Source organism: Anser anser (genome assembly GCF_964211835.1).
Source record: "Anser anser genome assembly, chromosome: 19".
Classification (NCBI taxonomy): domain Eukaryota; kingdom Metazoa; phylum Chordata; class Aves; order Anseriformes; family Anatidae; genus Anser; species Anser anser.
In genome coordinates this window covers 13,371,059-13,443,147 of record NC_139740.1, presented here as the reverse complement: position 1 = coordinate 13,443,147, position 72,089 = coordinate 13,371,059, and the positions used below count along the sequence as shown (strand labels likewise).

The 72,089-nt window shown below is 39.5% G+C and overlaps 2 long non-coding RNA genes across 3 annotated transcripts in view; both read right to left on the bottom strand.

The window, feature by feature from the left end:
- Positions 1-36,478: 36,478 nt before the first annotated feature.
- On the bottom strand, positions 36,479-63,270 carry LOC310883860. 2 transcript variants are annotated; one of them, XR_014573897.1, is made up of 4 exons: positions 62,734-63,270; positions 40,758-40,853; positions 37,778-37,964; positions 36,479-36,929 (listed from the first exon to the last, which is right to left on the bottom strand). It is a non-coding gene; the product is annotated as an uncharacterized lncRNA (long non-coding RNA). The 2 variants fall into 2 exon arrangements; XR_014573898.1 differs by lacking the exons at positions 36,479-36,929; positions 37,778-37,964 and adding an exon at positions 38,568-38,935.
- Positions 63,271-70,388: 7,118 nt separating this feature from the next.
- Positions 70,389-72,089, bottom strand: part of LOC310884276 — a 39,239-nt gene continuing 37,538 nt past the window's right edge. The window contains exon 3 of the long non-coding RNA XR_014574112.1: positions 70,389-70,415. This is a non-coding gene — a long non-coding RNA (uncharacterized lncRNA). The remainder of the gene's footprint in view (positions 70,416-72,089) is intronic.

Here is a 72,089-nt window from a genome sequence, read left to right as displayed (position 1 = left end):
GTGGCATGGGCACCAAACTAAAAATAGATAAATGAATTCTTAAAATTATAATCAAGCAGAATTTCCTTTCTTTCTACTTCTGTAAGTAGAACTGGGAAATCTTTCTCGTCATTAGGAAAGCCGTGAAGGCATAGAGCGGGAGCTAAAGCAACTGCAGCATCCATCAGGCAGGTTTGTGAGGGATGAAACCCCACTACAGGTGCTGACACATGCTCTAGGGCCAGCCCCATACACTTTGCAAGCCCACGCTCACCATTGCTGCACTCTTGTTAGAATTATTTTTCCTCTTTAGCTCAGACAAAACAGCAACATTTGCTTTTCTCTGTTTTCTTTCTTTTTTTTTTCTTTTTTTTTTTTTTAATACTCATGTAGACGACCACTTGCTAGGCACACCATCACACTATCCGTTCTCCTCAAAGGAAGAAGGAAGGAGAATCGATGCTACTTGTAAACCTTGTTTCCATGTTTTCCTTTTTTTTTTTTTTCTTTTTGTCACTTTATTTTAGCACACCAGTAAAACTCTACCACATAACCAACTTTTAATTTAGGCCAGCTGACGAATACAGCCTAATAATAGCTTAACAACAAATAACTGTGGAAAGGACAGTCTGTATTGATATTAAGCTATTTAAAATGCCTCATTTCCCTCTAATTATAAAAAGAAAAGCAACTGAAAACAAAGTAAAGGTGTGGCACAACCATTAGCGCCTAACCAAAATTCCTACATGCAACCTCCCAGAAGTGTGGATTCGGCTAGAGTACAAGTAAAATACAAAGTGCCCAAGCTTTTGTTTTATAAGGCAAAAAAAGCTAACCAAAGTGTAGTTTGTAATTCTCTTGCTAAGGCAATATTAAGGAGAGAGAGAATGGGCCTGACCAGCAAATAATTATTCAGCAAAAAATACGTGCAGGTGAAATGAAACTTCATCTTTGGTTTGGAACTTCTTAGCCTTTGAATGTATTTGCAAGAAAATTGCAGCAAATTTCCAGTGAAACTTCTCCCATCGCACCTCTTGTTAAGGTTCCACCTCATAACGTCAACATGAAATATTTTCAGTTGTGAGGGAAGTATATATATTTTTTTCCCTGCACAAAATATTTTGCCAAAAAATATAGCAGAGCTGCAAGATCTTTCAAGCATCTCTTCAGGTGTCTCAATCTCCATCATTTATAAAATATATATTTTTTCTTTTTATATATATGTTTTCTTAGTCTCAAATTGTTGTTTTTACCTTAGACAGCACTCAAACTATCTGCATATTAGACAGTATTTAAACTATCTATCTGCACATGAGTCAGTCAGGGAGTCCACAAGTAGTGCAACTTTGGGTCATATCCCAAGGAAAATACCATCTGAATTCCCTGGAAGCACCAGGAAAATGAAGGGACATCTGGGGTAGGCCCCATTCTTTCAGTGAAAGTCCCCGGAGAACATTCATAGGTGGCCGTAGGCCCGCTCTGAGGAGCTCCATGCAAACCTATCCCAAAGGGACCTTCCGAACCCACGTTCTGGTGAACAGCAGGGCCGAAGCAGCTGGGACGAGGACTGACGCCCGGGCGATGGGCCCAGCAAACACGTCCATTTCCAGTGACTCTAACAGTCGGGAAAGAATCTTGACAAAACAAATGGCTCCCCATAAACATGTCTAAGGAAATTAAGATGCTACAACTGATCCGCTTTAATAAAATTACGCAGTCGGCTCTGTTTCCAAAGTTAGTCACTGTATTTTCTGCATCACGCCATGCAATTAATCCTTCCTAAAATAAACGGACTGATTAAAATTCCATTATCCTGACAGTTCACAATAAACCATGGGACCAATGATCCCCTTTCTTTTTAACCATTTAAGCCATTATAATTAATTCTGGATTTATGTCATTTGCTGGTAAATGTTACGATCACCTTACTAACTACTTAAACAATTTCAAACAGTTGCACTCGTTCTCAGACATGTAAGCAATGGACAATAATTGAACTATTTAACCTGATTCACATTTCATGAAGTTTCCTTTATACACAAAGCTCAGTATTGAGTTGCTGGGGTCTAGTTTGTTTGTCTTTTTTTTTTTTTTTTTCAGTATCTAATTAAATGTTCATTAAAAAAAAAGTTAACACTTTCGAAAAAGATGGGGAAGTGTCTCAATTTGCCTTCATGATTATTTTTGTCTCACATTCAACTTGTGAGTGGAAAGAGACCTCCTGAAGAACATTCTTTTATATTATTATTTCAAACATGCTAAAATAATGCCAATATTTTTCTTACCAAATTTTCTGCAATTTACTTTTGCCCAAAGTCAACCTTCCTTAGCATGCCCTGTGTTTTAGGATGACAACCACTACACTCATAAAAACACATGAAGTTATAACCATTTTTCCCAACGGAATCACCTTTTGCTCAGAATGCTCTAGTTTTTACAGCAAACACACCAAGAAATGAAACCAATCCTACAATCGAGCTTATTCCAGGTAAAACTATTTGAGGCTTCCTTTGGCCTCTTTCTGCCACCCCTCCTGGCCCAGCCGTGCCAGAGCTGCTCCCACCAGACCCCACCATCCTGGCTCGGGAGGGCGCTTGGCCATCTCCACTCTCCAGCCCCTGATAATCTCCCAGTTCTCATGACAATTGTGTCACACCAAGCACAAATCTTGGTTTGCTGTCAACCCCTCCTGACCTGGCTGCCTTATTCAGGCAGGACTGCTTGAATCAATTTTCATAGGACTGGGGGGTTGCGAGATCCCCCCTTGTCCCAGTCTGTGGCCAAAACGATGAGATGCATTTCTTCTACACAGTACAGTGATTGTGCAAAATATGAAGAGAACAGCTAGCTTGGAGAAGGTGGATTTACTAAATCAACTGCTCTCTTGCCTGTATTTTGTGGGTACAATTTCTTCTGTACATTAAAATTTCCAAAAAGAAATCTAAATAAAAAATGAGGTGATACAATGCTAATAAAATTACCACTTAAATAGACTGGTCTTGGTTTTGGAAAAGAATTTCAAAATTTTAGCTGTAATTCAAAAACTGTGATTGCAAACAGAGATATAATCTCCAAATATTTTAGAAGGTGGAAATCCATTTTCTAACCAGCCCTACTTATGACTGGGTAGATGGTTTACTTATCCAAACTAACACTGACCTTCAAAAATGTTAGGGTTGATGTCAGTGTTTGGGCTGAGGTTTGGTTTGGCTAGTTCTTATTTTTCCATAGCAGTTTACCCATCCCTAGAAGAGATGCAGCTCTGAAATGAAATGAAAAGAATAATGCTAAGCACACATAGGCCAAACCGAGCTTCTGCTTAATAAAAATAATAAAAAAACCCTCTTAACTCATCTTTATCTGGTTGCGCACAGTGCTTTTTAACACAGCAGCTGATCACATTATGAAAACCATCAGCCATAATAGCAATGCCTGATGAAAAGGAGGAAAGAAAACAGATTTATTAAACAGCTAAACTTTGTTTACATTGATAAATGAGCCTTTCTAGAGATCCCAAAGTTCATTTTAAAACCCTTTTTTAGCAGCTATGTAGCTGGCCAGCTGCGGGAACCTCCTGGGATTCCCCCAGTGTCGTTCGCAGAAACCTTCCTTCTAAGTTTCTCCCGAGGTCTCCTGAGCTGTGCCCAGGTGCTGAGATTTAAGGATGTGCTATTCCTCACATCGGCTGCACAGGATGGACTCTCGCCCATACTGTCAGCACCCTGCGAACAAGAAAAGGCCTTCTTTGTGCGCTCTCTCAAGGCCCTGCACTGTGGCTATCTCATTCTGTTTCGAATTAACATTGGTGGCGATTTCCGCTGGGTTTGCTTTGTAGAAAGACCTCTATGTTCTGCGGCAGCTCTCCGATTGCAGGGCGCCATGGGAGGCTGCAGGCAGATGCAAATAGTGTTGTCTCAGGTCGCTGCCGTGGTTTTGCTCGCCTAGGAGGCTTAGAAGCAAAGAGATGGGGGTTCGGCCATTAGCGGGCCGGGTGGGCACAAAGAACAGAAAATTGGGTTTTAAGATATAGGGCGAGCTTTGCATAATGTGTTTTGTGCCAAACAGCGATGACTGCAACGTTGAGTGCAAAAATTCTGTCTTCCTTCCTTTGGCCTCCAAAAAGGATGGAAAGGTTGTGCGTATTCATTGGGATAGCCGCAGAAATCAGAAAGGATGAGGCTAAAATACATTATTGTTACAAAATATGCAGGACGGGATACAAAAGCCCAATAGTGTCTAGTGAAAGAGCTGCAGAGAGTATTAGATCACAACCTAGACGTGATATAAATTTTAATCCAAGGTGCCGTGTTTAGACAAATCATTCCTGAGTCGTGCTCCAATCTCAGAGGTCCCATGTACTCCAACCACCAGGAAACGTGCGGAGCGAGGGGCAGCGCCTGGCAAGGAGTGCCGACTTCCTGCGGCTGCATTTTCCTGCACTCGTAGCAAGATCACAGACAATATATATAGGCCTGTACAAACATACAAGGATGATTAATACTTCCTTGTGATTAATGGCATGTTTACTCCAAGGAATTACTCAATAATTACATGAATGTTTTTCTAATCCTTTGATATATTTTATTACTTTACAGCAAGCTGCACCGTAGATGCATCATGAAATACGGAAAAAAGCCAGGGTCAAAGCTATGCTTCTGATGCCGTGTCACCAGCCCTGCTCGTGGCCACAGACATCCTCTCAACAGTTTGGTTTGGGCTCACGGGTTGTGAATTGCCCCATGGTGGCTGAGCTGACAGTACAGAAAGTACAAAAAGCCTTGTCCATGTATGTATTTGGTATAAACCAGTTTCAAAAAGGGAAGAGTATTGTACTCAAATTGCGCCCACAGTCCCAGAATAGATGGATGTTTTTGCAAAAGCAGACGGGAGAGTTAACTTGTTGACACTGTACTTTAAACAGTAGGATTCAAAGTCAACAGAAGGTTGGTGAAAATATCTCTTCAGATCTATTTATTTATTTAATTGCATTAAACAAAACTTGCCTTTACTTCCCAATAAACCAAGAAATAAACCGAAAATGGGCCAGTTTTGCCAGCGTATTCCAGTTTGGCAATGCAGATTTAATGCAGTTCAATCAGCATGGTTGTGGGGTTAAATATCCGAAGAATATTTTGCATGTCATGTATTTTTCAGGCATGCATCTAACAGCTCGGTGGAACCGTAAGCATTATGCCCAAGCGGTCTTCCTCATTGCTCCCAGGAGCACTGGGGAACAAGCAAGGCTTGAGACCTTAAACAGAAAACAGCCAAAGCAGCTCTGCAATAGCATTAAACGTGCATCGGTGCACACACACGCGCTCACATACACATACTATTTTTCCTCCTTCCTTTTCCTTTTTCCTCTCTTCTTTACCACTGCATTTTGCAATGCAGTGGTTTTTTGAACATATCTCTTAACATGCAAATGATATTTGTAAATACAGTTATAGTTAATAATAATTACACTCTGCATTTTCAGGTAGATTGCAAGCTATGTGAAATGTGGAAACTTACAGCAGGAAATACATTTTTATTTATATTTTGTGTAAACCTGTTTATTAATTAAACATGTTAAAAAGTCAAAAAGAACATTAAAATGATCACTACTTATCTTTATCTAAAAATATTATATAAAAAACAACCCTATAATAACATATTATATAATACTATATATATTAAATTTTATATATATTAAATATAATATTTTAAAACATTTTCCCTCACAGCATTTTATTATAATGGCAGACAATCTAGCACATACAGTGGTCTGAGCACAGTAGGCTTACTGAAAAGGAAATGCAAGTTTCAAAATGTATATGCAGTATCCAATTGCATTACAGATACAGCTTCGGCTATAACGAACTATTTTCCTAATGACTGTCTAGAGGAAAAAATCACTGAAATGATGGATTAGACATCTCTTATAATTGTTCATTTAAAAACCCATTCATCTCCTCTAGACTCCACGGTGAATTGCTATAGACAGACCAGACTTTAGAAGCATTATGAAAATGCAGGACTTGGGCAGGAAGAGCTCAGATGGGAGGAGATACCAAAAGTGAAGGGAAATGTAAAAAAAATAATAATAATAATTTCCTCCACCCAGCCCTGAAGAATGATGCCCACTTAAAGGAATCCCACAATGATAAATGGGTTTCCTATCACCACACTGATCCAGAAATCATTTTGTTGTCCTTATAACATATGTAATTCTCTCCATCTCCTTCCAAAGACAGAAACTATTTCAGGTTTACGCCTGAGCAACCTTTAGGCACCTTACAGGATATTTGGGAGTATTCTGAATTCAGGCTTTTGTTTTCTAGCTTCTCTGGTGCAAAGAGGAACGGATTTATATTTAGTCTGTGTTTCTGTGACTATTTTATAAACACAGGAGTTCTGAGACAAAATAATAATAATGTGAAAATGGACCAACCGCAGTGATGGCAAATATATGGATCACATTTTAGTTTACAGTTACACAGAAAATGTTTTGCTAAAGTGGTGGTCCATAATGTAAGACTCACTTTTAATTACCCAGTACACTCGTATTTTAGTCAAAAAGTAAATAGATAACAGAGATAGAAAGAAGGACAAGAATTTCAGTGATCATGAAGTCATTGACCAGACAACCGAAATGACATATTTTATTAATTTAACTTTGGCTGCATAGCCATAGCATTCCATTGCCTGCATAAGAATGTTTGATTTTAAGCTTTTATCTTTCCGGAGAATATTTTTTGCCCTTAAATATGTGAAGGTTATTTGTCTAACTCTGTTAAATTTCTAACTGCATTAGCAAATACTGTTTACTATTATTTAAACTAAAGTTAAAATTATTAGATATGAGATGAGGGCAATGAAATAGGAAACAATAACATTTACTTTTCCTTGTCCAGTAAATAATAAATACTTTAGATTTCTTACTTTAACTGTTCATTTGACTTTCCAGTCAGAAACATTATTACTAAATATATAGTTTAGTATATCAGTAAAGAGTCGCTATAGGAAAAGACTAGATGTTAAATTACATTTTCAGCTATCTTGACATGCCGTATTTGGCACAGCTTTCTCAGTGAACAAGCTGGTCTATATATTTCTGAGGAATTAAAACCATATGGCAACACCTTAAAAAAAAATCCTTCCCTGGAAGCATCCTTGGCGTTTTCAAAATGTATATGAATTAAATATAGTCATATTTATTTAGAAAGGATCTGTTCGGATTAGACATAGGCCCTCACTTCTGCTCCAAGAATGAAACTGCCAATATACTGCTCTAAGTCAAAACTTAGTGACTTTGTTTCTAGTAATAGCCTCTTCGTCTCTAAATTGAACAATGTATTTTATTTTGGCTAAGCTCAACTTTAGTGATGACTGTTAAATTAGGGCATTGATTAGAGGATGGGAACTTTCCCCTGCCAAGCCAGATAACTGGTATGATAATATTATCACTTAAAGGAGATTCCGGTCTTCAGTGTCATTGGAAGGACTTCAGAAGACTTTAAATTAAGAGAAAATATTTGGATAGATATTAGCTAGTGCTCTGTGAATCAGTACTGAAACAGGGTTGGAGCATCCCTAGTTTAAGGGCAGCCGGCATGTGCAGGAGGCAGGAGACCTCAGAGCACAAAGCTCCTTCCAAAATTCACATTCAGGAAACAGGACCAGGAAGGTGGCACAAGTGAGCTCTGGACAGATACAGTAGTGCTCCTTACGTTCATCAATGGTTGTCTAATATTAATATTTAGAAAGTCTCCAATCTCTCCAAGGTGATGAGGAGGAGGGGGTTGCAGTGCCTTCTCTTCCTCATGCACTTGAAATGGAAAAATGTGCCTCTCTTGTTGAATGACCTGGTGACATTATAAGCTTTGACAAGAAGAGAAAACTCCTCCAACTCCTACCCAGCCCAAGATGTGGTCAAATATATGACTTAAGCGGAAAGCATTTGATTAGATGAATGTAGGTATATAAAACCATTCAATTTGGTATAGATATTTTGATATAGGAAACATATTTTCAATTTTGTATTTTATGTCAGTGAGGAAGCATGTAAAAACTTTTCAGCAATATAATACCCTAAAAACTAAAGCCCTCAATTTTCCCCCTCCTCTTTTCCTATATACTTCTTGTATATTTGCACATTTGGCTATGATGACAATTAGTTCTGTGCTACGGGACTGGATTGATTTCGCTTTCTGGGTCTCGTCCAGCTAAAACGTTACAGGTTCAAATACAGAAGCCTCTGGTTAATGAACTCCAGAAAGTGTAAAATACTGAGGCCCTGCAGTTACACGATCACCCTTCCGAACAGAAGCACTAATATCTAACAAGGCGAGCTACTGTTCTACCCTTTAGAAGAAGCTCATAAAAAGTAGGTTTAATTTGTCTGGGAAAAATAGACTTTAAAAAAGTGGTATAAGTTCCCTGGTGGAAAAACATGCTTCTATTATGAAGCCTTCCCACCAAATGTCTTGGAAATTAGGCAAAGTTAACATGTCCAGTTGGAGCTGAGCCAGGAACCGAACAGTGGATGTTCTCTTGTAAAACTCCTGAAAGCTGCAAGTAACCCATAAACAGTTTGCAGAGTGAGTCAAAATGGACCATTTTATGTTCCCTAATGGAAATACAGCTTATTTGTACATGGATTCAAAGTAACAATGTGATGTCATCAAATGATTTAAGGTCAGAAGCATAGCAAGAGTCAATATACAGTGGTGGATGGAAACATCCTATTCTTACTGAAGTATTTTGGAGGAACCTCCAGCACTAGGGTTTGTCTTGGCCCTTTGGAGCTAGTACAGGAAAACCTCAGCAGCTCTATTCCTGGAATTGTAAGGTGGGAAGTTTACTGTAACCATCAGTCTAAGGTGGGCTTCCAGGACTATTAGTGAAGTTTGCATTCAGCTCAGAAGAAAAGAGAAATTTCCCAAAGAAAAGCACACCTCTGACTGACATGACCAAACGATCAGTGTTCAGCCTTATCTCCAGAATTAACACTGAAATTTGCAGATCAGATTAAAAGCACAAATGGTTTTGAATCAGGTATTCTAGTTCACAGATTTGCTGTGGAAAAAATGCACACCTGAAAAAAGTCTCCCTTGAGGATCAAGCTTCCTCCAAAGCAAGGGGAGGCGGGATGTCCCTCAACCTTTGACTTACTGCCAGAGGCCCTTTTCTTGCATTCTGAAATGTGAGATTTGATCTCTTCTTTCACAATATGATTTTAATTTGTAAAGTGGTTTTGAGCCTGTGGCAGAAAAACCAGAAGGTTGAAGTGTTGTCCAGCACTGATACATGTTTTTTTCCAAAACTTTAGAACCAGATGGGCTAAGAAGAGTCCTTCCACATGTCTTTGAAAGGCAGAAAACAGCAGTGGAAAGTTCAAATGAGGTGCTTGCAAACAGATAAATATGCAAATTTTGCCCAGATAATATAACTCCCATAGATTATTTAGAGCAGCAAAAGCTTGTTCATCAGCAGTTAACTTCTTAACTTCTTGAAGCTGGCCACTTTGACAGTGGCTCTTGAGCCCTTTCCAGTATTTATCTCATGCCATTTAGTTCATTACTGTTATACTTAATTATTAAGATAAGAAAACATACACATCTTTTGGATTTGGATCTTGCTTTGCAGTTAGTTATAACAGTTATCTTTTGTTTAAGAACTTACTATATATTGGTCTAGCTCAACTGCTTACTGAAAAAGCCAATACACAATCTCTAATTAAGGATGAATTTTGGAACGTGAACTTATATCTGAACTGCATGTTCTGGTCTCAGTAAGAATATTAAAAGTTTCATAAGAAATAGTATAGCTGACATGAGTGGATAAATGGAGAATATAAGTAATTAATAGGAAGGATTCTGATTAAATAACTGAAGATACATGCATGGATCACAGAGCACACTCAGGTAGCTCCCCAGGACATTGCGTTCTTTACAGTCCCAGCTGGCTTTCCTTTACAGATGTTTTCCTACATGGTTTGGTGAAGTGAGTAGGATGACTACAAACAAACACAGGCACAGCAAAATGACATGAGATTACCAAGGTCAGATGGAGGTAAATGGTAGAATATAGTAGATTTCTATTCCTTGACTTCCAATCCATGGGTCTTTTCTTATTCCACGGATTACATGGTCCATCTTGTCTGAGAAAATTTCTGAAATAAGTTGAGAGCTTGCTCTTTGAAAAGATACGGGAAATATTCAGTCAGTTATTGAGAAATTTTGGGGAAACTTTCATTTGGGAAAAAACAGTTCATTGTTTACTGAAAAAAATTAAACCTATAATTTTCAGGTTTATTTATTTTGATGAAAACTCCTAAATCAGTTCTACTTATTTATGTTTGCAAGCAGTGCACTCATTTGTCTTTAATTTTGGCGGTAGCTCAGTTGCAGATTCAGTGGAACAAGTCACTATTTAATCACCTTTCTGTATTTCATGGCAGCTGCCAATTAGAAGGTGGGAGAGAGGTACGGATAGGCAAGAACCATCTGGTGTACTCTAAAAGTAGATAATTTAGGAATGACATTTATTTGTATAAAAAATAGTGCCTTCTCTTACCTACCTGTTAGGCATGGCCCTTTCATGAATCTTGCCCACTGTTGCAAGAAAAGCAAATTGGAATAAAATGAGATGCCAAGAACAGCACTTGCTGGTTGGGAACATTACTGTTTTATTATAGGAAAATGCCTGTATCACACTCATAAAGAAACTATTAAAAATGTAGGTAGGCTACCCTTTCTACCTCCTTCCACATACCCACACCTACGCACAAAACCTTCCTTTCTTCTGAGCCCCAGTTTCAGCCAATTTCTTTATGAGGGTTGTGTCTAACCGAGCATCAGGAAAGTCACAGACAAGGAAGGGTATGAGTGGGAGGAATCATTCTGTTGCCATTACGATTCCATAAAATTTCAGTCCAAAAGGTGTAGCTTGGGATGCAGTGAGGAGTTCACTCATACACACAAAGTCTGCATAGGAAAGGAGTGCCTACAAACCCAAATATACACATCAGCATGTGTAGGCTCGTAACCTTTGTACTTGTCCTGCAATAAGTAGACATGATTCTGAAAGATTTAATTAGATACACGCTAAAATGTTGCTGAGAAAAAGAAATTCAAGAGGAGAACTAACAAACTGCCTTCCTCTTCAGCCTTTTGGTTGAGCTGTGTGGAGCTGGAGGTGAGCAGAAGCCACTAAATAAAGCAAGGAATTTAAATGTTGTTTTCTTGCAAGTTGACTGAAACCAAATATACTTGATAACAGGGCTAAGTCCTTGCGGGAGCTGAGCCGAGTCTTTCACACATTTCCTCAGGTAGGAAACCGCTGTGCAACATTTCAAAGAAAGGTCCCTCCCATTTTTCTTAAAAGAGCTCTTTAGTGACTCCCTAGGTTGTGGTTTCTGAGTCCCACACACTGGACATGCCACTGGTTCTTTATAGGACATGGTATATGGGAGTCTCTCAGGAACATATTTTGCCTCGTTTACAGATCCACACTCCCACCCTGTGGCATTACCTGGCCTGGAAAGCCCACAGAAGAGAGCTCCCTCGCTCCAGCCAGGCCCATAGCCTTGCTTTTGGGACACGCTCTTGCCTCCAAGCTTATAAATAAGGATGAGTCTCAGGGATTACACAGAAAAAAGAGGACACAATTCAAAACTGTTTTAGAGTAACCTTGAGGACAGCAAAACTCAGAGCTCAGTCCTCTTCATGCACAGTAAAAATTGAAATTATGTTCACTGTATCAAGAAAGATCCTCTGGATTTCCACCAGATGGGACAGAGGAATTTAACATCTGGAATTCATCCAAAGGCTAAAAGATCTTATAACTATAATGTCTGTGCTAGACTATTTCATTTCTATACAACATTTTCATTTCCAATTAGAATATACATGCACTCAAATCACTATGCATGTAACTTTCCTATGGCAGCCTCTCACAGAGGGTTAGCACAGCAGTTCTTGAGAACTATTATGGCTTCAGCCTACCCTGGGTTCTCCACATCCAGATTCCCAATTTTTGTTATGCCATTGTAAATCTAGAGAAACTGCAGTGATTTTAGTGAACTCGGGCTAGTGGAAAGCCAAAGTAAATACAATGAGTTGTCAGAGAAGTTATATCACATCTGCACTAGGATAACTGAAAGCATAATTTGCACTATTTTTTAATAATATGGTGTCCTAGCTCATTAAGAATGAGATCCTGCAAGCACTTACATACGTGAGTAACTTCCTTCATGAGAGTAGACCCTGTGCTGTCTATTTTTGTGAAGAATGCCAATATGCCAGATTTTGGGATTTCAGCAGAAACCACCCTGACTTACACCAGCTAAAGCTCTGGTTTACCATGCTCATACAGAGAAATGTCTGCTGGGTCCTTCTGATAACGTCCCCAGGAGACAATAAAAATAATAGCTAAGAAGCCTCAAAACAGGTTTCTGGCAAACACTGTAAATCTGTAGGGCAGAAAATCTTGAGACTTAGGGATGGGGTGGTGGGGATGGTAAAAGACTTAAAAATAGGATTGGCTTCGAGTGACAGTCTCAGAGTCAGAAGAGAGATGAAACTTTTGGCTCCTTTGAACTATTTGGCACTGAAATCATACAAAAGCTGGGAAGGAAGTTACAATTCAGAAAGAAATCCTTCATGTTCAGATAATCTTCTTGCTAGCAGAATCTGATCCCTCAATTCTCCTTCCTGTGAACCAACAATAAAGATAACTCTTGTCACAGCCACTGCTATTACTTCAACGGAGCAGAACAGGCTTCCCAGCCAGCTGTATCCCACCACAGCAACAAACACTCATTACCACATTTATATTTCAGAAGGGTAAATGACGTTACATCTTGCCTAAACAGTGTGCTGGTAGCACCAGACCCATTGGGAACAGATGAGCAAAACGAGAGCAATAGAAAGGATAAATTCAAAGGTGAGATCTTGGTCCCATTAAATGCAGTGGTAGCACTCTCACTGTTTTCTAAATCTGAGCTTTGCCCCAGTTTAGATTCCGGTGACACAATTTTCCATGGTGGCATGGTATGACTGAGGTAAAGCATTGCATTCAGCTCCTTCCATTTAAACTATTTCTGGGATATAGGAATGAAGAACGGAGTTTGTTGGGGGTTTGTTTTCAATGAAAAGGTATTCCAATATGCCTTTAAAAAATATGTTCCAGAGAAAACATAAGGAAATTAAGTTTGGGTATGGCTACACAGCCATTTCCCCCCGCCCCCAGCCCAGATTCACTTAGAGACATTAAACAACATCTTGATATTTCATTTTGAAGGCTCCTTTCTTCAGCCTTTTAGAAACAAATTTTACCTTGCATACAGTTGTAAATAAAAAAGTAACAAAATCAATTCATCATGGACTTTTATGAAGTGAAGAGAAAGCTAGCACACACCATTGGTTATAAATTGATTTCTGAAGGCATAAGGACCAATAAAGCGCATTTCTTATTTGCCCCCATCTACTTGCGTGGAGTTTCCTACAGGTCAGAAGGCACACGAGCTAAGGTCAACCCCTAGGGTGTATAATTTGCAACACAGTGCCTTCATTTCAGAGCTTCCCTGCCACAAGGCGCAAATATGTTTTCCTTGGCCAGAGGAACTGTATGAAATAAATTATTCTGCAGCCAGTCTGACAGAGCTGGGCATGGGGTACAGAGAACTGGACAATTTCCCAGTGGCCTCTTGCCTAGAATTTGTTCTGAATACATGAAGCTGAGCAGCATTTGCAGAAGACAGATGTGGAGAGTGTGCATTAATTCCCAATTCAAGTTTATCTCTTCATGTCACAAAAGGACAATGTGTTGCTTCAGCAAATCCCACTTAGCAGAATGCGATGTGACTTCTGCCATAGCTGGGAAACTCAAATGTATCTGTGCCTTAGCATGTTTAAGGTGCTCGCTCTCAAACCTAGTGTCTTATCATATATTTCACGGCTGTACAGAAAGACTTCTAGGTTAAATTCGTTGCTGGTGTAACTCTATCAAAGCCATGTGTGCAGGGCTCTTGTCACAGGTTACGTGTGAACCTTACAGCAATAGTGCTTATCTGATAAAGGGGAAAAAACAGGACATGCAATATTCCTTTTGTTTTGAAATATATGCTTCCATTTTGACCAGAAAAAAAGAAAAGAAAAAAATTACCCTTAGCTTTTGCTTTTAGACATTGAAGGTCAGATTAAAAAAGCTATTTTGGTGAAGAAAGTCAGCAAGATGAACTTACAGAGGTTTGCTTTTAAAAATACAATTGTGTATGATCATTAAGTAAATACTCTTTTCTGTTCTGTTTGACTCTAGACACGTACCTGTCCTGTCTCCCAAATCTTCAATATATTTAATGTTTAAATGCACACATACAACAAATGCAAGGAAGACAGGGCAGGGAGGAAGGAATTGGGGAGAGGGGAGACAAGAACTACTGGTGTAGTTAATACAAAAATATTAAAAAGCTAACCAAGTTACTGAGTTTGCTATTGGGAAAAAAAAATCATGTAAATGAGAATTTGCCATTTACACAATCATACGTTATGACATTGCAGTGATACAGACTTTTGGGTTTCTTAAGAAATAGACATGCAGATATTGCTTAACAGACAATGCTATTCAAAGACTCTAGCCTCTCAGGCAGAAAGGTAATATATGCTAACTATGGGATTTTATATCTGTAGAATAATATACATTGTGCCAGCAGGTGGAAAATAATCACTCTCTTTGTTATATAGTCTTAGCATGCAAAAGTTGAAATATTAACACTATTGAACACAGACCTACGATCACCTCTTTCTGTCGTGCAAGAATATTAATGCAATTTCACGGAATCCACCCTAGCAGTTTATGAATTTGCAAAATAAAATACAATAGTCCTGTTAGTAAATTCAGGCAGCTTTCTGTCCTGTGTCAGTTGTTTCAGTGCTTCTTGATAATATCTGTTATCTACCCAGAAGTTGCCTGAGACTCCTAGCTACTACAACAGGTGATACCAAGCCACGACTGCCTTTTCTGCATATTTTACATGTTCCCCAAGGAATCTGAAAGGTAACAACTGCCCCATATGTCTAGGTAGCTGCAGAAAATCTCCCCTGAAAAAATCTCCCCACAATTACGTGCTTGAGTGGCTGCCACGGAGGCAGATTAAAGATCCAGAGAAATCAAGAACTGTATAGTTGGCAAACACTAGTAAAGGCCAGGCTGGAATTGCCGTGAGTACTGACTCCTGAAAAGAGTAAAAATAGAAAACATATATCTCAGCAGCTCCATGTCATGGAATACCATCAAGATTCAGAACAAAGGATAAATCATACAGATTTAAATAAAATAAATTTGTTTAGAATGAAACTACATTTTTTGGTGAGGGAGAAGATAATTGTAAGAAAACTTTTAGCTGACTTCCTGGAGAATCTGTTGATTAAGAAAGAAACCTTGATTTTTAAATTGAGGAAGAAGCCTCGGATCCCTCTCTTTCTCTGAGTTATTCTACACATTTACTGAAAAGGAAAATACTATGACACAGGAAAAATGAGGTCCAGAAGTTGTTTCTGCACTAGGTCATACAGTAGCTGCTTGGAAGGACAAGTCCAAATTAAAGGCAATGCAAGGTGATGGTTTCATACACTGAAATTTTGACTGGATTGCTTATTGAAGCTTTTTTTCTGCCTGAAAAACAAACATTTTAAAACAGCTGCATCCCACATTGCATATAACAAAGTGGAAAATGCATTCCTTTCAGCCTTCAAATTTGAAAGCAAAGAACTAATACAGCAAAAGTCTATCAACTGTGATAAGATAAATCCTGCATTATTAAAAGTGAGAGGAGGAGAATTCTGGTGCTAGTGACTATCTGAGTGTGTTTCCAGAAAGTCTGGCTATTATTTCATCTTGAATATTCATTCAAAATAGTTGGGAAGTCAAAGCACAGCAAATATCTCCTGGCGCTTGTTGGACATACCTGGTACATTATTTAATAGTTAAGTGGGTAATGGTGTGAAATAAGCCTACAAAAACCAACACACTTCATAGTTAATATTTTTTCAGAGTGTAGTTAAGTTACTATGACACATCTGTCATAACTCTTATGGGGTGCTTCATAATGTGTCTGATCTTATATACTCCGAGCTGTAATGTATCTCTTGAACTGCACTAGACCTATGGAAACTGAATATCTGCAGGTCAACGGCAATATATTTAATAGTGTCAATAGAGTATATAGTTACGATGGTAGGGTGTAATAATGCCGAGGTCTCATCTTGTTCTAAAGGATCTTCTTTTCCACCTGTGCACTGACTTACAAAGCTTTGCAATTCATTTTCCTGGAGGAGACCAGCACCCAGGTGGGATTCTGGCATCATGTTGTGTGCTGCCATGGCACAGGGCTCTCTGCCTGATAAAAGCCCTGATTTCTGCATGCATCAGTCCTGCAAGGAGCTCTCTGAAAACTCCTAGGCAAGGAAAGGAGAGCGTCACAGAGTCCTGTGAAGCTGATGAATGCTTTCATGTACTGGACTGGACAGTGAGGTAAGAATTTCCAGTCTGAGAGACAGTCCTACCATTACATTTTAGCTAAAAATGCTCAAACTGAAGGTGAAAAAATAGCATTCGCGTCTCATTTTCCATAACTGAAAAAAAAGAAAAAAAAAAAAAAAAAGAAAACCATAACCTGTTGTGATGGTGCTTGAAGCCTCAGCCAGGGCTCCCAGTCCCTGAAGGCTGTGTTGGGAGAGGTGAGAGAGCGAGGTCGCCGAGAGGCCAGGAGGGCTGTGAAGCCCCCACGCACCCTGCTGTAGCAGGTCAGCCTCCTCCACGTCTGGATTCAGGGATAAAAATCATGGGGCAAAGCCTCCCCAGAGCCTTGCCTCTTCCTCACGCAGTGACAGCCTGATTTCATGTAACGCTGGCCTCCTACAGATGGTTATTACTCAACTCCTGTTCTTTCATTAACACAGCATCTCTATTGCAGCTGAGAAACTGTGCCAGTGGAGAGCAAACGATGGTGAAATCTCCAGCTGTTCTCCAAACTGAACCTCCAAAAGGAGCAGATGTTGCCTTAGCACACCGGGAAAAACAGACTGCTTATTAAGGTTGCCTACTACAGACTGCAGAGCCTGGCACAAATTGCGATTAAAAACAATCTACCTCATTAATCCATTACATTTATTATTTTATAACTTTACTGAGATGAAGAACTGTTAATACTAAGGATCTGCATTCTAGGTGAAAGTAAATTTGCATTCTTCAAATTTATTATAAAAAACAGGGTGTCTAAAAAGTTGAAGGAATAACTGAGCAGCACTGCCATAACTCATTTACTCTCTTGTCAACATCTCTTCAAGAATTGTTTTAACGGATGGCATGGGACCATCCACAGGGGCTGAGGTGAGCACTTTCTAAAAGCTGGATCAGTCCACACAGCTTTAGCACACTGACCCCTCCTTTTTTCTCCAGTACCCTGTGTCAACAAGGTTCTTATATATATATATATTTAATAACCAACAATGCAAGAGATTGAATGTTTACTAATGAACAAAGTTGCATTTGGTACTCTTGCTATGCCTGAGAAGGACCTACATCAATACCTAAGCAAACCAAGAATTTTGTTCTATTCTTGGAAGTGACCCTTTTGTATCCACAACTGCTCTCCAGGCTTTCAAATGAAGAGGAGCAGAGAGGCAGAGAGTGATCTGCTTGACGGCAGGTCTGGTACATCTGGGCCTCAGACACCTACAGCTATGGGATTCCCATTCAATACAGCACGAAGTGTGAAATTTGGAAGTCTTGATTCTCACTAGCAAACTGTGGGTCTGGGCTGGCTTTGCTTTTATTTTTTAATCCACATAAAAGGAGAAGAATCCAATGTAACAGCCAGCTACCAAAATTATTCCTGTATTACCAGCAACGAAGGTTTGAGTCTTGAAATATGTTGGATTCCTTCACACTTTGAGAATGAGGAGTGGATTGTACTTTATGGGTACCCCTGATTAATTGCTATAGTTTTAAGTCAAATTGTCTCACAGAGCCCGAGCTCTGCTTCGTGTTAAGTGCTGACTTCCAGGATTTTGGCTGAGCTCAGCAGGGAGATGGGAGTCATTTCCAGGGAACAGACTTAGCTCCAGATTCTGATTTCAGAGAAACCTGAGGGTGTCCGGAATATTTCTTCAAACCTAAACCCTTCTCCCTGGCTTGGACAAAGACACAAAAACCGACTCCACTTAGCTCAGTCTGCAAGACAGAAAGAGGGTGAGCAGAATTGTGAGTTCTTGATAACATTGTCCAACTTTGAAATATTTACTGGACTTCCCTTTTAATAGAGTTAACATTATCAAATGATTTGAGGGGGCATATTAAATGTGGAGCAGACACCTAACCGTACGGCTACAGGGGCAGTGCTTCAGCTCCAACATTTAGCATTTATCTCTGCGCAAAAGCAGGTAACTCCAGAGCCTCCCATCCCGATGTCTGGGGTATGGGCTTTGCATACAGCACAAAGCTTATAGCTGAAAGGGTTAATGACAGGGTTTCCACCTAGAGGCTCTTCTTTAAAAATGAAACGAAATGAAATGGAAAGAACTCAAATCAAATCAAATCCTCCATCCTTCTGATAGAATGGTGCTAAAAGGTTAACTTACAAAATGGTATTGCTCTTGGGCCGATCCTGTGGTGGCTCTGTGGTTTCCGCCTATATAAATTTGATAATATTTTACAAATGCAGTATATGAAATATATTCTTAACATGTGTTTAATACATTTACAATCTATTAAAATGAAAAACAGAATATGCTTCAAATACTGCTTGGCTATTTGCTTAATGCAGTATGTCTGGAACATGTTAAACATTATTTTAGAGGTAATTGAAACATTTCACACACATTCACCCTGCGTACTGTATGTGTGTACTGCGTGCACTTTGGGGGCAAATCTCGCCCCGAGCACACAGCCTGAGTATCCAGGCTGCAGACCGAGAGGTCCTGTTGGAGGTTCCTGGCATTTCCCTTCCTGCAGAGGTGCCCCGGTCCCCATGGCTCTCCCAAGGAAGCATAATTCCTCTCTTCCTTCGCCCCACTGGCTCACGGCCAGGGGTTCCTTGTAGCTTAGGGCTCTCTGCATCTCTCAGCTTCAGTTTTGCTGAATAAATTTGATCCAAATTTACTTTGGGCAACTGGTTACCGAGGCACAGCGTATTATTTCAGCTCACTTCGGCACACAGCCTGTCAAAGCGGCCATTAAATACTTCTCAGATGAATATTTATGTAAATACACATGGTACAGGAATATTCCTGCGTAAGTATTTGCTTAGTTTCACAACATGTTCCTCTCACTCATGCCAATGTTCCCAAAAAGTGAACAAGGTGTATAGAATAATGATGGAGAGAATTCCTCGCTCTTACTCAAATAAATGGCCACAAAGACTTGATTATAGTATTTTCCTTGTTATCTCTAAATAATCATTTCATGTCCCATATGTCCCCCATATTAATACATTATACACATGTATTTAAGGTGATTGAGTGGCTATCCTTACTCCAGGGAAGCAGTGCAGTTTAATGGACACAAGTGAAAAATGTATGTATTTACAATGGAAAAAAATAAAAATGAAACAATTGTGATGTGTCCCATGCATCTGACTTCCCTATGCCACTACCTTCTCATTATTTGCCTGTGTACAAAATATACTTTTCAGACTAGAAACTTAAGCTTGACTTGCCATACAGCTTTATGTTTTCCCATTCTTTCAACCTAGCTCAACAAATAATAAATATTTGTATATTATTTATATATGTATATATAATATATATGTATATTATATATTATTATAAGAAATATAATAATAAATATCATAAATATTGATAGAGATAGTAGTTAAGCTTCTAGCTGGCTGTCAGAAAAGTTGTACTTCGTGTTGAGAGATTTGCTGCTTGGAAGAACGCCATGTATGTACAATGCAAACTCCTAAAGCTAAAAAGTCAAGGTTTGCTCCATGTGCATGTGGATGTTTTGCTTAGCACTTAGCATCCAACCCCTTTGCTAGAAAAGGAGCTAGGAAAGCAAATTAATTATGGAAAAAACATGAGAGATGAGAAGCGAGAAGATCCTTGTTCCCATGAAAACAAGATAACAGCAATAATCAGCCATTTTCTGTCTTATTCTTAGCTGGCAGTCTCATACAGTATGGGCCCTGATATCTCAGCTTCGTTTTCCCAGTAGAGCCTTTTAGTACATGTACTGCCTCCTCCTAATTTTTTTTCATCTTTCTAAAATCTTTTCCCTTTGCCAAGTAATGTGGGCAGCTATAAATTTGTTCTGGTTGTGGTAACTACAAGTTATTTATCATTTCAACTTTGGTTGAGACACAAATTTTAGCTGGGAGCCATTAGAAATAATAATAATAAAAAAAAAATCATCAAAGCTTAAAACAGCCTAAATTAGGTCTCATTACAGTGGTTTGCGGATGTTCAATAATATCGGTATGATCCTTTTTCTATAGCTTCTTCAGTGAGTTCCCTTAGTACATTCATTCAGGTAAGATGGCCCTTGAAATGAATTCATACAAGAAAGTAGATCAATCATTTTATAAGGACAGCTCAAGCCAGAGAGCATAATTTTAATGTATCATATTTCTGTCCCTCTTTGCATTTGGGCTATACCTCAAGCAAGCAGCTAATGGAAAGGAGAGACTGTACTCTGTATTCCAGTTTCTTCAAAGGAAATAACTTCTTTCAATTTGAGGTTGTGCTGGGTAATTATTCTTTTAAAAGAAGAAATATTACACAATAAATAAATAAATAAAACCTCCTGTTGTCTTAATGTGCTCTATTCATGCAGCCAGACGCTTTAAGATATTTTGTAGGAATTTCAACTGGAAGACAGTTGCTGGCAAGTACTCCATAATATGAAAGGTTCTTACTAAAAGGAGATTGCTAATTGCAGTCATAAATGTCCTACGTACCAGGACCTGAAAGCCTATCTCAAAGGCAAGGGTATCTCTATCAGATTCTGAATGCCCCCAGAAAGTTTTTATTTGAAGCTGATTTTCATGTTCATGGTAGATCTTAAATGTAAATGTTGTCATCGATACTAGGTCTGTCATCTGAATAAACCAATAAAAAAATAGAGTTGAAAGAGTCCAGCATGGCAAAAGCCCCAGTACTGAATTTCTTCAAGTAGTGCACAGGGGGTGGAATATTACACATTACGCAAATATTACACATTTGGTGTAGAAAAGAAGTGGAGAAGCTGTACCACTCACATCTGTAGTGATGGTTTCTGTACTTTGTACTGACAAGAGCCAAAACCCTAAATTGGCCCCATGGTTTAGAAATAATTTCTAGTCCTCTGGATAACAAACATTATTAACTCTTTCTGCTGGTGTAAAAGGCTTTTTTTTTTTTTTTTTTTTTTTTTTCCAGTTTTAGTGTCTGAAGTTTTCTCACCATTTTTCAACTTTCACCTAAGGGCAAGGAAGGGCAAATATCTATCTACACAATTTGCTTCTCATTTCAAAATTCTCAGCATTCACAATGCTGTGAAACAGAGACATGGCCAGCAAAGAATTTTAGTTTGTGTACTTTACATTTTTGGCAAGTCAGGTTTTATTCCTTGCCTTCTCCCTTTCCTTTCATCTCTTCTTCTCCTTCAAGCCACTCTGTCCAAACCCAGCTTGCCCTTTCAGCCCAGGAGCCTAAAGGAAAGTTTGTAGATTAAAAATTTGAATAAACTTCATTTGAACAGTAAACAAGCAAAAAATGACCACATTGGTGTCATATTCCTGATAAATATTAGGCCTGACGTAGGTTGGGGTTTTTCTTTGGACTTCTGCTTGCTGTTTGCGTTCCAGGAATACTTTTTTTTTTTTAATCTTTTTTTTTTTTTTTTAACTAGGTCTTTTCTTCTTCTTCTTCATCTTATTCTAATTTATTTTTTCATTATATTGTATTGAAGTTCTCAAAAAGTAGACTGGGTCTGAAAAACAAACAGACATGCATGTCCTCTGAAAAGCAATTTCCACATGAAAAGTAAAGAAAGCTGCCAATGCAGGAATTATTTAACTCAAGCAGAACTTATTAACGATAAGGCACTTCTGAAATATCCACCGGATTCTTTGTCCCATCCGATGCTGAGTTATAGCTTCTCATGTGACTCGAGCAATTTTTAAAGCAAAGAATGGCAAAAGAGGGACAGAAGGCACAAGTCATCATGTGAAAGAAATGGAAAAAGACAGGTTTTTGTATATGGTACAGAAAGATGGACCATAAGATAAGACTCAGGAAATGATCACAGGTCTTCAGAAATGGGTGAGATTATAACAAATTAGACTTTCCAGGTCTTGGAAGCCTCAAGTGTTTTATTATTATTATTTATTTTATTTTATTTTATTTTATTTTATTTTATTTTATTTTTATTTTATTTTTTATTCAGAGCAGTGTTTCAAATATAGGAGTGGTTGAACCACAAGGAAATCTGACTGCCCACATACTTTTTCCAGTGAGTGTCTTTCTGAAAACAGGTGACTTTGCTGGTGAGGAATGAAAGGTTTTAAAAATCTGCTCAATTGCTAAACATAAAATAAAGATTAATCAACATGTGAGAGATCTGAATACCATCCTCTACTAAAAGGCTCAAGTTCTGAATTCTTTTAACAACACAAGTAATTTCAGCAAGCCCTGAATAAAAGTGTTAGGGTAGAATCTAAAGAAATTAAGAAATCTGAGCCCAATCCTGCACATCCCACTGAAAAGGTTTGCTTGGACCAGTGGTCCCAACAAGGAGTTGTGTCCAGTCCAGAGCTCACTGGAGAGTGTACAATAATTTTCTTTATCTTGAGGGGGACAGGATCAAATCATAGGTGGGATAAAGCTACTCAGAAAAGTAAAGGAGCCGTCAGTGAGTTCACTGCGTTCTGGGACCAGCTGAAAAGAACAGGCGGTGCTGAACAGGCAACCCGGAATGTGACTGGGAATTATCTGGGAAATCTGATGATGCATCCTTGAGGAGACTGGCCCCATCTTTAGCCCTGACACAAGACCCTTCTTATATTGAAGCTGTTTTTAAAATCCTGGACAAATTCTGCAAAATATGTTTTAGTCAGCATTCGGTTGAATTTTAGTGATGGTCAGCTATGTTTTGTCTTTTTTTTCTTTTCTTTTTTTTTTTTCTCTCAGTCTGTTCACCTTTATCAGTCCTGTTTTGCATCCCTTTGTTCAGCCTGCTATTCTCTTAGACTGAAAAGTACCTGCGGCAGGGTCTGCCTGCCTTTTATTCTGGGTTTATCACAGAAGGGACCTGTCTGAGACCTACACACACCAGTAAATAACAATACAGCTGATGGCTTTGTTTCGATAGCATTCATGTCCTACTTTCTGAAAATACTGCAACAGTTGAATTTATGATAATACCTAGTCACGACATGTGGGATCTGAGCTGATAAATACCAGAAGAATGAATGAGCACTGCAGTCAGACAGCAAGAGCATTCACCTGATCTCTCTGGATAGGGAATAAATAAAGAAACAAACAATTCTGAATGTTAAATACCCTTAATCAACTGATCAACAATAACATATATGTTTAGTTCAGTATTTTTCTTCAATTATTCAGATTTTTTTTCCCTCCACTACCATTGCATTATCTATAAGAATTCTGCAACTGCTCCACCTAAGGCTGTGGTCTAAGATGGGCTGGGCATGTTTATTTGTACTTAGACTGGAAACCTCTAAAAATAAGTTATAAACCAGGTGTATCGAGAAGTGATGCTAAGTGACTCAAGAGGTGGCATCCAGCCCACTGAGTCAATACTGCACTGAAGATCTGGCACTGAGTGAGGACACAATGTCTTCTTGCTGGAGCCTTATGCAAAACAAGGCATCAAACTTCCAGATTTTCATACGTAATATAGCATATTGTTTTCTCTTCCTTTTCTTAGGTTTCATGAGCTTGCAGCTGGGAAAATGAATCTAGGTTTTCTGAATAAGAGACAAGGCCTGTTGGAATTAAGTATGGGTTACTCTCAACCCACAGCTACTCAACACTTTGTCAGGAAGCCCAAGAAGATGGCAGCGCTGGAACACCCCAACCTAATTCCAGGCCGCCTTAAAGCTGGAGGACTTGACTGGGCTCTCAAGCCTGGACTCACCAGTCCCTGATGAACAGCAGCAGCACAAACTCACCATCTTTCCCAGTAGGACGCATTTCCCTCCCAGCATTACAAGCCTTGCTGCTGGAGGGAACAGAAATTGCATATGTTCTGCAGCTAACAAGATGACTCACGACTACTGCCGATAGTGTTTGTTGTACAAATATTGCTCAGACAAAATAAACAAAATAATCACTGGCTGGCAGTCTCCCTCTGCCACCGCAGAAATGGAAGTGTCATCTATTTTGGTGGTCAAGCTGCAAACGGGCAAAGAGATCTCAGCCTCGCCCCGGTACCGAGAGTGACACCACACGCTGTGGCAGCCAGGAGCTGAAACATCGGGGGCCAGGCCAACACCAATTTCATATCCAGAATCGAAAGGAAAGGAGATCGTAATACATGCCAGGAGAGCAGCTTTGGCATTTACGTTTCCTGAGTGAAGCAGTCTTTCAGGGAGGGTCCCTTGCCCACACCGATACGGCCGGACACAGTGCCAGCCACGCTACCGCAAAAGGGACAGCCGCTGGCGTGTCCCACGGCAAACGCCTCCCGCTGGGACAGGGATGCTTCATGGCAGCCCGGCTACATCACTCTGTAAACCTATTGTTGTTGACTTGCCATTACATAATTTCCACCAGCATAAATCAGCGTGTGTTTAGAGATGAAATTTGGTCAGCAGGGTCTGAGAGCTTTCCAAGTTTCATGGCTAGTTAGCTCCATATTACTTCCCCAAATGCTCCTATCTTTGCCTGCTCCTACAGAAGTTTCCAGTCTCATTCTAAATGACTTATTCCTTTTTTTTTTTTTTTTTCTCTAAGAAAGTAAAATCTGTGTGCTTTCTTATTAAGCCACTTTATTCTTGGCAGGCTTTGAAAAAAGGCCCTACTTCAGCAATTTAAGCTTTTCTTCCTGGAGGCACAATACTCAGACACGAGCAAAAGTAAGTCAAGAAGACAAAATAAACATTTTTTTTTCAGGAAGACTCTAAGCCAACTGGAACTTTCAATGAATGATTGAGAGACTAGTGCTTTTGATATGCGCAAATACATCCCAGCAATGCATACCCCATGCAGGCACACACCACAGTGCTGCATATTGCAGACTTGTAGTGGCAAGGGGGGAAACTCTAAGAGATATTGGAGTTTGTCTCCAACACATTGGCTTCGAAATGCACATACAGCTCAGTAAAGGTTGTACACATTTATGAATAACTCAATTAAATTTCTATTACCTGGAAAAAAAAAGAGGAAAGGAAAGAACCACTGTTTTTGAGTTGTTCATAAAATATTCCAGAATAGCCCAGGATCTAGAGTGTTTGACAAAATCCTAAAGCTTGCATTTACTTTCTACTCTCCATTTACCTGCTCAAATAAGATAAAGCAAATATCACTGGATTAATATTGTGGTCTTACTCAGACCAGATTTATTAAAAAAAATATTCATGATCTTTAGTAGTATATCGCACTCTGCTGTCTTCTTTAAACTGAAGCATTTTTATCTAGCAAAGAGGATCCAAACGCCTGATTGGAGAATGCACCAAAATAATTAGTGGGAAACCAGTGGGAAAGTGATTCACACAGCTACAAAAATTACACTAATAGAAATTGCCAAATAGTTCTGGGCATAGAAATCATTGCCTTGAAATATCCTCAAGCACCTTGAGCAGAGGACACCCATGTACAGATCATATGTCCTAGAACCTGTACAAATTGACTCATGAATTTGCTCATGGATGTCAAGACAGCTTCTTGCTCCTAACTACTTCTTTTACTGAAGACAAAAGAGCAGAACCTCCCACACAGGAGGCGGAAAGAAATGCATTTAATCCATGACCCTGCCTGACTGTACAAGGTTTGTGTGTCTAGCACTACTTCAGGGCTTCACCCTTGAAGTGACCAGGGAAGAAAGTCGCAGTGAGAGGAGTTCTGGAACCTCTCCAGGCAAGTTCAGATTAGTTTTGTTCTTGAGGATGAAGAAAACTAGGGGATTAAAACAAACTCTGAAATCATGGACTCTTCAAAATCAAATAAATGCCAACAGTTCCTGCTCTAATTACCCCTGCAGGCAGCAGTTTAATTCATGAGACTGGCAGAACCACATAGGGCAGGAAAGCAAACCATATCAAGGTGGAACTGAAACCAGAGGACCAGCATATTTACTGTGATTGCAAACGTCACCTTCCGTGTGCTTAATGCCCTTGAAATTTATTCCATGTTTATGTGATTGATATGGGAGAGAGAAATGCAGTTCAAGCCCAGTTCAACATGGCCCGTGAAACCTTCTCTATTCAGATGGCCTTATACACGAAATAGCTCTGCACCACTTCTGTTCCCCTATAACTGAAATTGAATTTGAAGTTCAGGTTATGCAACAACATAGCATTGTCTCATTTTATTAAGGCCACCAGCTTCTGGAGGTCTTTGGCATGTTATTGTTCTCAATTAACACACTTCTCCTCTTTCTCTCTGGAATCCTTCCCGCTGGTTTGCATTGTAATAATACCTCCAACGTATAGTCTCCGAGATAGATTTCAATTTGTGAGGCCAGTTTCACTTCATAACCCGCTATTCACAGCCCCCATTCTAACATGCTGCATTAATTAGGAGGAAATTAGTAGAAACAAACAAACAAACTTTTTTTTTTTTTCTTAAGAGATTGCATTTGTGTGTGGAATGAATCTTTACATTAGAAAAAGCAGTCAGCAAACGAAGCCAGACAGTAGCTGTGTCTTTTGGCAATGGGAATAATCTAATAAAACATCACCTTTCAAAGACAAAAAGAGAAAGAAAAAATCTTTCTCTGGACACTCAGTAACGTCACCTCAGCACGAAATATATTCCACTCTTGGTTTGTGTTTTTTGGACCAATGCAGCTTAGGATGGTTGTTATCCCAAGACCATGCCACCAGAGTTGGAATTAATAATATAAACGGTGCGCCCAAGCTCTGATTGACAGCTCTGATTCTGTTAATACCTTCTAGTTGGTCTTCTACCACGGTCACAAGTTAAAATTTATTTTGACAAGCTTTCTGCTGGTTATGGAGGCTAGAAGCTTTATACCGGGGTATCCAGTGATTAAATATCTGGCATAGATTATCAAAAACTATAGGGAAAGGCAAGGAAGGCCTCTTGATGACAAACTAGATCCTGCAGTGCATAGAACTTGGTTTTAATTAAGTTATTACCTTCCTTAATAGGAAGTAGCTGTTCCTTTGTTCTTTTGCAAGTCAGCAGACAGTAACTGAGCGTGGAATGTAAGCAACTCAATTAAGGAAAGGCTGCCTTGACGGATGCTTGCCTGTACATGGAGGTCGCCCCGCTAAAGTACCTGCTGGTTTCTGTTTCACCCGGTGGAGACGGCCTCTGCAATGAGCAGCACAGGATTTCTGGGGTGACAGTGTCATGGCTCAGGCATATAAACTCTGCGAGGGTCAAAATGAGTAATTCAGGATTAAGAGGAGAGCTCCTGGGCTTAATCAGTGGATTCATAGTAATTAAAGGCAGAAAGCTCTATGAGTCAACCCATTTATTTCCCAGGGCAGTGGCAGGACTGTCTCTATAGTTCATTTTCTATAAGGCCTCAGTGCACTGGATGAGTATTTCAAAGATTTTTCATAAGAGAGACTTCCGTATTCTGCCTCTGTATAATCTGTTTGATCACCTGTACCAGTAGCATTCAATAGCAGTAACAGAGAAGCCAAGAAAAGCCTATTTCTTCCTTCACTTCCACAGCAGTAGCTTATAAATCTAGAGCCACCGCTGTTCCAAATATTATGATTGAGTCCAATTCTGATTTCATTGATAGCAATTTTACTTCACAAAATGTCAGCAACGTCAGCATTAAGTGCAAAATCAGATCCATTAGTTTTCACTTTAATCTCATAAAATTGACTCTAATCACTAATTGCAGCAGGAAAAAACCGACGTGTTGAGTCTGCAAGCAAAACTAAAATCAGTTATTGTAGAAAAGGGCAGCACAACTCACAGAGGGATGTCTGAAATAATCCATTTCTATTCTTTACCCCTCTGGAACCATCTTTCCTGCAGACTTAAAAATTCCCTGTGGAGTAAAATGTGATATCAAACTCACTCCAGTCACCTAGTCTTTATAGAATAATATTAGTTGATGTAGTGTAAGACTATAAAATCCCATGGGATACTGCAGAAAACTGCGAGGCAGGCCATTCTTGTACAGAATCAATCAAGAGCAACAAACATCCCATACCATAGCCCTGCTGGTGACGGTTTGTATGGAAGTGCAGTCAAGCACAGATGCTACATATGGTCACGAGAATCGCTCGTATAGAGGGAGTAGCCACCCAAAACTAACTTCAGACTATACACTTTACAAAGAGGTAATCCCCGTGAAGGGTTTATTAGGAAAAAAGAGACAGAGAGTTTAAAAGAAAATGAGAAAAAGGCCATTTTCAGAAGTCTAAACTTTTTTGGTCAGAGCCTACAAGTGAAGGTGTCAGTCACTTCTCTCTCTTTGTGGATTACTGAACCTGTGTGTGAAGGTGGTAGAACTGTTGCAATGTTTAAGAAATGGGTATTTAATGTCTTTAAATAGTGAAAACAGGAAAACATTTTAATAGCAAAGGAATACCAAGCACATTCCATACTATGCTGTATGATAATCTCAGATATTTTATTACACCGAACTCTGGAAGGACTGCTCAGCACGCCCTGCCCTGTCCATATAGCTAATAGGAGGAGCAGTACTGAACTGACACCTCACTTCAGATGGGGCCATAGGCTATAAAGATACCATGGTTGCCAGCAGATCTCACAGTCAAAAATGGGAAAATTACTAAAAGACCAAGTGGAGTTAAAATTAGAAGTCTTACTTGCTACAAGGGAATGGGAATAATTGCTACAATAAAACAGTATAATTCTATTATTGTTATTACAGTTATAATAACAATAATATAACAATTATTATGTTTCATTATAGCAATACTTGTGATTGTAATAACTGATTTAGACAAGACAAGCACCAATCTGTAGTGCAAATCTTTTTTTTTTTTTCTGCACACAGTCCTTGCTGCTTGAAAGAAAGATATTCTGAAACCAGTTGATTATACATTTGTGTCTGAAGGGTGAGGGCTTTTTTCAGTTAATTCATAAGAAATTTTAGGACCTCAACAGTTCACTACCAAGTACTTTCACTCTGGCTAAAAGGAGAGATTTTGTTCAGGAGTAACTGCTGATTCATCAGAAGAGGAAATAACAGAAAACCAGATCAGAGAGATACGACTTTGGGGATGGTCCTATAGGGAATGGGTCCTCAGTAAATACTTTAATTAATAAAAGCGCCAGAGCTTGCCTTGAGAACGTACCCAGAGAAGACAATAAACGTAGAACAGCTTCTCTTGTGCTAAGCTAGCATGTTCCCAAATAGACACATGGGAGATACGATTGCATAAAACCTTGGTTGCACATAAATTAGGAATGTTCCTGTGAGGCAAGCCTCATGTTGACAGATTAAGTATCACTGAATAAAAAGCTAATCTCATCGTAGACAATGACCTGGTTGCACAGTCTTCATCATCTTGGATAGCATCAGCTACAATTGTATAAAAGGTAACTGAGATTTAAAATATGAATATTTGTTTCTTGGGAAGAGTCTTAGCTAACAGATGGTTCAAGATTGCTTCCAAACTCCTTGTAGCAACAGGCACAAAATGCTTTAGGAGAGTTCCTTTGTAAATAGATACCATCAGAATAAATTGGTATGTAGGGATCAGGAAAGATCCTACCTTGGTGGCATATCATAGATTATTTCATTTCTGCATTACGCTTTTTTGTTTCATCAATGCATTGGAGCCATTTCAAAAGGCAGCGAATGATCTAGTACAGGCTTTCCGCATGGACGACATGCTCTTTTATGAAAATAACTTCCCAAAATTCTTGCATATTGAGCTAGCCAAATACATTTCATTTCACATTAGTTCAGCATGAAACTTCATCTTCTCATAGTGCCTTCAGAGCGTTATTGTTCCAGCAGTGTCAATCCCCACCAGCTATGCGCACGGTTCCTTTTGATGAGCTCCCCAGCCAGACTATGATGCAGTGCTACCCTGGGCTGACGTGTGTAATTAATCCTGGGAGTTATGAAAGTCCAGGTACATAATGAGAGATGTTGGGAAAGGGATGTGTATCCAAGTGGAACTTTCTCAGATTTGTGAACCAGGACTGGAATTTCTTGCAGGCTATATTCATCATATCACAGCTTCTCTGCAGATTCATCTGCACACTGCTCTCTGGTTTCTCTTCAGATCCTATAAATCTTTTGCCTTTTACAAACAATTTCCATGGAGAGAAACTCATGAGTTTCATCACTGATTTTTTTTTTTTTTTTCAGGCACCGTATTTGATATTTTACTTGGAGGTTGGTTAATATCCAGGCATCCTTTAGACAATTATGAAGCTTTTGTATAGGAAATGAACATCTAATCCCCAGATCCCATGAGACTATGCACCCTTATAGAAGGAATATGGTTTTCAAGAAAATCCTTTGCCCTTTGCTTTAAGAAAACCCTTTGCCCTAAGTCTCATAAAACAAAGCAGCTTAGGGATCTTTGCAATAGCAGGGCTGAACTAAACATGCTTAACAAAGTTTCCCTTTGTCAACAGCATTTTAGTGAGGTTCCCTCCTGCAGGATGAGTGTCAGGCTTCAGGCTAATCTCTGTAATTCTTTAACTAGAGATTTGCACGTTATTAAGTGGTAGTTTTCTCTGTGGGTGGAAAGCTATCATGCAGTGGAACATTTCTCCTGGTGGAAAGCTCAAATGCTTCATTCTTCACATAAGAGGCCAATGCTGTGCGTCTCAGCTGAAGGACAAAAATGGCAAATGAAATCAGAATAAAATCCCTATTGAAAGAGGGGATTATATTCACCACATCTATCCATAGGCTGTGGGCAAGTGGAGATTTCTTAAGTTAGCTCCAACCATTAATTAGTCTCTACAGGTAATTACAGATTTTGAAATGATCATTGCTGTGCATAGTCAACAATCACAGCTTGGATTGCATGGGACAAACTAGGAGATAGTGTTACGCAGTGGTAAAGTACTGAAGAAGCTAGCAAACCTCAGGGTCTGTCTACTTCCAGCATCCACAACAAAGACTACCTTTTACTGTCATTTCAGCTAAATCTTGATAATCTTGATTCTTTTCTACTGGGAGACATGTTCCACACACAGCCTTTTAAACATAGTAAGTTTGTTACATCAGAGACTTGTTTTTGGTTTTGGCTAATACTATCCTTTTATAGGCAGTAAGAAAAAAAATACTTTCACTTTTTATAACTGGGTACCAAATGTTTAAAGGTAAACTACCTCAGACCCTCTGGTCTGAGATAGAGCTCCTACAAACAAGGTCCACGCATAGCACACCAGCCCTGCACCAGTACAAACAGTGGGGAAAGTGAAAAACATGCAGGAGGGCGGCACGCTAAGTTCTATGCGAATCTGCAAGGTGGGAAATCAGAAGGAAACTCTCCATGCTCTATTGAAGCCATTTTGGTGAATAATCTACTCAAGCCTTTGGCAAACCAGGGACATTTCTCTGAAACAATCCATCCCATTGTCATTTATTAAGATTGCTTCCACATCCAACTTTAAACCTCCTTCCCTTAACAAACATAGGGCCAAACTCCCCTGAGGTCTTTACAATGGCTTTGCTGGGTCCCTGTGCAGGCAAACTCCTGTTGGCACTGCGATTTGATCCTCAAGCTTCATCTTGAATTCATTTGCGTGTGGCATTTGCATGCTGATTTCTTTGACGCCCTAATGGTTCAATTTCAAAGCACATCTTTTCCCTTTTATCTCTAGCTGAATGAGATGTCTCAATAAGCGCCAGATAAAGACGGAAGTCTTTTGTCTGAAAGCACACAGGCATGGCCAGCTGTGATGAAAACTGGCTGAAGTTTCACAGGCTGCTTGTCTGCCTCCAAACTGGAGCTCCAGCTCCTTTCAGTCTGGAGGAGCAGAGTAGGGGGAAAAGGCCTTTCTTGTACACATGGTTGCCAAAACAGCTGAGCGTCTTCCAGTGTTTATTTTTCCTTCCAGAAGTTATTTTTGATAAAGGGTTTGGGGGGAGCAAAAGGGAAGGGATCAACAGGGAAGAAAGAAAGAAAAAGAGAGCAGACAATAACAGTTAAATCAGTGATTTGTATCATATGAGGTATTAGATGGTACACCATCTTTATACTGAGAGTAGACACTGCCTTTTGCATTTGAGCCTCTGAGCCAGACGTTATTCAGTTGTTTAACAGTGGGATGTCCCTGTGCATTTTTTTTTCTTTTTTTTTTTCTGATTTTAAAAAGACTTGCCTTTGTGCCTTTGAGTTAGTTGACCTGTTGAATACAAACGGTCTGGCATTGAAAAACAAAGGTTATTTTTTGAGCCAGCTAATAGTGAACAAAATTGTGTCTATCTTAAAAAAAAAAAAGTCAATAGGCCTACAGGATGGCATAATTAAGGAAGGATTATTGCAAAATCAAGGGTACTAGTAAGGTGTGCATTTTGAATAATATTTTTACAGGTTTTAAGAGATCTACCAAATATGAAACCTCCTATACAGTACTCAACACTAGTTACATACCAACCACATTTGCTCAGGGTGGTGCATTAGAAATTGGAAAGATCTAATTCTACTGCCTATGCCAAAAAAATCTAGATGGTGAGTTTGTTCCCCAAATGATCTGCCCCGAAGCTAAAGCAAGCTTATGCGTTTTTCATGGAGTTATTGAAAACATATTGAATTTAAGCTCAAGAGGTCTTGACACATGGAGAACAGTTTAAAGCCTGCAAGGCCATGATGCTTGTTAGGATTATACATGGTGGAGACTGACTAGCAGTTGCTGATTTTGGTCTCATTACAGCCTGTAATGCGGTTTGTGCAGATTGTAGCTTGGCACGGGCTGCTCTCTGTAAAACCAAAGAGTAAGAGCTACCGGCGCATCTTTGACCGCACTTTGCACAAAGACTTGGGTGTCAACCTAAACTCTAACATTCCTGCCAAACCAGCGCCATTTTATTAGCCTTTCAGTAGAATGACAAAGAAACACAGCTTCCCTGCAGGAGCTCCAAGGGGTTAAATTCCCTTGGAGAAAGGAAAGTCAGATGGGCTAGTCTCAAATAAGCCGCCCATCTGGGAAATGTCAAGTTTTCTCACAATGTTTTTAAGGGTTTGTAATGTGGCTGATCGTTTGCATGCATGAAAACAGCATGGGAATGCAATATTTCCTACTATATGTGTGGTGGAGCCCTCCAGTCCAGCTGTATTTTCCTTGTCATGTTCTTGAATTCTGACACCATTTAGAACATGCCAGTTACTACCGTAGAAAATGCATTTTCATTCTGTTCCTTGGATGAAAAGCACATTAAGGCAGAAGAGAAAAACCAGCAAATTCTGAAGTTAAAGTTATCAGTGAGGTCTCTTTTGCCTCCCCACCCCAGCTTTTTTTTTCCTTTTTTTTTTTTTTTTTTTAATAACATATCATTTCATCAGGGGGTTGAGTAGGTGGGGGTAAAACTCAGTTTGACACCATCCTAAAAATGAGAATGTGAAAGTCTGGGCTTGATGCCACAGAGGAAGAGAGAGAATGATGACAACATTACTGTCACTATATTACCACACACTGTAAATTAAAGTTAGTGGTAGGCAGTTTAAGCAGTATTCCTGTCTGATTCATTAAAAAAATACAGTAGCTACATGGGCACAAAAGTCTTGTTCTTCATGTATCTGATATATGATTGGAAAGTTGCATTATATCCTGTCTTGAGGAAAGGCCTGTGCTCTCGGCATCCCAGGCGGAACAGCAGATTTGTAGCCATTGACTTCTGCGGATAGGAACCCATGCCTGATGTGTTGGCCATGTCTGAGGAGAATCGTCGCTGAAATATGTGAGCCAGATCCTCCGTAGGTGTAAACTGGCAAATCCCTATTAAAGTTAATGATTTACTGATTTAGTCCAGCTGAGGTCTGGCACTCTGTGTGCAAGTGTCAAGAAGAGGAACTATTTATTCCTAAGTGAACCATTAACTTCGGGTCCTTTATGTTCATCTCTGCAGTTAAAATTCCTACTGCATTTCTTCAAAAGAAAAAAGGGTGATATATACGTGAGTCATATGTCTACATACCATGCACCATGAACAGCAGAAGCTGTAATTAGTACTTCTCAATAGAGCTATATAAGTAACTGACTTCTCCTCTTACTGCCAAGTCAAGTATAAACTTTTTGGATCAAATTATTACAAAAATATTTTAATGCAAATTGATACGTCAAAATGTGCTTCTTGGGGGTAAAATAATGCTCAGAATTTCATTTAGATTCAGGCCTGTTTAGGTATATTTTAATTAGAAGGAATTTTGGAACGCAAAAGTCATGTCAGGAAGAAAAGAACATTTCACTGTCAAACAGCAAAACAAAGTTTTCTGAATACACCCTCTAGACATATGTATACAGACATATATATCACTCCAATGAGTAACTGAGCAAGAACAAGATGAGTACAGTATGCAAAGCTGTCTCTAAAACTACATATTTTTCACCAAAATATGCTTTATCAGAACATTTTCACCCAGCTCTATTACTTTCTGCAGAGACATCTACAAGAAAACATATATTTTCTAGGATTATCTGCAGTGGGTGTTGTTTGTATTACCTTGTCTGTCTACTTAACCATTCATCTAGCCTAGACAGTATTTACAGACAAGAGTAAAGGAGATTGAGGCCTCCACATGACCACAACAGGTACAGTAGGTCCTTTTGCAGTGGAGGTCAGGTTATCCATCCACACAGGTAGCAGAGATGGATGCACTGCTCTCTCTGCTTCGTTTGCAGACAACTATGATACCGTTTGAGCCCACGCTGTTTGATATCAGAATGTTTTTTATTCTGTTTTTCCTAAATCTAAAGATCATTTATGGCTGCGTGACTATAACACACAGGCCTAATGGAGCTGTTGAAAAGAAAAAGAGTAACAAAGCTGAGAGCTGTTGACTCGGCCTTGTTTCTGTTCCTGTAATTTATGCACTTATGCTTGCTGCTGTGCTTCATTTTTAAGGTGTCTGAGGTTAAAATATTAAAAAAAAAAATGGATAAGAAAGGAAAGAAAAGCAAAATCTATAAAGCATTATTATTGTACTTGTTTAACGATAAGAAACTCTTTCTATTTGGTGACCACTTCTGCCTGTTTAATATTCTTGTTTTGCGCCTCCGAGTGGAGGAGAAATCTTGCTTGAATACCATTTCTAGCAGTTCAGGTTTGAAATTACTTGGCTTTGGTAGTCAGCAGTATTTCTGCAACTTCTAGCCCGCTTCTGCAGACAGAAGAGGCTCATACTGGGGTCACAGCAAGCTGTAGTGGCAGCCATGGGAAAGGTAAGTCTTGCAGAGTGTAATTCTCACTGTTTGATGTATGTTGTCCATGCAGAGATTGCTGGATAAAGCAACTTCATTAAATAAAAATGGAGGGGGAAAAAAAAAAAAGGAAGAAAAAATAAAAAAGGAAACAAGCCTCTCTTCTTTAATGTGACCAAAATACACTGACTTCTGTTCCCTCTACAACGACAAAACAGCAGGTTTCCACCAGATGAGCTATATGAGAACATAATTTGTCTCAATGCCTTATTTTGTGGTTGGGATGGGCAATTAAAAAGCCATACACATGCAATAGTCAAGTCCCAGACTCACACCTAATAACTGTACTGCACATCATCACGGCTTCAGACAAAACAATTACATGCAAAAAGACAGACCTATTACTAATCCCACTAAGGACTTTGCGCAATCAGATACTTCCAAGAAATAGGATCATATTTCCTGAAGTGTCTTAAAGTTATCATTGACTTGTTACATGAGATTTTCCAAATACACTCTGGATGGAATATCATTCTTGGTGACTTCCAGTTCTTAATGAGTCACCTCTTTACAATCACTCAAGAACAATGAGTATGCTACTGATTTCAGCGTGCCAAAATTTTAATTTTAGTAGGCTCATTTCTTGAAAAAATAATTTGTTGCTGATTCCAGTGACGGAGAAGAAAACAAAAGTCTTTGTTTTTACCACCTTTAGTCTTAATAATAAATGAACGTGTAGTGGCTTCAGCCAGTATTATTACTTAGAACATTCATACAAAAAAAAAATATATATATCATTTTAGGTCAGCCAAAACTATTGGCGAATTTGAGTCAAACAGAAAGAAGAAAAATATTAAAAAGACAAAATTTTTATCTTGAAGCTTAAAAATGTAATGACCACAGGAATGCAAACAATATGAGATCTAAAATGTTACTGAAAGCATAAAATAATTTCCCCTGTGATAGATATCAGAACACGTCTTATTTCAGTTTGCTGGTTTGATTTATTTATTGCTTTGGTGCTCACAAGTTGAGCAGACTGGGTTGGAAAGCAATCTGAGTACAAGCTGTGAAAACTCATAGAATATCTGAGTTGGAAGGGACCCACAAAGATCATCGAGTCCAACTCCTGGGTCCCCAAAGAAATAAAAGTCAGATCATGTGTCTGAGAGAGTTTTCCACACACTTCTTGAACTCAGTCAGGCTTGGTGCTGTGACCACTTCCCTGGGGAGCCTGTTCCAGTGCCCGACTACCCTCTCGGTGAAGAACCTTTTCCTGATATCCAGTCTGGAAAAAAAATACAGTTCCCGCTTCCTGCTGGGCATGGGCTGGGCTGTGCCACGGGAAGGCCGCAGCGAGCAGGCCGGGCCAGGCCGCAGAACCTGGCCAGGACATCTCCTCTCAGAAGATCCATTTCAACATTACAAAATTTCATCTAAGCTTGTAGCTACCTGAGAATGAAATGGAGATAGAAATTATGAAAAAGATTTTTTTATTATTATTATTTATATATATAAATATTTACTTCTGGAAGTTTTCTAACTCTTTGCTATGCTGGTGAATAATTTTATCCAGAGAAAACAAAGCCACAGCCACTGGACATGAACTTCTTTTCTTTTCTCGTTTTTGGAAAAGACAATCATACATGTCCATGTACACTATGAATGTGAAATGTATACACAAACAGTGGCACAAGACTGAACAGCAATTTGAAGTAGAATATTCTGGTGAAACTAAAATTATTCAAAACGTGAGTTCCACCTCTTAAAGATGATTCTACTCCGAACTCTGCTGTTATGAACACTTGGCCAGGATTAATAAATAAATCAGCTATTTTTCTGAGATTTTATTTCATCAAACGTCATTAGACAAACTCCTATGGAATGTTTAACATGACATTGCTCTTATCTAGCTGCCCAGCATGGGACTGCTTTTTGGAATCATCCGATACATTTATTAAAAGCCTTCAGAAGGTCACTCACACTGCAAACTAAGGTCAGCCATAATAATGTCTGTATTTAGATGGATGAACTGCTCTGGGCTCCCCCACCTGCTGAAGGGTCTAATGAGCCAGCTGAGAGTTCCTGTCATAGCAAACATACCCCTTCTCAATTATAACCCATAGAGTAGGTTGAAAATGCGTGAGCATGTAGAGCTTTAGGAGTAGGCATTTGACAGTGATGAAAGAAATAAAAACAGGCCCAGAAGGAACACTGACACGGAGCTGAAAAAAAAAAAAAAGTTCGCCACACTACGGCGAAAGATATAATGCGTTTCACTCTGAACTCTGGGCACGGACCTTATTTATGTCTCTTTTAAACCAGATTGCTAGTGAGTGATACGGTTTGTTTCTACAAGGATCCTGCGGTAACAGTCACAGAGAGCGAAACAGCCTCAGGTGCAGACAGGCCACCGTAAAGCCTTCCACACTGCTTGGCCTCCTCCACAACGTCGTGTTACTGTGCAGACAGCCCATCCATTACGTCCTGTAAAAGGAGATGATAGGGATACCAGGCTTGCAGAAGGATTCTGCCTCATTTCCTCAAGAAAGGAGCCTAAATTTACTACGCAATACAGATGCTGTTGCCCCACCTGTTTCAGAATCATTTGTTTGTTAGTCAGAGTAACTTAAATGGTGGCATTTAGGGAAGGATGTTTAGGGGCTGGCGTGTCAATCAGATGATGATGGGAGGGCATGGCTGCAGCCAGAGGAGCTCTGTTACCTCCACTAATGGCACACAGCTTTCCGTGTGCCAAGATTACACACCACAGTGACCAACCTCCTGCCAGCCACGACACACATCAAATACAGATGTGTACTTCTTAAAACAGAAACTGAGCAAGTGAAAGAAAATAGATTTGGCACATGGAGCTGGGGTAGGCTCCAGGCTTCCCCACAGGCACAAAAGGCCACCACGGAGGTGCGGGTGTGACAACCAAGGCCATCCCCTGTCCCACAGCGAGGCAGGGGCGGGCTGGGCACCGCCTGAGGGGACGCAGAGGAGGGGAGCTGTCGGGAACGCCCCGCTGACAGGAGCGTGGCTGCTCCTTCTCTCTCTCTATCTGAAATCCATGAAAATCGTTCAAAATTAACCAGTCTATACACACATATTTGTCTAAATACGAACGCCAGGTAAAAACTGGCACCGCCGCTAAGGGCTGAGAGGAAAAAAGCGGTCTCGCAGCGGCGGCACGGCGCTGCCATCTGCAGGGCGACGGCGGGAACGCGGTCTCGGGCCCTGCGGGCCAGGCAGGGACGGCCAGAGGCAGGCTGAGGCACTCAGGAACAGGCAGGGACAGGAGACGGAAGAAACAGGCAGGGCAGGACCCGAGAAGGCACAGAAAGGATCAGCCCAGATGGGGCAGGTGGTGCCTGCGTGAGCAGGCCTCAGCCATGGTGGAGCAGCCTGAAGCCATGACAGGGCCCTGAAGAGGCGCACCGTTGCCTTCACCGGGTCTGAAATATTTCAGATCGTTAGAACAGGGACTGTCACATGTGTCTCGTGCACTCCAGTTGTAGTAACAAGCCAGGCCAGTGTTAAGCCTGGTGCAATGACAAGATCACACTAAGAAGTTATATTGATAACCGTGGTATTTACAGCACATCACTAATAATGCCACTGGGGCAAATCCTTTGAAGGAAATTAGGATAATCTAGGAACTATGTGAGGGTAAAAGGTGCTGTGCTAAACTGGGGTGTTACTGTGTGAAACCTTGTGAGAATTATAGAATCATTAGGGCTGGAAAGGACCTCCAAGATCGTCTGGTCCAACCATCACCCTACCACGAATATCACCCTACCACCAATATCACCCACTAAACCACGTCCCTAAGCACCATGTCCAACCTTTCCTTAAACACCCCCAGGGATGGTGACTCCACCACCTCCATGGGCAACCAGTTCCAATGCCTGACTACTCTTTCTGAGAAGAAATATCTCCTTATTTCCACCCTAAACCTTCCTTGGCCATTGAGGCCATTCCCTCTAGTCCTACTGCTCATTAAAAGTGACTTATTGGTCATCATGCTGAGTTTCCCACTCACCATTGGGAAACTCAGGTACAAAAAGGGGTTGTTTAGGACTGAAGGACAGGGAATTGTTCAAAGGGTTGCCAATACCATTGCCCATGGTATGGGAGGTCTTAACTAGAGACAGGACATTTTGCTGTAAACTTGATCATGAATTCACTACTGCCCTTCATTCAGTAGGAACAGTCAAACCTCTTTCCTTCTGTGATCTATTGGGGGTACTTATTCTTTACTATTAGTCACGTTCGCTGCCCTGTGATGAGGCTTAGCACTAATTTCTGCAGATGACAAGATGATGTAATGGTGCAGAGGTACCTCTGAAACTCAGCAAAATTAAACAATTTGCTTCCTACTAACTAACTGTAGGTTAATGCAGAGAAATGAGTGATGTCAACTAGTCTGTATTCACAATGCAGTCAGGCAGAGTCATGAAAAATTACAAAAAGAGAAACATTGATATTTTTTCCTAGTGAAGAGGCAGCTTTCAGCTTCAGGCTTCTGAAAGGTTTATGAGAAATTTTCAGAAATATTTAAATTTAGAAATAAAGAAACCAGTATCCCTTAGAAGTGAATCATTGCCTGGAACATGTATATATATATATTATCTATTCCACTGAGCTGTAATAAACAAAAACTACCTTTCTTCTGAAAGCGGACAGCCTATGGGTCAGGTTTAGCATAATAGCTGTTTTTTAGGCAAAGATCTGTACAGCTTTGGTGCCTTGGCTTTGCTATTGTAAACTGTCTGCTTAGCTTCATTTCAAAACATGGGGGTATGAAATCAATCATGGTTTGCTTTTGGTTGATACTTGTTTGCTCTACTTCTCAGCTTTTAATACTTCACGGCACTGACTCAGAAGTCTGTGCCAAGAACTGCATCACGTTGATATGAACAAAACTCTTGCAAATTCAGGCTGGCCCTCAAAATCCATTAGTGCCCTAGGAAATTCAGGAGTTGGAATCGTCGCAATAGAAAGGTATAGATTTGGTTTACATATGTTGACATGAGGATCTCAGTTGCACCCGTTATGAGAGTAACCGCACTTGGTGATGAGTGAGTGGGTTCTCCAAGGGGGAATGGAAAAATCAGAAATGGACCCTGTGTGGGAGCAATACGCTAAGGTGCTGACAGCTTAATGAATAACTTGACTGTTATGACAGTAGGACACCTTGCAGTTCCAAGAGCAAATATTTGAAATCATATGCAATGCAGGAAATGTATATATGTATGTAGAGAATACATGGCTTACCCGTATCACTAACAGATGGTCTATGTTTTCACTTCAGAGGTTTTCTTCTGTGCAATCATGAGTTACTGGGGGTGAGAGTGAATCCATAGCTTGCAACTGATGACATAAAATGGAACAGTGTATTAAAGTCCCCTTTTTTATGGTGGCCATATGGCTCAGAGGTTTTGGTAACAGCTAATTAAGATATTTGCCTGTAGCCCCCCTCTATAAACCTATATCTCCTTCTACTTCTCCAAAAGCTCTAGTTAGCCGAGATGGTAAAACAAGGTGGTGATTATAAGAAGATTCTTTATGGATATATCTATATTCAAAAAGGGGGGGGGGGAGGGGAGAGAGAAAAGAAAAAAAAAAGATTCTGGTCCTTTACACTGTTATTTACATTCTTCTAAAGCTCCAGTGGATTATGAAGACAAAATCTGGCTTTTGTCTAAAGCAAGCTTTAGGGTTCATATTAAAGAGGAGAATTTGCAAGGATCTGGAAATACCATTTTCTGCCATGTATCAGTTCTGGGGACTTGAAGACTGTTCCAGATTTACTTATCTGGAGCCTCTTATATACCATCATTCCCTAACACAACTGAAATCAGGCAGCCCTTCTTTTCTATGAAGGCTGTGAACAGCTGATCCCATCAAGAGTTATTCTCTCTTGAGAATGGATGAGAATCCTTGAAATTCATGGCTTTGGGGATTTTCTTCACTTATTCAGGGGTGGTTAGTATCTTTTGCAGAACGCTCAGATTTTGAGCACCTTTTTTCCTTAGAAGTAACTATTTTGCAAAGAAGCTGTGACATTTTTCATTAAGAAATTCACTCTTTAGCCTCCTGTTCAAGAATATTGTTTGTTTTTATTTTATCAATTTGTACTGTGTATTAGGAATAGGATATTTTTCTGTTTCCAGAAAATAGACCTTTATGAATGTTCTGCTCATATTAGCTAAAAAAAAAAAAAAACACACAAGCAAAAACTTTGGAAGCTGAAGACCGTGAATTATTTAAAGCAGCAGAAAGAACAGACCGATCAACAATAGAAAAAGAAAATGATGGAACTCCAGTCAAACTGTTCCTACAGGACTGGTGGGGGAAAAGAAAAAAAAAAAAAAAAAACCTGCCTATTGACACAATGCTGTAGGAATTTATTTAGTACTAATGTAATTGATGTGAATAACTGAGGGGAATAGATCATTATGATTAACTGAAATTCACTTTTTGTTGTTGTATTAACTGCTAATAAGGAGAATTAGTGCACGAGGTTTCCTTAAAGGAAGCACTTCTTCCCATGCTCACTACCGTTTTAGCTTTACTTTTCTGGTTGTTAGGTACATCTCACAGTTCATCTTGTGGGAGTCAACTTTCCAGTCCTACATACAGAATTTGGTAGGGCTCAGTCCTTGGGGAAAGAACAGTCCAACACAAGCATTTCATGTGAGCCTGGCAAGGTAATTGTCTCCTGTAGCTGTCAGGACTAATCACTCAATGCAAACCAGGCCCCAGCATTTGTGGTAGCCTCAGGGCAAGCAAAATATCAATTGGGCTACAAATCAAGACTGCAGCATCCTCTTGCACCATGAATCAGTTAAATGAGACAGGCAATTCAAGTGCTAAGTCAACATGGTCTGTATAAACAGGAGTTTGAAAACTGTATTTCAGTGATTTGCTTCACCTTATTTTTAGAAGGCAACTAAAAAAGAGAGAGAACATGAATAAACTGCTTGGGCTGGGCAGACTAATTTGGATAAAATAACCATAATCCTGATGTCGTCACAGAAATTCCGGTTGAATATATATATAATCTATGTTGGTGGTTGGAAAAAATTTGATCAGCTTTAAAAAAAACACTATACTTCATTCATGTTCATTTAATTGCAAACTGAAGCAGAAGTATAATATACTAGATGTCACTTGAAATCTGTTTGTATTCATCTGAAAGCAAAGACTGGGTTATCCAGCAAGAAAGCTTGTGCATTTGTGATTTGCAGACTGATTTACAGATAAAGAAACTGGAATCAGCTTTGCAGAGAAGAGCCTTCTAAGTAGGAAAATCCCTGTGACAATAAGCTGAGAGATGAAACTTGGCAATTTTGCCTGAATGTCTAGTTTCCATTCATCCCAAATTCACATTTGAGGGTGTGACTCAAAACCAGAAGAAAATTGCAACGTAAGTCCAGGAAATTACATGCCACTAATTAATAGTGGAATAGTGATGATTACGTGATTATCTTTTTGTATAAAAGCAGCAGTAAATAATTTCCAATGAGTTCAATGGACTGCACTGGTCATAAAAAGAATAAAAGACAGTAAAATGGGCAATAACAAAATCAGCTGCTGCCATCTCGCCATGGATGAGACGTCTCCTAAGGTGTGGTCTTATATGCCCTTGTCCAGACACTTTGTAGATTATTCTTGAGGCAGTGACATTATCAGGGGGAGAAAAGCATGGGACATGCCATATTTACTGCCAGTTTAGTGGTAGCTCTTTCAGTCCAGCATAGACATGCATGGCTGAATAGAATTTCATCTGTGAACACAGAATTGGAGGAAAAAGAACCAAATCTAATAAGAAAAAAGGGAAAAAAAGAAAAAGCAGGCCAAAAATGACGTTATATGTACAAGCAGCTTTCTGTTTAGAATGGGACACCACTGTACTGGGTATGAAGTATAATGTTGTGCTGATAAGGGGTAGCTCCTGCCTGAGTCTCCTCCCACAGTCTCCATCTGTACCAAATCATTCGCGTCTACCGTCTGTCTGGCATCATTGATTTTCTTTCAAGGTAAATATTTTCCTTCACTAACAGGTCCAGTAATGGGAACCCAGCCCATTTGCACCATCTTAAGTAGGTGATATCCGTGTGTTTCTATAATATATGTTTGTAACACACATCAGTACTCAAAATGCATTCTCCTCTCACTTACACTGCTTCTGCACTGATGTAACTCCAATACCTCTGCTAATCCTTTCTTACACTAAGGGGAGAATAAGAGTCTTAGTGTTTCTAAATATGAAGCTACCAACATAGTACAGACCCTTGATTGTATGTGCCAGCTGTGTAGAGCACAGCCTTGGACATCAGTTTCAACTCATCAGATATGGATTTAAATAATCATAACATCCACATCTCATTTGCGACCAAAGATGGAAGAGAGTTCAAAATGATGGAATAAATACATGGGGTTTGGGAGACTGAGACAGGAATACCTACTCAAGATGGAGAACAGGCTCAAAGTTGAGCTTTAGTCTAGCATCATAATAAATGAGTATTTCTGCTTTGAACTGGAATAAAGTAAAAATACTATGGCATAGAAATAGGTAAAGATATTGAGTGTCATCACTTTGGAATTGAATCAATCTTTAAGAGTATAGGGAAGCTTCATACTTGAAGTTTTGTCATTGGGGTGTCCAGACCTGTGAGAATAAAAATAAAAAAGCTTATATACTTTCATGGAAAAGGGTCATTCTCTTCAACTAAATTAAAAAAAAAACAAATATGTGAATTAAAAAAAAAAATCCATGTTCTTCTCTGCTTTTTCTTCTTGCATTTCTCTGGTCTATGCAGGAAGACAAAGTAAAAAAATAAAAGTGTAAGTGGCTGAAGTGCCTAAATTTCTCTTCTGAGAACTTTTATGTAGAAAAGGTGGATTCTGCTGTTATATCCTATGAGATGTGCTTGCACTCACTTCCGCTGTAAAATGTCATCTTGGAAAAAAAGGGAAGGAAGCCAATCTGTGTACTCTGCATCATCCACACAAGCAGAAGCCCTGTATTGAAGATCATGTGTCAGGTCTTGAAATGCAAAACCAACTCAAGTATATCAGCCGCTGCTGTCACAGAATGGGACAGAGACGACGTCAAGTAAACATCATCTTTATCAGAAGGGAGGGGGACTATGAGGCTATTGCTTGCAACTTGCTCAAAGTTCTGGGAAAGGGGTAAGGCTCATTAGAGCCGGATATCTGTGCCGACTTCCCGCTCCCCCGACTGCCACTTGATTCTAGACGTGAAGAACAGACAAAAACTTATCATTGCCAGTGTCTTTAAAGATGCCCACACATGTTCCCTGCAGACCAGAGAGAGGGGAAAAAAGCCCATTTTGTCTGGACAGGTATCAGCTTTAAGCTTGTCTTATCTTCACACACCCACCAACCTCCCCATGTGGGAGCGGGACTATCGCTGTACAGTGTGCAGGGTGAACTCCAGCTCTGCCTTCTGAGGACTGATAAGAAAGGATGCATGAATTGCCCTTTTCAGCCAAGCTCACGGTGTGCAGCCAATCTTTATCTCCAGTCTTAAGGAAGGAAAAGCAGAAACCAGCTAAAAGCCTTTCTTTCCCCTATTCTCTGATATTCTATAAGTCACATTGGGAGATTAATATTGCAACCCTTCCCTCCTCCTCCCCAACCCCCCAAAAATCCCCATTGCAAATAAGCAGGCTGATAAATTTCAAAATAAAAACAGATGTGGCAGAAAGAATGATTTATGGACTCCCCTAAACACTTCAGTTTTTATATAATGCCAGGGGTTTTTGTGCCTTTTTTCCCCCCCAGTTTTATTGTCTACGTATTATTCAACCTATTTCTACTTCCAGATTCAGACAGGAAGAGAGAATAGGACCAATACCCAAATGAACAAGCATGGGAAGATTGAAACACTATGACAATGTCATAGATCCAAACTGATGGCTGCAGTTTACAGATGCAAAATGAGAAAATATGTGGAAAGGAAGTAGGAGAAAGGCAAAAAAATTCCTCTCTTCCCCAGCCACCTAGTGGAAAGTCAATTAACAAAATGCAATAAATGAACTCTCTATTGGTCAGTAAGGAGAAAGTAGAAATAACTAGAACAGGGAGAAGTAAAACTGAGGGTGATAAGTACGGTAGTGAAAAAATACAGAGATATGAAGGGAAAATGCTACGCTCAAGTGTCAGCTAAAGAACGGTAAATTCATCTGAAATACATTCCAAGAACTTCCAGCTACTCCCAGTCAGCTTCTTGCCTTTAGGCAGTGATCCTACCTAACATACACTGCTGTCCTTGGGAAGGAGCACAGATTAAGTCATACAGAAATGCAAGTATTTGGAGGAGAAACTTGGGGAATAAATTCCCATAGCATGGAAGGGGGGTTCAGCGGCTTAAATTCATGTTTACAACATATATTATTGAGAGTAACTAGCAGTCTTGGGATGCTTCTAGATTTGAAAGCTCAAGCTTCAGATACCTTAAATGGGAGCTGATAGCACAATTACTGATATTTGGTTATTAAAATCTTCATTGAATGACTATATCAGCAAGACAATCAAATTATTTTCTGCTGTACTCAAGGCCTTATGGGAACAAAACTGTTGAATTTATTTTTACTATGTATAAGCTTATTTTTTTAAATTTCATGTCACATTAAGCTTCCCCAAAGACACATGCAAATGCCTCTATCAGTGTACAGGTAAATCCCCAATAAACTGGGAGAAAATGTACTTCGCTGGACAACATCCAGGAGAGGAGGTGCTTGAACTTGAGGCAGTCGCATGGCACAGTTGCTGGTATCTGTGTGCTGGTTCAGATCACATGCTATCTAGATTTCTTTGCTGGCTTTCTAGCATTTCATGCCTGTTTTCACTCAAGTGTTTATTTCTATAAACAGACCTAACCTTAGAAAACAATATAATGACATCCTTCCTGGGGGAGGAGGGGGAGAGAAGTTTCCTCAAATTACTCAGGAGGGTTTCCGCTGGTGTTTTATTTTCAATAATCCAAGAGGTAAATGGCCGCTTTTGAACTCTGCCCTCTGCCCTTTTTATTTTGCAACTTGGGCAAAGATCAAGCCCAGAGTCAAAAGTGTCAGCAAAAATGCCTGTGATATGCGTGTGCTTTCCTTTATGAAAGTCCTCCTGATTTTGTTTACAGAATTTGGTATAAACTCAGAGTCCAGATTAAAAGCAAATGTCTAAGTGTCCTGTGGGGAATTGCAAAGTTGAGGATGCAGCGTCTAAGAGATGCACAGGGTCAATAGGGAGTTATGAGCATTACCAGGGAAAAGGGAGCAGAGTTATGATAAAGGTGAAATGTGGACATCGAGGTCATGAAGAGGTCTAAAGGTAAAGGTGGAGAAGAAAGAAAAAAGTCAGACAAAGTACCACAAGCACACCAAAAACAAGACAAAACAGCACAGGACATGTGTGTTCAAAGTGGTCCAAACTTCTAGCAATATGGCAGAATCCCTGGTGAAGAAAAATCTATCAAAAATGTGAAATAGAAACAGTCCAAGACAGAATTTACCAAACCATGCTGAAAACAAAAAAAAATTCTAGATATCTAGGGCTCCTTCTGAACACATCAAAAGGCATTTAGTAGCATGACGTGCAGAGAAAGATGACACGTGAGGGAAAGCCAACTGTATGCCTACTTATTCACTTTTCATACCCCTCCATCCCAACCTTTATATGAATGTTGGCATGCCATCTTCTGTTACCTACTGCGTCAAGACCTCTGTGCCACAGACCCAAGGGGTAATAAAACCCTTGGCTAAAATATATAGTTTAGCAGTGACATGTCCTTTTAGATTACCAAATAGCATTTTTCATTTTGAGGAAGGATCTGGAAACACCGGAGAGGCAAATGGACTAAATAGGTCTCTTTTCTTCTGAAAGAGCTTCATGCTAATTGCTGCTGACAGGGCTCCTCTACAGCAGTAAGGTCTCAGGAAGAGCTGGAAACCATCTTAGAGCTGATTAACAGGAGGTGTTATCCCTGACCCCTGTCATGCAGCGACCAGCTCTAGGCCCAGCACCAGTGATAGGGAAGTGGTGGATATTAGTTGATCTGGGATAGGATTAGGAGGAAGTGGATGAGAAGTAAATTGATTTAAGTTGGTTCCCGAAATGACTATAGATAACTTGTTTGCCTTTTTTTTTTTGGTTATAACTATTTTGAGGCTGTTAGTGCAACTGGTGAGAGTCATTTGTGACAGGGCTCAGAGAACCAAATTTTATTTTTTTTTTTAAAGCTTTTATTCTGGTTGGCAGATGTCAGCAGTGAAGGTGGGGCTGTCTGCAGTGCTCGAAGTCCTCCAGAACAAAACCACTTTGGATACCCCCACCTACCATGTACACAGGTGGATGGGAGCCCAACATAGGGAACCTCTTGAAATTACCTTAATTACAATCACACCTAATTAGTAAAAAGCAAAGGATACAAAATGCTGCACCACAGTGCATACATTCAACTGAACAACAGCCTGTAGGCACTACTAACTGGTATGGAACTGAAGTATCATCTTGCAACTAATGATCTGGATTTTTCTTTAAGCTACACTAAAAGACTCTTCACATTTTGTGCAACTTAGCAACTATACTGTAGCCTACGTAGCTTTAAGCATATTTGATTTCATTGAAGTAAAATGGGCAACTGTATAGCCCCAGGAGTCTCTTTAATGGGTCACTCATCCATCAGGTTAGTGGGCAACAGGCTGCTTGTCCTTTGTGGATTGTTCGTACTCTTACAGCACAGCATCCCTCCAGCTCTCCCGAGAGCTGCTTTGAAATGGCCAGCATATACCGAGGATATATTCAGATTTCACTTTACCCTGGCTGTCAAACTTTGTGTATTTTTCCAATGTCAAACAGATTTTAAGATTGAGGAAGGAGATAATGTGATGATAAAAAGACTTGACCATTTTAAAGGTAGCTTTTAAAATATTATATATAGCATGGGACAATTTACTTTTTCCCCAAAAATCTCAGTGTTAATGGAACATGTATACATAGACTGGGCCAGAAACATACTTTCATAAAGAAAATGTGCGCATTACTCTTACGTGCATGTGCACATGCATGGACACAATCAAACATGGTGCTGGATTTTTAGTTTTTCCTCTAAGGAATATTTTAAACTTTCTTTTCTATCAGCTTGTAAAACATTATTTTTATTCTTCCTTTAATGGCCTGGGCTAATTACTCACAGTGACCTTTGACCTTCAAGTGCCTTCATTTATGGTAGCGCATTCCTTTCAACAGAAACATATTGGCTCGATTTTACAGGGTGCTGATGTCTGGCCTGGCAGCCCAAGCCTCAGCAGTCCTACCACCATCTACAGTACAGCCACGTTTTTGGAGTCCAAAGGATCATCCTTGCACAGGCAAAGTTGCTCAAAAACTGAAAATCTCACTTGAGCAGAAACACCAAGATTTGCTTTCAGTATTAAGATTCTGCCATTGGAATTTATTTCAGGCAAAAATGCATAAATCAGATCTGGAAAACTGTGAAAATGTCTTAGCTAGATCAGGGAATGAAGCAAAGTTTCATTTCACTGGTGGAAAGTCCCACCTGGTTTAATACAACCTAACTTCTCAGGAGGACTGAGCCCTGCACAGCCAAACCATACAATTGCTCTTAATTGCTACATGGTCTAGATCTAGCAATTTTTGGTGAGGTATCTCTGCATTTAATTTCCACAAATTAATATACCATATGGAATACTTTTAGTGCTCAAATTTTTCTAGGAACAGGAGTCTTCTCCCCACTATTTAATAGTAAAATCCAGGCATATCACCAGGTTCCAAAACTGTTGTTAGAATTTGGCAAGGATACTCTGGTGAAAACATCATGAAAGAGTTCTGTTAAATACATGCATGTTCCTGAAAATAAAGAGACCCAAGATCCTGGAATATCTATTACAAGCATCAACAGGATCCCATGAAAGCAAGGAATTTGAGGTGGTCTCGTGGTTGGGGCAATTGGTCAAGTTTTAAAAAAAATACCTTCAATTTTTGACAAATTATTTAATATTTTAACATGGAATTTGCTCAACCTTCTGGCCCCAGTTCAAATAGTCATGAAAGCCCCATATTAATTTAAAATACAAGAGCAACTCCAACTCCATTCAAAAAGATACTTGGATGCATGTCTGAATTCTTGAACAGGATGGGCAAACTGAAATGGGTTTTCTGTCCCAGCTTTTTATATTCAACAGAACTCACATCTTGTGATGGGGAGCAGTTACATAAATATATTAAAGCTACTCAAATGCTATTGAGATGATAGAAACAGCTAGCTAAACAAAATATCTGTGGATATTCTGCAGTACAAAAAAAATTGTCAGTGCTTGTGTACCTAAAAAGGCAAAGCAAAGGAGATGCACAGAAGGAGATGCACTCAGACAGTTTGCTTGAGAAAGAAAATGAAGGGTTGTGCAGAAAATGAATGTGTTCCTAGGTGTTTTGCAGTAGTAACATAGTTTTCATGATAAGCCTTTAAGCTTCAGGGTTATTTTTCTTGGGTCTTTTTAGATTCTTTTTTCTTCCTCAGCCTCCTCTGCACTAATACAGACTCTCAGAGAAAGACCATTTACTTGCTCTGTTGTCAACGCATCTGGACATCTTGTCAAAACAATATAATTTTACTTTGTAACTTTTTGACACTGGTATTTATTGCACCTGTCTTTAGTCATGATTTATGACTTGTCTGGTGAGTATTACTCTACAGCTCCAAGTTTACAATACCAGATAAGTGAAGCATTTGAAGTCCCGAATGGGCTACAGATTTATAGATGTATATTCCTCTCCCCTCCTCCAAAAAGGGAAATTAAGATGAGCATTTTCTCCCATTTTTCTGGGTGGTAGAAAGCAAGACAATTGAAAGTTCTTTGGAAAGAAAAAAAGAGACTAATGCTATCTGCTGCTGTCCCTATTAGGAGGATTACAGTTAAGTGATCTTTGTTAGGGGCGTGCTCTGCAGTCAAAGTAGGGTTTTGTTTTAGTTAATTGATAGCTGGCTATCTGTACAGCATTTTCACACCAAAACTGTGCATCAGTAGCAGCAACATAGCATTATGACTCTTGGAGCATTTGGAAGTTTATCCATCAATTTGACATTCTGAATTACTAAGTTTGTAACACATTTCCTAGGATAATACAATCTACTTAACTCTAAAAGGCCAAATACGTAAATATCAACTTCACCTGAGTAACCTCACTGAACAAAATTCATACAGATAATGTTAACTGCCTATGAAAAAACTGTCATAGAATGAAAATCTAAACATTTCATTAAAATAATCTTACATTGTAAAAAAAAAGGACTAAAAACTAGGTTTGGAGCCTTAATCAACCCGACAGCATCCCTTAAATATATGCTTGAAAGGTATTTATTATTCTGCTGCTGTTAAAGCGGGTCTTTCAAATTTGCCAGACTTTAAAACAAATCCGGGCTTCCTTCCTAGTTAAGGTTCTTTTCAAATCTGATCCGGTATTGCAGCTGTAACACAAGACTGTTGACACAGTTTGGGTGTTGCAATACAAGTATCCCTCCAGCATATCTCTCATCTAAGCCAAAGCAACATGTGAATGTGTGAATGTCAGACAAAATTGTTTTGTAAACATACAGTCACTTTCATTTGTCAAAATTTCATTAAATTATAAAGGAATTTGACAGGGCTTACTAACGTAACCCCCTAGGGATATATGTATTAGCAAGGTTCCCCGTGCTTATCATTTTTCTGTTCATTCATCTCCACCGATCTGATGCTTTGATAGAAATCAGGTGGAAATCAGGCACTGCAAGTGCTGAGGAGCTCTAGAAAGAAAAGCTGAGGCTTCTTTTCCAAGTACTTTTTAGTGCTTTAAAGATAAATCAAATCTCTTTATGAAGGGTACATAGCAAACAACAGTACGAGGAGGCAGAGAAACCCCTCGCTCGCCAAGCCGTTGTCTCAAACACAGCTTGAGACCAGCAAAAGCCAGTGACTTCCTGTAACGAAGCAACACGGGACCTGGTGTCTGGAGACAACACGGATTGGCTCTCTTGCCCCAAACTTTACACATTCTCAAATCCTTTGATGGACTGCCAATGAAAATATTGGGCAGGCATCAACTGTGAGGTTGCCATGGAGATCTAGTAAGCCAGGGCAGTGGGAGCACAGATTTCAATCAGCAGGACTTTAACAAAAGCCTTGATTCAGTGGTGAGTTCTTAGGTTAGATGCTTCTGGGCTTTAGCAGGGTGCACAGAAAATTGTGAATTTACTACAAAGCTTGCTAAGCAATTGCAAACCACGATTCCTTCAGGAAAGAAAGCACAACCCTACTTTTCTTTCTGATTCAAGATTGACCTTTTGAATTCTTCCTTGCCCCTTAAAATGAGAAATAACGAGGCTTGCTCTGTAACAGAGAAAGGCAACTCGTTGCCTTTTGGACATACCTGCATTACAGTTTCAGCTCACAGCAACTGATGGCATAATTCTACATGTTCTCAACTCACAAATTACTTGCTGCTTTGAAAATGTAGCAGAAATACCTCCCATTGCTGTGACAGTCACAGAGAACAAAGTCTGTCTGTACATAAAGCTGATCGACCTTACATTTGTCACAGAAAAAACATTAAATATTTTTATCATTAGAGAGCCTGCTGTCAATTTGTTTTATAATGCTGCAAATACAGAAAACCTTGACAGAGTAGGCAGACATAGCAAAGCACTATGCTTTCAAAACTGCCTCATTTCAGCTGTTGTGCACAAAACTGTGTATGGAGACATTTAAATTTCAATGTGACTGCATTTAAAGCAATATTAGACTCATTTAATGTATTTTCATATTTTTTTTCTGTAACAGCCAGCAAGTTTGTGGGATAATTGTGTATAAACTAATGTGAATTTGTACTCACATGAAGTAGCTGGTTCTAGTTTAGAACTTACAAATTTAACAACTGAACTCCTTAAATGTGATGAGCATAAGACTTGAATTTAGAAAGAAAAACTAAAATTTTACTATATTATGAGGCTTTAAATGCAGAATGAAAATAATGTTAAAATAAGAAACTTGATTGTTTACAGATTTCCATCTAACTAGAAATATTTTCAGGCACTTATAACAGTAATTAAATTATACATCTTGATAAACAAGCACAAATTACGTGAAATTTTATATGAAGTTTAAATCAACCTCAGACCATTTAAAGATTATCTTAGGGAAAATTCTTGAAGCACCAAGCTAAGGGCTTTTCTAAAAATTTGAGTGCTGATGTTCTTTTCTAGAAGTCACAGAGACTGCTTTCAGGTTCAATGGCAGCAAAGTGAGAGAAAATCTCTATCCACAGCCATTCAACTGAGCACAGTTCGGTGGTAGAAGACATGATCTATGATATTCAATAAGGAAGAACAACCAGTGAAAGCAATCGTATTAAACAGATGCCAATGTGGCAATAATAGCTAACATATGAAAGGAACAGTAAGCTTCATGTTTCTGTCTTCAATACCATCACCAGCAGAGATCAGGCTGAATTTCTATACGGACACGTTACTCCACAGTTCTGCACCCTATGGAAGGGTTTAATCCTCCACTGAAGCAACTGGCAATGTCAAAAAACCCTGGTAGCCAGGCTTTGGTTTCAGTTTATTTTACATTATCAGTGAGATGGGGAACAAATTTCAACGCAGAACATTTATCCATTTAGATTATATGGAATTTTGCTGTTATTCTCGGTGTCACCAGACTTAATCCAGTGTACAAGGCTTGATGGAGCTTTCACTGGAATTGAACCAGAACGTCCAGAATGCCACATGGAACTGATGTTCCTTCCATCCACATGCACCTGCCTTATCTGAAACATACCTAGATGGGTAGCAGATAACTATTTCATTATTGACCTGATAGATCAGGATTAAATCCTTAACAGAGAACATGATGAAAGTCCAAGAGACTTTGCTTTGGCTCTGGTCTGTTGATAAAATAGCACTAAACAAAGTATAATTTCTTTAACACTACCACCAGACAGTTAGGATGTTATACCAGCACACAGTGCTTCCATTTCTTTTATATATAACAAGCACAAGTGAATTCTTTTGGTAGAAATTGGGGAAAACTACATTGCTACTCATGCTTAACCAACTCTACCAGTGAGTTGCCAAGCTCATGACATCATCACTGGCAACATGTGAGCTTCAGATTAGAAGTAGCCTGATGACATCAGCTTTCCAGTTTCTATCTAACAGATGGTTTCTGTATATTGTGTAATTTTAGATCATTATTCATGGTTTTGGTCAGTATAATTCAGGAAGCGAAAAAACTGCCAAGAAAAATTGACCTGGAACTAGTTCAAAGAGACTAAATTATTTTATTGATTAGACTCCTTAGCTTTCATTTTCCAGCAAAGCCATCATGAATCATCAATACACAATAATATCTGAGTAATTTCTATGTGAGCTGAATTAAGTGCTCCAAAACAAGGTAAGCTTTGAAGGATTAGGCCTTCAAGCTGTTTGAAAACAAGATAGTTAAGAAGATTTTCTAGGCAGTCCTGAAAGGGGGCCAGAAACTATTTACTGAGGCAAGTGGTTTGTTTGAACTGGATTTTTATTTATTTTCATATTATACTTGTTGACTTCATATCCGCCTTCAGCTCAAACACTCTGGAGAGGCCTGTTTTTCACCAACATGAACATAGGCCAGAAAGGAAGCACCTTCTGAGAGGCCTCAGCAGGCACAGGCCCAGCACTGAGATAAAGCACTGTGCAGGCCCAGCAGGGCAAGCTTGGAGGAGGGAGGGAGGGAAACAGAGAGGGAAGGAGAGTAAGAGAAGGCCTTGGAATCTTTTTATTACAAAGATTTACAAGAGCGCAGACATACAGAAGCCTTCATGTAACAAATATTCAGAGGGCAGTGATGAGAGAAGCTACACAATTCACATACCAGTCAGATTCGTATATAGCACAGAGTACACAGGTTTATCACCAAAGCATGCCATGATAGAGATCATCTCCCTTCTAACTGACCAAATATTCTTCTGACTGACTTGGTTTGCAGGCATAGATTGCCCCAACCATCTTGGTGGCAGCAGAAACCAGGGAGGCAGTTGTAGAGAGAGAAAAAGGGGAAACAGTTGAAAGAAATTATCCAAACTTAGCTTTGGGCCTTGCTCACCATCAGAAATGATACCTGACTATCACTCCTATATCAACTTTGAGGCCCTTTGAGATTGAAAAAGATGGACTAAGTGCCAGGTTTGCCATTTAGTTCCCTAGTGTCCTCTAGCCACTGTTGGGAGGCAGAAAATAAAATCTCAATTTTCTATTTTTTATTTTTAAAAACAGCATTCTCCTTGTGAGATCTACAGTTATTTAAATCTATTTGGTGATGTGCTAGAACCCACCAGTGGAGTATTTTTGGAGTAACAATGCTAAATGGTGAGTTGCACATAGCAGGGACTCCTCCTGCATGTACCAGGACTTCCCTGAAGAAAATGAACTGCTGAAATTTTGGGAATCCTTCAGCTACTGGTGTGAATAACATCAACATGCTGGACAGAGATTTTCTTTTCATGAAGGATTTATGCAGAATACTATTTAATTGTCACGGGAGTCCCATCATTTGTAGAAAAGACCTCAGTAGCAAGAAATCAGAGGACAATTTCTTTCCCATAGAACAGAATGAACCATTGCATTTCAAGCAAAGCACCTCAATTAGCCTATTTTCAAACAGAATATTTATGATTCCTGCTATCAACAGTCAGGCTGTTCCCTAAACTGGATGCATTCTTGCCTTAGATTTTTATGAGCAGCAAAATACATCTTAGCCAGGTCAAATATCTATTACCTTTACAATAACTAAGGTTTCTGTATATTGTCTCTGCTGAGATTTTGGTTGTTTGTTCTCCAAAGACAAGAATTTTCAGTTTTATAAGAGTATAATGCAAGAATACCACATAGAAGAAAGATTAGAACTAATAATCTTTCAGTTCCTTGCTGCACAGAAGAAAATGTAACAGCTGCTCTACAGGCATTTTTCCTCTTTTCTTGTCACATTTAAATAAAAGACCATTAAGATTTAGTTATGTAAGATGTTTTAAGCCTATTCTCATTAATACAATCCTTCAAATATTTCTGTACAGAAAACCTACTGATGAAAAATGCACAAGTATAACTTTTCATGTGGTAAGTTCCACATTACTACTATATGTGCTAACTTTACCAAGATTTTTAGAATAAAATCCTAGAAATTACTAGATGCTGTTTAACTAAATGTCGTCTTATCAAACTATTCTGGTTTGCCAGATCTAAATATTTAGGAAAGACATCCTAGTTTAATTAAAATCTTTATGGGGAAAAAAATTCAGGCCTTCCCTTTCCAAGTCAGAGAGAACTAAAATACAGCATGTAAAACCTGTCTTTCCATCCCAAAACATATGGTTTGACACAATTCTGTTTTGTAAGAATATTTTACAAGTTTGGGTTTTGTACTAATGTAAAATTAAAATAAATTTTAAAACTTTGAGGTTGGCTGCAAAGCCGGAAGTGCTGCTCAAATGCCAAAGTTAACACCTAGCTTTTGTTACTTAAGTTGCAGGTGCTGAGGTTGCAAGAGTTGGGAGGTTTTTTTTTTTTTTTTTTTTAGAGAGGCTCAGATTTTAAAAATCCTCTTCTGTGCATAATGCAGACACCCTATTTTTGGCATGCTGCAACTTGACCCCAGTAACACAGCTGTACGTGCAAACTGGTATCATCTGTACAACATGATTTTGGTAGAAATGTTTATACCACGTATCAGGAACGTAATTGGAAGAACAGGTTGTGCACGAAGCATTTTCAGGTGGAGTGAAAGATTCTTCAATACCAGCACTGCTGACATTCTTGACTGAAAGAAGAATGAGTATCCTCGAAAGCAAATACCTACTTAATTACCATTTTTATTCCTTCATTTTGTTTGACGGAATAGAAGCCTACTTGTAAGATTATCATAGAACCATTCAGGTTGGAAAATAAAAGATCCCTAAGATCATCTAGTCCAACCTTTAACCTAGTAAGGGTAGAAGCATTACATTGTCAAGAGTTTCCAAGCTGATCAGCTTCACCGAGTGGCTCCAGCAGAGATTATCAACCATGATAAACTGCTCTGTACTCTCATTTCCCACTAATAGCATTCAGAATCTGAATGGAAATCCAAAATATTTTTCCATTTTAGAAAGAACATCCAAGAAAGCCCAGTCACAAAGCCCAGGGTTGTCAACAACAATAAAAAGATTCAAAATGACCTGTCTTAACCTGAGGGAAGGCTAAACTAAAAGTCTTACCTCTTTAGATGATTATCCAATTTTTTCATGAAAACTAATCATAACCATAAATATGTTCTGAGATATTCCTTCTCCATACATATATAGCCAATAAGTGAACAAAGACTCCCTAAAATTTTGATTTTTATTAAGTTAGTATTTATTGCCAAGAAACATTTTGTCTTCTGGTTATTTTGGGTTTTTGTTTGCCAACTGTTTGAGTAGAAAAATTTCCTCCTTCCTGATTTCAATAGCCAAATGAAAATCAATGTAGTGATCAAGACTCAATTCTTTTCTTTCAAATCTCATGCATTAAGTACTTTTCTCAAACACTTCCAAATTGGACAGCGTCCCTTTCTGAACAACCTACTTCAGGAAGGGGAAAAAAATACATTTTCCTTATCAGTTTTGTGAGGATCAGCTCAGAATTTTTGTAGTATTTAACACACCACATGGAGGAGACAGCATGGATTTGGAGGAGGATGTCTACAGATAAGAAGTTTCTCTTGGCTATGTTTGCCAAAACCACGTAACATGCTGATGAATATTTGCTTTATCCCATTTCAATGTTTTGTCTTCATTTTCTTGCTCTTAAAGGAGAAAGTCCTGCTTGAAAAAATGGAGAGGGAATATTGCACATGCTTAATATGACCTATATTTGCTATTGCCTAAGTAATCTAGTGAAATATTAGCCAGCTGGAATGGGGGAGATGATGCTTGCATAGTTCTCCAACAGTGACCCTTGAGGACTGGAACATAGATGTATTAGTTATAGCCAGAAGGGAGCACTTTGTCTCCTAAATCCCTTGGAGTAAGTTGGTTTTTCTTGCCAGTCTGCAGTTGATTGAGTCATCACAGGTCAGTGATGACTGTGGATAAATATTTCCTTTGAAGACGTCAGACTTTAAAAAACAGTACAATAAATTCCCTGCACTTGGGCTGAGTCAAATTAGCAGGATTGCAGCAGTCACAGCTGGTGTGAAAGGAATATCTGTGGGACCTAAACCAACACCACCATGTGGAGACCTGTGTAACAAAGAGCATTGGACTCATGTTGTTTTCAAGGCTTCTTCTCCTGAGGCATTTGCAATTACTTTGTTTCCTGGGCTTTCCCTGTCCCCATCTATGCTTTCCCAGGAAATCAAAGACCATACAAACAGTACAATATACAAAACTTGAATGTTTCAGATGGAAGGTGGAATTTATTCATCTATTGTCCAGGAGTATCAAGACAAAGACCACCAACCTTCTAATTTGACTGAAATAGACATACAAGGAAGAAAAGATGGCATTCAAACCTCCCCACAGCTCCTCACCTTCAGCAACATCATGGTGCCTAACAAAAGGATCTGACTATATCCTGTCAGCTCCATATGCAGAATATTTCATGCAGCATTCCCAATGAAAGCATGCAGATTTTACTAATATGTTACAATGACCAATTAAATATAGAATCTATTAATGTTCACTGAAGATTATATTCCTATGAATGGAATTGTCATTCTTGGACAGGCAGAAGGTCAAGAAGATGATTTCCCCCTTTAGCTTCTCTGAAATTAACCCCAAAATTCAACATCAAGACTAGCTATAGATTAAAAACCCTTGTTTTTCAAGACCTATTTTGCTTCTTAATGGATTAAAATAGTTCCCAGCTGTGCAAAGTTCTCATTATGTTCATTACTTATAATGCACCTCACAATGAGATGATTAATTCAGCACACTTGCAGACCCCTCATTGAATGCTGTTGATTAAGCAATTATGTTAATCCACTTGTGTTTGTTTTCTCACTGCTCTGATGATGGTCAGGGCCAATTTCTTTGCTGAATTATTTCATGTACATGCTAGCAGCTTTGCTAACATTTGCAAAGGCCAAACCCACAATTCACTAACAATGTGAAGGTGAAAATTGCAGATTATTTGTCTCCAGTGTATTTTGGATTGCTAAGAAAAGTGCTTAACTTTATTATGATTCTTCCTTTTTTGGGCCAGCTCCTGAAGTGGAGTGACTTTTTTTTAATTTTGGCTTTAACACTGAAGTGAAGTTTTCAAGCCAAGTAGGGATGAATCTTCATTTGTCTTCTCATATTGATTTTATTCAATAGATCTCATATTGCCACTAGACTCTAGACTAATAAAATTGTTTTTTGGAAATGTCGTACGGATGGATATGCAAGTACCCCAAGTATCATGCCACTCAGTCAGAAACCTGGTGTCTGCAGGAGGAGCCTGACCAACTCAACTTGACTACCACCAAGATAGATGAAAAATTGCTCTTCTTACTCGCCATAGATTCAGTCTCTACTTTGATATAAAGCAGTAGATGATTAGAAGAACATTCTCCTACCTGTAGATAAAAGTATTTTTGACAGTAACAAAAATGGAAAGGGAAATACTGTGGTAGGAGAAATAGGCAATGTATTTTAAACAGTCTTTGCTCAGTTTAGTTGGATGGGGCAGTGGTTCTTTAAGTATATTTGTCAGTTACCTACAAAGACATGTGATGGAAATATTTTCTAGCAGCCAGAAACATCCTGCCCTATGCAATACACTCAGCTCTCTGGGTGTCCGAGGAACCACCAGCAATCATTTGTAATAGTTGTCGTTTACCGTTCCGCCAGCTTAGCCAGCCACGATGGCCAGCTTCAGTGGAAAGGAAAGGAAAGACTGAACTGAGTTATACCTCAACAGACTAAACAGTAACCCCGCAGCAGTGCCCAGCTTTAGTTTGGTCAAATCACTGGCGGATCTCATGAATAATAGACACATGAAAAATGCTAACAGACTTCCCACCCATCAGAGGAGCCAAAACCAAAACGCAAAATATTCGTACAAGCCAAACCTGAATGCCACTACCTATCCTAAAAGACCTTTGATAACTTTTGAGTTCCCTATTTAGGAAAAATGATAGCAGCTTATCAATGCAAAGCAGCAAGATTCATGATAACCTCCAAGGCTTTCTATTTTTTGCCATTCTTTTCCTTAGTTTTTGCATTTGAGTTTATATTTACAACAGCTCCACCAATGCTTTCTGAACACAGACCATCAGTGACCACAGCTTTTATTTCGGGAGGTCCATTTCCGTAGCAACAGCTCATAAAAGATACTAAATAAAGCTTAGATCTCTGCAGCTCAGGTTGATATATTATATATTAGTCACTGCAGCGTGTTGACGGCTTTCCTGCAATGTGGCCTGTATCTTTTTTATTATGTACATTCTTGGTGAGTGTTGGGGAGATTGATCCCATTCTGGTATCCAGATTTTAAAACAGATGTGAGGCAAAAAGCTGCAGAGGGTGCAGGGAAGGGGTGCAAAAATCAAAAGACCCTGAGAAAAAGCCTTGTAGGGACCTGCTGAGGTTTGTCCAAGAGGGCTGAACTAGCCTGATACCAGAGTAAAAATACCTTGAGGAAAGGAAAGCACAAGTTGCTGAATAAGCCTAAATTTACTAGCAAAGGATTAGCATGCTTAGCAAAGGGAACTATTAAGGAATCAGCAAGTTCTCTACATCTTTTGTCTTCAGATCAAGAGCAGATGCTTTTCTAGCAGTGATGTTCTAGATAGATGGAGATTACTGTTATTGGTAGGATGAAACAGTGAAATTTAATGTTAAACTACAGAATCAGGTATTGTCTTCTAGATTTAAATTATATTCATCAATTAATAAAATGTCATCAAGGTTGTCAGAGGGTTTAATCGGGGGGTTTAATTCAAAACAAGCTTCTTTCCAAATAAAATCTTTGAGAGGCTTTGAGAGGAAGCCTTCCCCCCCCCCCCCCCCAAAAAAAAAATCCACCAACATTCCTGTTGTAGGATTAAAAAATCAAATAAAGCCTGAAGGACAGTTGGCAGTCATAGGAAAATATTTAACCTTACAGTAATGAATACTTTTCTTTGTTCTTTCCAACTCCTCCAAGAAGCAGCATTATCTGGTCTTTTCTAGCAGCACTGTAACTTAAAGGTAGATCACAGAACAATTATTTTTGTGCCATCCAGTACTCTGATTTCTTTTATCTGCCCCCCTATCCTCCCCATGAGCTAAGAGTTCTGTAACTGTGTTTTTATATGTATTTTTTAAAATCTGCTTCAAGGAACCAAGAGTTCCTAGTACTTCACAAGGCAGTTAAGTACAGTGTGGAATTTGCTCTTAATATTCATCCACATGTTTTATGAATTTCCATATTTGAGCTTAAACCTGGAGTCCAAAGTCAGACTTGTTTTAATTCATTTATGTCTTAAACTCAACACCAGTTTCTATGTTCTCCTATTTTGGGAAACCTGAGTTGAATTTCTTAGCAGAGGAGAAAACCGATCAGAATTTTTTTTCTCCTTAAAAACTGTACTAAGATTGTGTAGCCAGCTGTTAATCTCAGGCCAAACTCCCATCAAGTTCAGCAGAAGGCGCTTGCCATAACGTAACATTAGAAATCATGAAAATCCCAATAGGCATAAGAAGGTGTTGAAGGGGGGTCAAGGAGCATGATAGACATGAAAAGACTTTTTTTGCAGCTGGTTCCTTTCTCCTATCAACTGTACAAAGACAGGCAAGGGAGAGGGAGGGCAGCAGAGAAGTGAAGCTGGATTATGAAAGGGGCACGCTTTCCATCCATGTTCAGGAAGCCAGGGAGACAAAAGGCACACAGCAGCAACCACATGGCAAGGGGGCTTCAGAAAACAGGCTACTTCCTCTGTTGTTTCCTCAGAAGTCCAGAATCCATTGCTTAGTTTGTTTTTCCAAGGAAATAATTAAAGATGTGGATTAAAAAAAGGTAACAAAAGACTGACCCTTCCTCCTTTTTTTTTTTCCCTCCCTTTTTTTTTCTGCCTGCCTGCTTTAAGGGAAATCATTTTCATACCCCCCTTCCGCTCTCCATACACAATGAGAGCCCCGACACTGGGGCAGGGATTGGTTTACATCCCAGTAGAAGGGAATACTTAAGGAAACCTTTGGCAGTATTATGGATTGAAGTGCAAGGAGATGGTTTTATCAGGAGGCTTCAAGGCTATTATTGTCCAAATAAACACTTGCTTTGCCAGACATGATCTACAGCTGCTGCACAGAGACCCTTGAATTTCATCTGAATTTCAATCTCCATGTCCTTTTCGCCTTTCCCACTTCACTGTTTTCAGACCTGAATAGCCTACTGTACTGGATTACTTCATTTTTTCCATCTTAATAGGCTTCACTAGGCTCTGACTCCTGACTTCCTGCCCACGACTCTAGTCCCCACTTCATCTAGGTTTAGGAAGCTTTAACACGTCCCTTCCCCAACACGCACACACCCATTTGCCAGGGGACAGGATGCTCCCCCAGACCTCGCTATCATGATGCAGCATTTCTCTGCTGATCAGAGCAGAGCTATTTCAGCACAGCAAAACCCCGTGCTGATACACGCCTCCTCACGCGCATTAGAGACAGACAAATTGCTTAAAAAAAAAGTAACAAGTGGCTGAGCCAAGCTCACCAAAATAGTTGTTAAATCCTTATCATTTTCCACTTTCTGATATCCATGCTGTTCTGTAGTCTGGCAAACAGACGCTTAAGTGACAAAGTACAGCAGGAGAAGCTGTTTCTGCAGCATCATTGTGATATAAGAAAATAGATTAAGCTTCACTAAAAAGACCATTTCTAAGTAATTTCAAAGACAGATCTGCAAAAGGAAAAGAGTAGGAAGGAATGTTTCAATTTGTTTTCCTCACAGAAAAAAAAAAATATTTCAGAAAGAATTTATTCCAGCAAAACAGCCAGGAATATAAAATTCTTTATATAATATCTTCAGAAGTTATCTTCTGCTTACTCTTCCTTCTCAGTCTCGGTTTAGAAATTCTGAAGTCTAAATAGTCATGTTATCTTTATCGCATTAGGTATTTTAGCACAAAAAATGCTCACTACCAAAACCACTGAAAAACTAGATAAGCCAATACACTCATACTGAATTTAGCTCATAACTTACCTGAGCAACTCTCCGTAGCACAGCTCCCATAGACAAACTGGCTTCTTCCAAGCTCGCTTAGGCTAAATACTAAATATTCCACCCAACTATAGCACAAAGCAGGAACTTTACTACAAGCGGTTCCCCAAAGATGCCAAACTCAGCAGAGCCCTCAGGGGAGGGTTATATTCAGGGTCTGCCTCGTAGTGCAATCGTTCACACCTGGGTGCTCAGACCCAAATGCTTTTGGCCTTGCACCATCAAGATCACTCAAAGTTCCAGCTGGGATCACTCTCTTCTGTTGGTTTGCCCTAGAAGCAGTACTCCAAGTCTTGTGTGTAGCATTGTTTAGCATTCTAATTAATATCCTGACTTTAATTACACAATTTGCCAGATATATAAACTGTTTTCTATAATAAACACAGGAAAAGCAGCCTTCCAATAAGGGGAATCTTTGTTTGAACTTCCTAAGAATTACACTAGTACTAGCACACACAAGGATACCCTAAATGTACTGTTAATGCTGTTCTAATATATATAATAACCTCTTAATGATTAGAGATGCAGAAAAAGGTTGGGTAAATGTAGCTCCCAAATTTTGATTTCTATCACAAATTCAGAAATATTCATTTATAATATTTAAACTTGAGAGCTGTCAAGTTGGAACTGCAGATCTCGTATCGGTAGCCCATATTGATAGCTCTGAGCTTTGCCCCTAAACTCAGTATCTTTTTAACTCCGTGCGCCAATCTGAATGTTTTCCTCCTGCCACCAAGAAGGGTTCAGATCTGTGGCCCCAGTAAAGGACTACAAAAACAGAAGAGCCAAACCACTATGTCGTAATTGTTCAAGACGTTCCCTGTTTACTTCAGTTTAGAGAGCAGATCACACATCCATTTCTGCCTAACCTAGAAATCCCAATAAACCCTTGCCCCTGATTCTTACTCACACCACAAAGACATGATGTTTCACGTACTGTTTTTTGCACGTGATGTTTTAGAGAGCAACTGCATGGCTTACAGCAAACGAGCCAAGCTTTAAAGGACAGTTGGGTTTTATCTGGTACTTTGGTTTGTTCTTGAGTAGCTGAAAAATTACTAAGCTGGGTTTTCTGTTCTTTTATCCATTATCCTTCTTTCTGGCTCTTGTGAAGGTAAATTTTTTATCACCAGTCCACGTCTGGAGCAGTAGTGGTTCCTGCAGCTCCCCCTTTAGGATGCAGATAGGGGTTTTGCATGGGGATAGCACACAGAGGCATCCTCAGATGATGGGTACACTGTGGCTCACTTCTGTAGGAGGCAGCCAGGCCTGAGCTCTCTGAGTGTGTAGGTTTTGTTTGTTTTTTATACCTAAAAAGCAAGACTTCATAAGTTTTGCATTTCAAACCTTAATCTTTAAGTTCCTCACTTTCCACCACCTACTCAAAAACTGAATGCAACATTTCTAAACCACTTCAACTTGATATACCCCATTTAGTTTGCGAAATCTAAAGAAGCCTTTCACAGTTCTCTTGGTGATGGGCATCGGCATTAAATGTAGCATGTGGGAGCCCCTTGCTTTGAATATCCTTGGGGCATAGACAAGCCGTGTTGTTCCTGCACCTTGATGAAATGATGAGACAAGAAGGAACCTTGTCTTACTGAGCTGACTTTGGGTCTGGGCTTCAAAAGCTGCTGTCAACCAGGAAGGGGTAGATGTTTAGACCATTAAAATTTTCTCCTTGATTGGTCTGGAAAAATAGAGAGCCTTCCTTTCATGCTGGCAAATGCAATATACATATGCAAAATAAATACAAGTTTAGTTTCTTTCTACACTGCAGTTTACTACAAATAAACAGAGCTGTCCTTCACAGACACACCAGCAGGATTCCTCAAAACGTAGCACAACTTACAGTACTGTAGGGCAGTTGTTACAGTCCTTGATTATGTCGTCAGCACATCTCTATCTGTTTTCCCATGAAATTGAAGTAATTAATGGCTTAACACATGCCTGTGGTTGAACCGTGACCCTACAGATATGATAGTAAAACTATCGGGATTTTTTATTTATGTCTGTTTCCATTAAAAAAAAATGTATTCCTGAGACTCAATTATGTGCACGACTTTTCTTTCACTTTGTAAGTGACCAACTTTCAGTCTTTCTATTAAAAATAAAAATTTAGAGCACAGCAAGCAAAGATAAATGTGTTCAATCACCTTCCAACCAGAAGTGCTGTTTTATTTATTTATTTATTTATCTATCGTGCAGGTGTCTCTATTGGGCAGGGTCACAATTAATACACGTGCTTGCATCTAGTCAGTTGTGTTTGAATGTTTTTTTTGGCAAGCTCCTGATTGTATTCATTAATTCCTTAAACTATTGGTTTCAACTAAAATAAGGGAAGGCCCCGGAAAGTTTTCCATTCCCATTGTGATTTCTCAATCTCTTTGAAATAAAGTCAGGACAGTGCTAAAGCAGGACGCTGTTTTTCTCTTTTGAACCCTGTTGAGGTAGACACTTCCATCACTGCTCCGTATGTTGTGTCATCTCGGCTTTTCTCCATCTCTCTCCATTTTGAGAGCCCTACCATCCTGAAAACATCAGACTTGACCTGAAACCAGCAGTAAGCTGCGTCTGATAGTGAGTCTTCATGTACCTGTGTGGTCTGATGTCAGAGAAATAGCTCAGAAATGGGAAATCAGATGAAATTACACGATTCTTATCTCCCCACCACCCTGTAGAGGGCACAAGCTACTGATTTAGAAATTCCTTAAAGTGAAGGGAAACTAGCAAAAAATAATTTTCATGAAGTTTTCAGGACTTGTAGCAGAAATTAGCAAGGGGCCCTAAGGTAGTTATCAACTATGCAAGACTATTGTTTATTTTTACACAGGAACTAAAGGAGAAAATATCTATGCTTATTTTTCTTTACTTAGCTGAAGAAATTGTATAGCTTTTTGAAAGGGTTAAATAATTTCCTTCTTTCCTGCACTCCTAAAGCTTTTCTTGCATGCATGTGTGTGTGAGTGTGAGGTTCCCCACTAACCACAACTCTGTTTTCCAAAAGGAAATTAAAATGAAATACATCAGGCATGCTGGGATTTCACACTTCAGAGACTTATAAAGCAGTGTCGCCTGTTTAAATTGATTGTCACTTTAACTGCCCACAGCTACTCTTCGGGAAGGGAGCTTAAGGTTTTACTGTTCTTAATGGGACAATATCTCTCTTCCAATGACTTAATTTAGCTTGTGCTGAAACTCCGATTAAAAGCAGGACTGTTAATATTTCATTGAAAATGCCAGTGATGTCAGGAGTAGCAACAGAAAGTTACCTGCCAGGCTACAAGAAAACCATCCTTTTCCCTTGTGATTTGCTAACATCCCACAGGAGGGAGGAAAGACGCGTACGAAGGATTGCATGAAACCTCCACCCTCCTCAGGGCTGAGTCCCTTTGTTTCTTCACGGTCTGCAACTTTACTCGTTGTTTTATTGTTTGTGCCTATACCATTATTACTTTCCTGATAACAAGTTTGTAAGTAAAGTATCACAGATATTACCAACAAAAATGGCCGGAGGGTCTTGAGAGCAGGGAGTGAAGACCTTCCCATTTCTACGCTGCTCATTTCTGGGTCTCTTTTCACAGGGGTTGAGGAGAACAATGAGCGTGCAGATGGGAAGCAAAGAAGCAACGGTGGCTTTAACAGAGAAATAGCTACAGTCTCACAGATACGCCATAAATTTGAATGTGTTTGAACATTGTGCGACACATCTTCAGCCAACGTAAATTTTTGTACTTTCCTGATTGCAAACTCTAAGCAGTTATGACACTGAACAGCCCTAGAGGTTGCATTTCCAGAATTTCTTTAAAATCAGGCAACTCTGTTTCTTGGGTAAAAGGAGAGCTCTTACTATGCGCTTAGCAAACTAAAGCTGTATGTTTCTCCACCATGAAAAAAAAAAAGGGAAGGGAAGGGAAGGGAAGGGAAGGGAAGGGAAGGGAAGGGAAGGGAAGGGAAGGGAAGGGAAGGGAAGGGAAGGGAAGGGAAGGGAAGGGAAGGGAAGGGAAGGGAAGGGAAGGGAAGGGAAGGGAAGGGAAGGGAAGGGAAGGGAAGGGAAGGGAAGGGAAGGGAAGGGAAGGGAAGGGAAGGGAAGGGAAGGGAAGGGAAGGGAAGGGAAGGAAAAAGGGGGGGGGGGGTGGAACCATTATGGCAATAGCAGCCAGAATGTTCACCAAACCTGCAAGCCAAGGCTCCCCACTCCCAGCTGAAGTGCCCATGGAATATATTATTTCTTAAAGATCCCATCTTATTGGAAAAACCCAGAGGTCAAAAGAAGATCTCTGAATAAATTTTAAGGTGTTTGTAAAATTCAGTCAGTGCTCAAGTACTGGGTGTGATGCAGGGCCAGGACGGGTGCCACAGCGCAGTCCCTGCAAGGGGCTGGAGAGGAGGCACGGAGGGACAAGGAGCACATTGTCCTGACCCTCCGCACGCAGCACTGTGGCCGCCTACCAGGAAAGTGAAATATTACTATTTTGAAATATCTCGTTGAATCTTAGATTCTTTAGGGACTGCTGAAGCCCTAAGGACTCTACTTTAGGCCCCGCAGTTAACATTTTATTGCTATGGGCTCCGTATATTAAATGGGGAGAAGGATATTTTCCAATTTTGAGGTTGTCAGCAGTCATTTCTCTTTGCTAGTTTGACACATACATCATCTTAGGAATTTATTTGACTGACAAATGGTGTCCAACCCAAACTGAGCCATGCGCATAGATCTCACTGACTATGAGATTGAGAGTTATTTACAATGCTGTGGGATAATAATTGCGTATTAAAATGAAATAAGTACCATACGATGAAACCTGAAGTGAGCATTTACCACATTTTAGTGCAAAATATTTGGTTCCTTGAAATTTCCTTCTACTGTTATTAAATCTAACTTTTGGGCCTAAACTTGTGTTCGTTACAGTGTCAAATATAAAGCAATTAGAACATTCCCCTTTCAATAGTAATATGTGATTTTTTTATTATTAGATGTGGCTATTAGACCTCATCAGGCTTATGTTTCCTGAATGTTGATTATAGAAAACCATGTCAGAATAAGACCAGTGAAAAAAAAGACATTTCCAAGTCTTAAAAGGAAAGGCTTTTAATCTGTGGGGTGGAGGAGGTTTTATAGGAATAATATATTGACAGGGAAAGGCTGCAATACTACAAGCTTTATTGTCCTGAAATCTCATTTCATAATTTGGGAACACAGTTCTAGTTTATGAGTACAGGGCAGAGAGGGTAGCTAGTTATAAAATAGCATTAATATAAATCAAAGTTGTTACAGAAAGAATGAGCAGGTTACGTTTAAGATATTTCAAAGCTTCTAGCTTTAGAGAAATAGGAAATGACATATATATACACAGAGATCCCAGAAGAAAAATACAATATCCAATTAAGTGTCAAGGAAGGATGCTGGATATGTATTGATATACTGCAAAAGTGAAATCTGTGTGGCAAAGTCATTTGAAAGGAAGCTGTGGCTCCCCTGCTACTTAATTTCCCTGGTCATTCCCCGCTTCCCTTCCTTGAATAATCCACAAAGAATCCAAACTCCAAAAGCCATTACCAGCATAGCACTGGAGTATAATAGTGTTTATGGCACTTTGTTTGCTCCGCCAGGGACTCCTGCAGTGGGAACCTCGGCAGTCTGTGTAAGGCCTACCAGCAAAATGAAATGAAGATTGACCAGACAAACCTCTTAGAATAATGGGATAAGTGGAGAGGATTTATCCAAACAGGAAACATTAATTTTCCACTTGTGAGGCTGCTCTTCTTGTCCATCACTTTGGATCCTGATGAATGTTTCTTTTCAGCCAAGGGCTCCTGACAGCTTTATACAGCAGCACAATTAACTGGCAGTGACGGACACGTATTGTTCAGGGGGGACTATGTTTGATTTTAACCTGAATTTAACCACTCTCTGTATTTTAAGCTATGTCAATCACATATTCATGCTTTGACTTCAGTAGGTGTTTGATTCTTGTCCCATCTGACCTGGATCATAAGGAGACACTTGGATGATGGCAGAGCTTTCAACAGTGCCCCAGTTGGACTTTCCTTATTGCCCCATGCTTATGGAGATCCTGGCCCAGCTTATTCCAAACCCGTTACAGCACTGGGGAAGTTTCAGGTTTTGAAGTTCCTGCCCGCACTCTCAAATGCATTTTACCTGAAGTTCTGCAGCATCAAGCTCTCCTTTGTGCAGCTCCTGCTCTTGCTGACATTACTGGGCAGGTTCTGTTGTCTCTTTTCCCACCACTCGCCTCATCAAGGATCTCTAATGTACCTGCTGGCAAAAGTGTGTTGTTTACACATATTATATATTTATAAAGATCATTTATATATATATATATAATGTTTATATATGTGAGTAAATTTCCTGTTTTCCCCGCTGAAATAAAATAAAAATGCATCAGTGTTATCTTTTATTTGAAAAAATAAATAAATAATGTAAATCAGAACTATCCTGGGGCTTTTTATTTGAGGCAAACAGGAAACTAATGACTTCTGAAGGCAATCTCAGATGCAAGAGGATTCTGCCTTCTGGCTCTGGAACATTTTCAGAGGCAAATACTGCAATTAGATTTGAAACTTATGGCAGTCTCCAGGTTCAGAACCCCTTAGGTTTTAGTTCTAGGCAGGCAAGGTGCCATAGTCAGTGCACTCAGCTCTCAGACTGGTCCAAAAGACTGAGCCACCAGCACTGCAGAGAAAATATTCTCTGAAGTCTTCATTGATTCACAAGATACGGTATCTTTAGACTGCAGGGAAATAATGGATTACAAAGGATGGAGAAATATCAGAGAAAAAAAAGGGATGGTTCTCCTTAGGGCACCCGCCTTTGCTGTCATCTGTCCTCCCCTTCAAGGAGAAGATAAGTAGAATGTAGCAGCAGCATTTAAAACGCTGCTATACTCAACTCTACTCTATTGCAGAAAAGTAATTAAAATCCTAGCTGCTGACTCTTTCCCCTGGGATCAAATTTTTACTGGAAATGAAAAGGAAAGGTGGTTGAACTGTGGAAACATTTACCAGCTGCAGGTATAATACTGTGTCTGTTGTCAGAGTGAACATTTCATTGGTTTATTTCTGGAGGATTATTTAGAGGGTTGTGGTCTTACGTCCAGGTCTCAAGAAAAAAAAAATATAGCCTATGAGGTGTGCCTTCTTTCTACAGAATAGTGATTTGTTATGTGTTTGTCTGAGTTAAATATAGCAGCCAGTCATTTTGCACAGTCCGATATTTTATCCTGCTAACTTTTAAAAAAGAAAAAGAAAAAAAAAAAACAGAAAAAAAAAAAAAAGAAATTTGTGTTTGGATAGATGAAAAAGTCAGCAGAAAAGCCACAGTTCTTAACGTTTGTTTCCCTGCAGGTTCAAGTGCTCGGTATTGTAAAATTCAACAATCAGTCAATATGGTCAGGCAGTTTCAGCACCACATTTTGATGCTCTCTGTTGACCGTTTTCTGGCCAGTGACAATTCCTCATCCCTATAAAACCTTGATGGGAGAAGAATAATTGTGTATCATTGAACACACCTTGATTTTATGGGAGGGAGGAGAGAAATGCAGATGGCCTTACTAATGTTTACCTGTCCTAACAGAAGGTCCTCTGTCCCGCTGCTCGTGCTGCTGCTTGAGGTCGTCAGCTATGCACATCCTGCAGATTTCCTGGGTCAGGATGAAAGGAATAATAGAAATGTTATACTGCACTGGTAATTGGGTAAGCTCTGAGGTTAAAGCAGCTTACCAAGTCATGTGGATGCTGCTTTCTTGTTTTTTTTTTATCAAAATTTGTGGAATTTTCTTAGATACCTTTTTTTTTCCTTCTTGAACGGATTCAGTTTTCTCTAGCCACAAGTAGTCTGTGCTGTTGCAGGAGGCTTCGGTTGTTCACTTCCCAAGCTTCGCTGGGAAATACCAGCTTAACAGCAGTATCTCTGAATGACATCCAGCAGAGATATTTATTTTTCCTCAACAAGATTTATTTGGCGCCCGTCCAGGGCTCGGCCTTTTCCCTGTACTCCCTTGGATTTTCCTGGAGTTGCCCACTTTTCCTGACTGCCTGCATTCATGGCTCTGACCCGAGCAGCCCGCAGCCAAGTACATCTCTCTGCACAGGGAGAGCTGCCTGCCATTCCTTTCATATCGGTTTGCTTTAGGAACTAGGTTCGTCGTGTCGTTTCATGCCCTCACTATGCGACACTTACTGCCATACTGAGGTTTCTTCTTAGATACACTTTCTGCATTATCTTCCCTTACATTCTCATTACGGTCCGTAATGGGATAAAAACACATATTGAAAAATCTTGTCTGCTTTGGGCATGAGACTATTTACTTAAGCTAGCTGACTTACATATTTTGGTTTAATAATTATGACTCTGCTCCCTTGTAACAATCTAGTGAACCCTACTATTTTCTCCCACTGAAGACCAAAAAAATATTTACACAGCATTGTGCTCCTCAGGCTAAACACTGATGTGATGCTCCACTAATCATGGGAATCAGTGCAAAGATAATCGATTAATTTTTATTTTTTTTTTCCAATGATATTTGAACCAAGCCTACATGGAGAAGACAATGAGCCTTTGTCTGTAGGTGGGAAGGAGAAGGGGAAAGAGATGCTTCCTGTCTTTAAGGTGAAGAAATGTACCTCGGCTCACTTTTGTTAGGAGGAAATGATACTGAATGGAGCAATAAGTGAATCTAAAATATTTTCCTGGATGTGAGTGGGAGCTAGCGATGCATCTGAAGTATCACTTGTGTCTATATAAAAATGGAATACCATCAAAAAACTTCTTGGCAGAACTGGTACCTACTGTGGCCAGCTGAAGGTGAATGTACTGTTCCCTCTGTTATTTGACTGGGCAATCATGTCCAACGGGAAGATGAATAACACCTAGGATAGGAGAGAAGCTGTGCTGAACCTGGGCGGCTATCCAGAAGCAGCTTCTCTGGAAGCAGATAAGCTTAGTGCAAACAGACAGACCTCACCGACATCCCCGCAGCCCTTGGGTTTGCTGGTAGCTTTGGAAATATTCTATTTTAATTTTTTTCCTAACAAATGAGAAAATGATTTGGTTCTCTTTGTCCAATTTGTCTGGAATAAGGAGGCTAAGAGTTCCATGGCAATGTCTCTTTTCCTCCTGGTTCCAGACAGATATGTCAAAGGAAAAGGAATATGGGGAAAAAAAAAAAAAAAAAAGAACTATCTGAACGTATCCTACTTGGTGTGATTTATACACCAAGGGACTATTTTCCTTTCCCTACTTAGGACAGATCAAGAAGGCCCACATTGTGGGCCTGCTGTTGTTTGTGCTGATGGTAATCTGGCTACCAAAGTCA